Source organism: Mchenga conophoros, linkage group LG12 (genome assembly GCF_057382185.1).
Source record: "Mchenga conophoros isolate Kocher_MC1m ecotype Shallow Benthic linkage group LG12, M_conophoros_male_GT1.1, whole genome shotgun sequence".
NCBI lineage: Eukaryota > Metazoa > Chordata > Actinopteri > Cichliformes > Cichlidae > Mchenga > Mchenga conophoros.
The window spans coordinates 27,465,661-27,536,709 of NC_140537.1; the positions used below are offsets into that span (position 1 = coordinate 27,465,661).

The 71,049-nt window shown below is 40.5% G+C and overlaps 5 protein-coding genes across 15 annotated transcripts; 4 read left to right on the plus strand and 1 right to left on the minus strand.

Annotated features, from left to right (window-relative positions):
• Positions 1–4,750: 4,750 nt before the first annotated feature.
• Positions 4,751–11,034, plus strand: LOC146562780 (uncharacterized). The gene is made up of 3 exons (XM_085294936.1): positions 4,751–4,847; positions 10,548–10,655; positions 10,759–11,034. The coding sequence occupies exons 1-3, from the start codon at positions 4,802–4,804 to the stop codon at positions 10,905–10,907; spliced, it is 303 nt and encodes a 100-aa protein (XP_085151062.1). The 5' UTR covers positions 4,751–4,801; the 3' UTR covers positions 10,908–11,034.
• Positions 11,035–11,143: 109 nt separating this feature from the next.
• On the minus strand, positions 11,144–23,974 carry LOC146562781 (alpha-galactosidase MYORG-like). The gene is made up of 7 exons (XM_085294923.1): positions 23,824–23,974; positions 21,810–21,863; positions 21,398–21,676; positions 19,826–20,357; positions 17,109–17,913; positions 16,907–17,016; positions 11,144–14,106 (listed from the first exon to the last, which is right to left on the minus strand). The coding sequence occupies exons 1-7, from the start codon at positions 23,934–23,936 to the stop codon at positions 13,759–13,761; spliced, it is 2,241 nt and encodes a 746-aa protein (XP_085151049.1). The 5' UTR covers positions 23,937–23,974; the 3' UTR covers positions 11,144–13,758.
• Positions 23,899–32,976, plus strand: izumo1 (izumo sperm-egg fusion 1). Of its 11 annotated transcripts, none has more exons than XM_085294928.1 (11): positions 23,899–23,926; positions 24,309–24,378; positions 27,925–28,198; positions 28,354–28,428; positions 28,585–28,668; positions 28,790–28,810; positions 30,042–30,131; positions 30,381–30,508; positions 30,720–30,870; positions 31,667–31,835; positions 32,266–32,976. In XM_085294928.1, the coding sequence occupies exons 3-11, from the start codon at positions 27,997–27,999 to the stop codon at positions 32,345–32,347; spliced, it is 1,002 nt and encodes a 333-aa protein (XP_085151054.1). In that variant the 5' UTR covers positions 23,899–23,926; positions 24,309–24,378; positions 27,925–27,996; the 3' UTR covers positions 32,348–32,976. The 11 variants fall into 11 exon arrangements, with proteins under 11 accessions (XP_085151054.1, XP_085151058.1, XP_085151051.1 ...); XM_085294932.1 differs by having other exon boundaries at positions 27,936–28,198; XM_085294925.1 differs by having other exon boundaries at positions 23,902–24,211.
• Positions 32,977–36,612: 3,636 nt separating this feature from the next.
• dusp2 (dual specificity phosphatase 2) lies at positions 36,613–39,538 on the plus strand. The gene is made up of 4 exons (XM_085294937.1): positions 36,613–37,223; positions 37,531–37,649; positions 37,794–38,013; positions 38,572–39,538. Exons 1-4 carry the CDS (start codon positions 36,836–36,838, stop codon positions 38,787–38,789), a joined length of 945 nt encoding a protein of 314 aa, XP_085151063.1. The 5' UTR covers positions 36,613–36,835; the 3' UTR covers positions 38,790–39,538.
• A 5,394-nt stretch (positions 39,539–44,932) lies between these two features.
• Positions 44,933–50,591, plus strand: adra2b (adrenoceptor alpha 2B). The gene is made up of 2 exons (XM_085294938.1): positions 44,933–45,808; positions 45,983–50,591. The coding sequence occupies exon 2, from the start codon at positions 46,006–46,008 to the stop codon at positions 47,581–47,583; it is 1,578 nt and encodes a 525-aa protein (XP_085151064.1). The 5' UTR covers positions 44,933–45,808; positions 45,983–46,005; the 3' UTR covers positions 47,584–50,591.
• The last annotated feature ends 20,458 nt before the right edge of the window (positions 50,592–71,049 follow it).

The window sequence follows — 71,049 nt, forward strand, 5'->3', positions numbered from 1 at the left end:
GAATTTGTTCATCATAGATGTATACAGGAAACTTTCACTTTAGTGGTCACAGTTGTGTTGTATTTATCTCATGGGTGTACAACAGCTGTGTGAGGCTATCATGTCAACAATCTCTGAGGAATGTTTCAAGCACTTTGTTGAATTGATGCCATCATAGAATTAAGGCACTTCTGGTGATGAAATGAGGTCCAACCAAGTAGAAGCAAGCTATTCTTAATGAAGTGATCATTTGGTAGCATTAACTTACAGTGGGGCAAAAAAGTATTTAGTCAGCCACCGATTGTGCAAGTTCCCCCACTTAAAATGATGACAGAGGTCAGTAATTTGCACCAGAGGTACACTTCAACTGTGAGAGACAGAATGTGAAAAAAAAAATCCATGAATCCACATGGTAGGATTTGTAAAGAATTTATTCGTAAATTAGGGTGGAAAATAAGTATTTGGTCACCTCAAACAAGGAAAATCTCTGGCTCTCACAGACCTGTAACGTCTTCTGTAAGAAGCTTTTCTGTCCCCCACTCGTTACCTGTATGAATGGCACCTGTTTGAACTCATCATCTGTATAAAAGACACCTGTCCACAGCCTCAAACAGTCAGACTCCAAACTCCGCCATGGCCAAGACCAAAGAGCTTTCGAAGGACACCAGGAAAAGTATTGTAGACCTGCACCAGACTGGGAAGAGTGAATCTACAATAGGCAAGCAGCTTGGTGTGAAAAAAATCAACTGTGGGAGCAATCATCAGAAAATGGAAGACATACAAGACCACTGATAATCTCCCTCGATCTGGGGCTCCACGCAAGATCTCATCCCGTGGGGTCAAAATGATCATGAGAACGGTGAGCAAAGATCCCAGAACCACACGGGGGGACCTGGTGAATGACCTGCAGAGAGCTGGGACCAAAGTAACAAAGGTCACCATCAGTAACACACTACAACGGCAGGGAATCAAATCCCGCAGTGCCAGACGTGTTCCGCTGCTGAAGCCAGTGCATGTCCAGGCCCGTCTGAAGTTTGCCAGAGAGCACATGGATGATACAGCAGAGGATTGGGAGAATGTCATGTGGTCAGATGAAACCAAAGTAGAACTTTTTGGTATAAACTCAACTCGTCGTGTTTGGAGGAAGAAGAATACTGAGTTGCATCCCAAGAACACCATACCTACTGTGAAGCATGGGGGTGGAAACATCATGCTATGGGGCTGTTTTTCTGCCAAGGGGACAGGACGACTGATCCGTGTTAAGGACAGAATGAATGGGGCCATGTATCGTGAGATTTTGAGCCAAAACCTCCTTCCATCAGTGAGAACTTTGAAGATGAAACGAGGCTGGGTCTTCCAACATGACAATGATCCAAAACACAGCGCCCGGGCAACAAAGGAGTGGCTCCGTAAGAAGCATTTGAAAGTCCTGGAGTGGCCTAGCCAGTCTCCAGACCTCAACCCCATAGAAAATCTGTGGCGGGAGTTGAAAGTCCGTGTTGCTTGGCGACAGCCCCAAAACATCACTGCTCTCGAGAAGATCTGCATGGAGGAATGGGCCAAAATACCAGCTACTGTGTGTGCAAACCTGGTAAAGACCTATAGTAAACGTTTGACCTCTGTTATTGCCAACAAAGGTTATGTTACAAAGTATTGAGTTGTATTTTTGTTATTGACCAAATACTTATTTTCCACCCTGATTTACGAATAAATTCTTTACAAATCCTACCATGTGGATTCATGGATTTTTTTTTCACATTCTGTCTCTCACAGTTGAAGTGTACCTCTGGTGCAAATTACTGACCTCTGTCATCATTTTAGGTGGGGGAACTTGCACAATCGGTGGCTGACTAAATACTTTTTTGCCCCACTGTATTTTCTAAACATATTGCGCAGTGTTGCATCAACACAAAGTTAAATTACCCCCTCAACGGGGGGAGGGTGTTCAGTACCGTTCTACTCACTTTCTGAGGAATTGAAACTGAAGAGCTGAACAAAGCCTATTTCACTTTCTGTCCTGACACATCGTGTACTTCTTTCTTACTTTTCACCATGAAACCTTTTGGAGCTCTGATCCTGGTTTTTGTCCACTTATGAGCTTATGATTCATTTGTCTTGTTCTTTAGATAATCAGATAATCACTGGTCCTTTCAGCTCTTCCATTTTTAGACCAAACTGTAAGAGACATGATCACCTTGAAAAGCACATCTGAACCACAATCATTCTGTGATGGAAAAAAAAAAGCATAACTCTTAAAAAATTAGGTGAATATGTAAGATGTTTTTCCATTGACAGTTTGATTTAAAATACACTATAGTCATGTACAGATGCAAAACTAATTTTAAAATTGCCTTTTTAAATAAATATATCAAATTATGGAGCTCACAGTATTTTGCAATAGAAATGGCAGATCCTGAAGGCCCACAGCCCATAGTACGTGCAGCACTGCGCTCTGAAACGAATTCATTTCAATTGCTTGCACCTTGCAATAAGGTTTCACTTTTCTTTTTGTTGAACTTGAAATTGAATCTTAACAAAAAAGCTATTTACCTGCATATACTCTATAGATCTGCAGGGTATTATTTTATCTAATCTGGTTCTTGTTGATTTGTTTCTTTATTAATATAAGTCCTGGTCCTTTGCCTTTTCTTTTCTTTTCTTTTTTTCATTTTCTGGTGCATTCTCTGAGCTGTGGTACCACAAACTTTATGAGAAACCTTTTCTCTGAATGAAAAAAAGCTTTTCTGGATCTCATTAAGACATCTGCAGTCTAATGGATGATGCTTTGTATTTGGAGAATCTTCATCCATGTATGACAGCTGTCTTTGTTTCTCTGCAGCATGTGGATTAAAATGCTACGTATGTGCACTCTCTGACCCTCACTCCTGCTCTGATGTCTTAACTTGTCCTGCTGGTATGGACCGATGTTTCAGCCTTACTACAAGCGGTAAGTTGTTCTGCAGTGTATTAACAAGTGTTTAAAGCTGTAAATCATACATTTTATGAGCATAGTATTAGTTAAACTGAGGTTTTCCCATTATGTGTTACAGGTACCGTCACTAAGAGCTGCATAAACAGTGTCTCATGTGTCAGTCCTATGAGCTGCTGTGAAGGGAACTTGTGCAACAGTGCTATACCAACTGGTCCCAGTGCTATGCTCCTGCTGGTGTCTTCAGCCATAATCACCATCTTCCTCTGAAGCTCTGGAACAACTACATCTTAATCATGTTTTACGTTGTTCTTAACTAAAAATTACAACCCAGGAATAGTTAACAACTGGTTGATAAGGATGGGCAAAGTTGTTCCCTTTGAGATTTTCAAACTCCATAATGCTTTGGACAAAGATTTTTTATAGTTTACCAGAGTTTTCCTCACAGCTAATTTTAAATCAGTCAATATGTGACTGAAGTGCAGGCATCCAGCTTTCTCTGAATATGTGCACTGTGCTTCATCAAAATCTTCAAACAGGAAGGTCTCTCCACCAGGCAGAAACGTTAGAATGCCTCGAGGTACTTATGTGGGCAGTCAATGCATCTACATTTGTCACATTTCACCTCTAAAATAAGGGTTTTAAACTCTTGCAGATTTCTCTGAAAGACTGTCTACAGTCTCTCTGTCTTGGGTTTCATTTAATCATGTTCTTCTCAGTTCTCTCCTTGAGCGCTCTCAGGGGGTTTTTCTCTGCAAAAACACATCAAATCAGCTATCTAGGAAACGATTCAAAGGAGTCTTAAACTGGGATGGCTCCATGTAAGCGTTAGTGAGTCAGCTTTGCTGATTAGGGCAGGCCTTGCAAATCCAGACCTGTCCAAAAATGCCTCTCTACCTCCTCAACTTTTATGTTATAAATGCAATTAAATCTTAAAGTCTGACAATGAAAGTCTTAAATATCCACACTGGCAATAAGTCAGCGCAGTTACAACTCAAGTTAATAATCCTGCTATTTCAAGTATTAAAAATTATGCTAGTTTGTCCAGTTAATTTAAGCCTCTGAAAAGGCGAGTCTGTGTAATCTCCAAACAGTTAATACTGTTTTTGTAAAAGCCCTTAAATTAAAGCTCAAAGTATGCACTTCAAATGCATATAGCTGTGCGTTTAAAATACACTACACACCACAAAAACTGCTTTTATCCAACAAACTGTACCAAACTGGAACTACGCAGGTGCAGCTGTCTATTTTCCCACCACTTCAAACGTACTCATTCACAAATAATTTCATGAGCTCATTCTGAGACTCAGACATGAAGTTGGACTGAACTTACCAACAATGTTATTTTGTCTTTTGTAAAAGACAGTATCAGGAATATATATGGCACTACACAAAAATGTCTGTGTGGATGAGTAGGCTGGAAAAAAACACCATTAATGTTAACAGCTTTCATTTAATAACGTCTAACATTCTTACCAGTTATACTACATACAATACTTCTTTGTGTGTCAAAGAGCTTTTCAAAAAAACAAAAAACAAAGAACATATATGTTTAAAGCACTTCTGGTAGTAAACTGAGGTCCAACCGAGTAGTAGTAACCTATTCTTAATTAACTTTATGATTGCTGCCTTTTGCAGCACTGCAAATCTATCCTGTGTATCTTAATAGTGGTGATCATTTGGTAGCATTAACATCTTTTGGAGAACATGTGGTGCAAGAAGATAATGAGAGTAATGTTGCATCGACATAAGGTGAATTCACCTTCTCAAGAGGGTGGGGTGTTCAATACCATCCTACTCACGTTCTGAGGAATTGAAACTGAAGAGCTGAACAAAGCCTATTTGACTGTCTGTCCTCCTGACACATCGTGTACTTCTTTCTTACGTCTCACCATGAAACTTCTTGGAGCTCTGATCCTGGTTTTGAGTTTGTCTGCAGGTAAGAGCAACTTATGATTTATTCGTCTTGTTCTTTACCAGATAATCAGATAATCACTGGTCCTTTCAGCTCTTCTAATTTTATTTTTTCCATTAAAAGTTTGATTTAAAATACACTATAGTCATGTACAGCAAGCTATTATTAATGAAGTTTATGATTGCTGCCTTTTGCAGTAAAGGAAATCCATCTATGTGCATCTTAAAACTAGTGATCATTTGGTAGCATTAACTTTTTTGTAAACATATTGCACAATGTTGCATCGGCACAAAGTTTAAATTACCTCCTAAACAAGGCGGGGTGTTCAGTACCATCCTACTCACTTTCTGAGGAATTGAAATTGAAGAGCTGAAACATTAAAAGTTTGATTTAAAATACACTATAGTCATGTACAGATGCAAAACTATTTTAAAAATTGCCTTTATAAATCAAATTATGGAGCTCACTGTATTTTGTAATAGAAATGGCAGATCCTAAAGGCCTTTTCCCACAGCACCCAACATGCAGCGCTGCGCTTTGAAACACATTAATTTCAATTGCTTGCACTGCACAATAAGGTTCCATTTGCTTTTTATTGAAGAGCAGAGGCGGAGCCAGACATTTGAAACACCCGGGGCTTAGCCCTAAAGGGTAGTATGCATGTGGGATTTTTTTTTTTTTTTTGGGGGGGGGGGGGGGGGGGTAGAAATGATTGAAAGATTAATTGGCTCTGTTTTGAGTTTTGTTCAAAAAAGAATGACTTCATATAGGGAAAAGTATATATCACATATGCAGGACACCTTAAACTAGTTTTTTAATTAAGCAGCAAGGCAGAACAAAGTCGGGGCTGTATCAAGACACGAGGACTAAACCCCAATTCAACCAGACCCAGAACTGATCCGGAATTAAAACAGGACTACAACATTTCAAAATCAGGACTACTGAGGACTTAACCAAGACAGAACCAGAATCAGAACTAGATGATAGTAGCACTAAAAATCATCATATACCTGCACTACACTTATTTTTTTAATTCTACCAAAGTCCACTATTTAGATTGAGAAAAGTTTATATAATTATTTAGCCTTGTTGTGCAAACAAGCCTGCATAACTTAATAAATGTAGAATTTGAAAAATAGTAAACCTAAAAAGAAACACTAGGTACGAGATACATGAGTACCTATGATACGGTGATACTTTTGGTAAACAACCATTTGACTAACATGTGTGTCTCACCTGCTCTTGTTCCATCTCTGTTCTGTCCTCATTCTCTATCTCCCTCTCTGTTCCTCTCTCTCTCTCTCTCTGTTCCTCTCTCTCTCTCTCTCTGTTCCTCTCTCTCTCTCTCTCTGTTCCTCTCTCTCCCTCTCTGTTCCTCTCTCTCTCCCTCTCTGTTCCTCTCTCTCTCTCTCTTTGTTCCTCTCTCTCTCTCTCTCTGTTCCTCTCTCTCCCTCTCTGTTCCTCTCTCTCTCTCTCTGCTCCTCTCTCTCTCCCTCTCTGTTCCTCTCTCTCTCTCTCTGCTCCTCTCTCTCTCCCTCTCTGTTCCTCTCTCTCTCTCTCTGTTCCTCTCTCTCCCTCTCTGTTCCTCTCTCTCTCTCTCTCTGCTCCTCTCTCTCTCTCTCTCTCTCTGTTCCTCTCTCTCTCTCTCTGTTCCTCTCTCTCTCTCTCTCTGTTCCTCTCTCTCTCTCTCTCTCTCTGTTCCTCTCTCTCCCTCTCTGTTCCTCTCTCTCTCTCCCTCTCTGTTCCTCTCTCTCTCTCTCTCTCTGTTCCTCTCTCTCTCTCTCTGTTCCTCTCTCTCTCCCTCTCTGTTCCTCTCTCTCTCTCTCTCTCTGTTCCTCTCTCTCTCTCTCTGTTCCTCTCTCTCTCCCTCTCTGTTCCTCTCTCTCTCTCTCTCTCTGTTCCTCTCTCTCTCTCTCTCTGTTCCTCTCTCTCTCTCTCTGTTCCTCTCTCTCTCTCTCTCTGTTCCTCTCTCTCTCTCTCTCTCTCTGTTCCTCTCTCTCCCTCTCTGTTCCTCTCTCTCTCTCCCTCTCTGTTCCTCTCTCTCTCTCTCTCTCTGTTCCTCTCTCTCTCTCTCTGTTCCTCTCTCTCTCTCTCTGTTCCTCTCTCTCTCTCTCTCTGTTCCTCTCTCTCTCTCTCTGTTCCTCTCTCTCTCTCTCTCTGTTCCTCTCTCTCTCTCTCTCTCTCTCTCTGTTCCTCTCTCTCCCTCTCTGTTCCTCTCTCTCTCTCCCTCTCTGTTCCTCTCTCTCTCTCTCTCTCTGTTCCTCTCTCTCTCTCTCTGTTCCTCTCTCTCTCCCTCTCTGTTCCTCTCTCTCTCTCTCTCTGTTCCTCTCTCTCTCTCTCTGTTCCTCTCTCTCTCCCTCTCTGTTCCTCTCTCTCTCTCCCTCTCTGTTCCTCTCTCTCTCTCTCTCTCTGTTCCTCTCTCTCTCTCTCTCTGTTCCTCTCTCTCTCTCTCTGTTCCTCTCTCTCTCTCTCTCTGTTCCTCTCTCTCTCTCTCTCTCTCTCTGTTCCTCTCTCTCCCTCTCTGTTCCTCTCTCTCTCTCCCTCTCTGTTCCTCTCTCTCTCTCTCTCTCTGTTCCTCTCTCTCTCTCTCTGTTCCTCTCTCTCTCTCCCTCTCTGTTCCTCTCTCTCTCTCTCTCTCTGTTCCTCTCTCTCTCTCCCTCTCTGTTCCTCTCTCTCTCTCTCTCTCTCTGTTCCTCTCTCTCTCTCTCTGTTCCTCTCTCTCTCTCCCTCTCTGTTCCTCTCTCTCTCTCTCTCTCTGTTCCTCTCTCTCTCTCTCTCTCTGTTCCTCTCTCTCTCTCTCCCTCTCTGTTCCTCTCTCTCTCTCTGTTCCTCTCTCTCTCTCTCTGTTCCTCTCTCTCTCTCTCTGTTCCTCTCTCTCTCTCTCCCTCTCTGTTCCTCTCTCTCCCTCTCTGTTCCTCTCTCTCTCTCTCTCTCTCTCTGTTCCTCTCTCTCCCTCTCTGTTCCTCTCTCTCTCTCCCTCTCTGTTCCTCTCTCTCTCTCTCTCTCTGTTCCTCTCTCTCTCTCTCTGTTCCTCTCTCTCTCTCTCTGTTCCTCTCTCTCTCTCTCCCTCTCTGTTCCTCTCTCTCTCTCTCTCTGTTCCTCTCTCTCTCTCTCTCTCTGTTCCTCTCTCTCCCTCTCTGTTCCTCTCTCTCTCTCTCTGTTCCTCTCTCTCTCTCTCTCTCTGTTCCTCTCTCTCTCTCTCTCTCTGTTCCTCTCTCTCTCTCTCTCTGTTCCTCTCTCTCTCTCTCTGTTCCTCTCTCTCTCTCTCTCTCTGTTCCTCTCTCTCTCTCTCTGTTCCTCTCTCTCTCTCTCTCTGTTCCTCTCTCTCTCTCTCTGTTCCTCTCTCTCTCTCTCTCTCTGTTCCTCTCTCTCTCTCTCTGTTCCTCTCTCTCCCTCTTTGTGCTGACAATCATCAAATATACAGTTGAAACCAGATATTTACATACTCTTCAGATCAAAACACAAACACTTTTTTAATTGTAACATCAAATCAGACTAAATGTTTATTTTTTTAGATTGATAAATATAAAAAACATATTTGTTAACTTTAAGAGTAAAGAGAGAAACTACCTGTATTTCTTAATTGTAAATGGCACCAAATTGTATTCAAAACTGAGCCACACTTATTGACATCTCTTAATTTTCCCATTTCAAAAAAACAGGCTCTGTGTTTTGCCTTATATGCATCCACAGCTGTGCCACCAATTTACTCACATGGACTCTACTAACCTATCAGAAGCTTCTTCAGCTCAGAATGGAATCGTCTGGAGTTTTCTTATTAATTAACAATAAATTTAGTGTACATGTGCTCCTAAATTTGATGAAAGTGATAAAAAATAGACAGCTCTGTCTCTCTTTATTCTGACATTTAACTAATTCAAAAGATTTCAATATTTATTTATCCAAAACAAAACAAGTTTACTCTAAATTGATGTTGTACAGTAAAAAAATGTTCTTGTGTTTTCCATAAAGTGTATGTAAATATCTGGTTTCAACTGTGAATATACTGCTGTGTATTGAAATTCCTCTTGTTTTGCATAGAAATATACTGAACAACATACAAAGCATAATATATAAAATACTACCAGAGTTTTTTCTTTGAAAGAAGCCCCTTATGTCCATTCTTGTATATCAGTGCATTACTGAAACCGGTTTATTTAGCCGTGGAGGGCAACAACTGAAAATATGAAATAAACACAAATGTAAGCTAAGACTCTCTAAAGAAACAGCATTGTTGTTGTTCGGCTTTTCAAGAGCAAGTAACATAATATTGGTCAAGTGATCAGTTTGATATCAATCTTTCGTGATTCACCGTCATATTTACATTATTTGTACATACAAATGATTTGCTTTGGTACCTGGTCAAACTTAAGCTCTCCTTAGTATGGCTGGCTCCGTTTCTCCAACAGCGCATTCACAGGCAGCAGCTGCCCCGCCCTCTCGCTCAGTCGCTTAGGCTACGTTCACACTGCAGGCGAAAGTGCATCAAATCCGATTTTTTTGACCCTATGCGACCCATATCCGATCATGGTATGACAGTGTGAACGGCACAAATCCGATATTTTCAAATCCGATCTGGGTCACTTTCGTATGTGGTACTGAATCCGATACATATCCGATGTCTCAGAAAGCGACTGCTGTGTGAACGGTCAAGTCGCATTAAATCCGTCTTTTACGTCACTGACACAAGACAGACGCCAATTATCAGCGCCAGAGAAGCGCCTGATAAGACATCGCGAACGTTTCCTGGCCATCCGGTGAAACTGCTGGGAAGACAACGTTGGAGAAACGTTAACATTTTATTTGTACTGCATAACCTGCAGGTTCTGACAGAAATCTGCAACTATCCTTTGAAGCACCGCTCCTCTAAAACAGCAATAAGGATCATTATTAGGTTATCTACATTATTATGTAAATAACAAAATAACTTAAAGCAAAAATCGGGAAACATGAAGTCCGAAGTCTTTATATTAAGGCCATCAGTCAAACAATATAGTTTGTTCTGGGTCTAAACAGAGCGCGTTGTGTATGACGTCTTCGTTTGCGCATGCGGGCCGCTTTGAGCGTTCACACTAGAGCGCGTTTGCTGTCGCATTTTATTTGTAGTGTGAACGAGCAGACAAAAAAATCGGATTTGATCAAAAAATCGGAATTGAGCATTAAGACCTGCAGTGTGAACGTAGCCTTAGTGCCTGAGCTCGGATCATACCAATATCAGGGGGGATTCACGCACAGTCGTAAATTCCCACAGTGTGCACTATGTGCTTCGAATATTGTGTGTACTTTTTGTTTTATACAGTTGTCAGCCAGACATCTAACTATGAAAAAAATTACACTCCAAAATACCCCGGGCTTCTGACAAAACAACCCGGGCTTAAGCCCAGTAAGCCACCCCCACGGTCCGCCCCTGTTGAAGAGAGCTATTTACCTGCATATACTCTATAGATCTGCAGGGTATTATTTTATCTAATCTGGGTTCTTGTTGATTAGTTTTTTTGAGGAATTAAACTCCTGGTCCTTTGCCCTTTCTCTCTCTCTCTCTCTTTTTTAATTTCCTGGTGCATTCTCTGAGCTGTGGTACCACAAACTTTATAAGAAGCCTTTTCTCTGAATGAAAAAAAAAGCTTTTCTTCATCTCAGTAAGGCATCTGCAGTCTAATGGATGATGCTTTGTATTTGGAGAATCTTCATCTATGAATGACAGCTGTCTTTGTTTCTTTGCAGCATGTGGATTAAAATGCTACGTATGTGCATTCTCTGACCCTCACTCCTGCACTGATGCCTTAACTTGTCCTGCTGGTATGGACCGATGTTTCAGCCTTACTACAAGCGGTAAGTTGTTCTGCAGTGTATTAACAAGTGTTTAAAGCTGTAAATCATACATTTTATGAGCATAGCATTAGTTAAACTGAGGTTTTCCCATTATGTGTTGAAGGTACCGTCACTAAGAGCTGCATAAACAGTGTCTCATGTGTCAGTCCTATGAGCTGCTGTGAAGGGAACTTGTGCAACAGTGCTATACCAACTGGTCCCAGTGCTATGCTCCTGCTGGTGTCTTCAGCCATAATCACCATCTTCCTCTGAAGCTCTGGAACAACTACATCTTAATCGTGTTTTACTTTGTTCTTAACCAAAAATTACAACCCAGGAATATTAAGCCATTTTTTAAATAATGTATGGATATTTCTTTTCAATAAAACCACAATAATGTATCAACTACTGAATTGTTTAATTCCTAGGATTCTGCAATTCACATCACTACAGCAGAAAGATTTTTTTGTGAGCTCTAACAGAAAGACAAACAAAACAGGACAGAAAAATAGACGTTATTGCGAGCAGATCAATCATTTATTTTTTTAGCTGTCTGATAAAGACTTATTTAATTACTTTTTACAGTTATTTCCACAAATGCAGAAATCACTTTTCCCACCCATTTGATGTGCTCACTCTGTGACTGAGATGACTCTTTCATAAGAGACGCATCAGGCATATACAGTGTTTGCAACTGTGAAAAACAGGTCTTTAAACATGAATAACCTGAAAAAGTCAACATTGATGCAAAAGTCAGGTAGATGAATTTCACCTAGTCTGATCGCAGGTAAATACACATAAGTCATTCATGACAATACATACAGTACTTCTCTAGATGTCACACGAAAAACAAACATATACCATATGCATAAATAAAATTAAATATTTGTTCTTTGGCAGTCTACCTTCACTCAATCACGGGGGGGGGGGGGGGGGGGGGGGCAACAACAACAAAATATTTTTACACAGAAAACTTTCCCTTTAACATTCACATCTCAAACAGTATGTGATAGCCAAATCCACTTATTGTGTTTTAAGTGAATGTCCTTTTAAAAACCTTCATAGATACATGTTATATTTTACATTTTGCGATCTAACCTATTTAACATAGGTTAGATTCTCACACAATCTCACACAAGCTTTCCTGGTTTCACAACAAAGTAAGGTTACTAAAAAGAAGTACGAAATTATGTATGCATCCATTTACTTATTCATTTGAAGAAATGCTGCTGTGTACTGTGTCAGTAAAAACCATTCTATGTAAAATTTTAACATTTCTTGTGGTAGGATCAAGAATGCAAGAAAAAAAAAAACATAAACACGGCCAATTTATAGGATTTATCATTTGTAAGTTGCTGTAATTCCAAGACAAATTCAGACATAATAACACTGCTGTTTTCATTACTTTCTAGCGAGGCATTCAAATTACTTGGTGTGCTTTACTCTCATGCTGGCAATAACTATGAAAGAGCAGACAAACATTTAAACTCTTCATGCGCTTTGCAATGTCACTGCTTTGAAACACTGCATCAAAAACATCAATGTATGTAGAAATGTGTTTTATCCCTCTGGTTCTCTTTGCTAAGGTTGGCATACCATAGATTAGCTAATAAGGCAAATGAAGCCACAAGGCAGACATAGATGGCACACTAATATATGGCATCTTTGAGAATAATAACTGTTTTACAAGGTAAATCAGTTATAATAATAGAGTAGTGTGCAAAAGTCTTGAGCCACCCCTCATTTCTCTTTATTTTAAAGTTATGACTAGGAAATATGACAGCAATTTATTGAAATACAATTTTATGCCTGTCAAACTGTGTAAACCTTGGATTTTTGTTGATTCGGCTAAAATAAACAAAAAAAAAAACAAAAACGGAAATATTTATATGTTTTTGAGACCGGCTGGTAGCAAAACAGTCCCTAAGATACAGTTTAAAATTGGTTCCTTACAAAGTTGTCTGTGATAAACACAACAGTAGTTCATCCCTTGTGTTAGGTGTCTTCCTTTAAGCTCTAGTTATTCATAGGTCAGTGTTAAGTGGCTTCGCAAACAATAAACACATCTAAAAATAGTCAGCTACACGACTTGGGCTGAAAACAAGTAAAAGCCAAAATCCATAGAAAAAAAAATCTGAAAGACCTTCAGACAAGCCTGGACAACTATTGCCCAAAATACACTTAAAAATTGCAAGGAAGTTTGGCTCCTTCGAATTAAAATAAGACAATAAGAAGCGGTGCAAGACTTTTGCACAGTAATGTATAACAAATATATTACTGTGGATCAATAATAAATATCTTTTAAATGTACCCTGAGCAGTTAAGTTGACTTGTGCAGACTTTTTAAATAAAAAGCATAAAGCAGTAGATTTTGGCACTAAAATAATATAATGGCACTATAGGTTATGGGACTTACTGACATAAAAGTATTTGCAGCTTATTGTTAACCCCTTTATTCATCCCCAGAATCATGCATATTTAAAAACATCCAACAGTATCCACAAATAAAAATTAATAAATATAAAGAGCAATTAATCAAAAGACTGTAAAATGTAGATGTCAGTGCAATACAAATTAATGCATGTTAGCTTAAAAAGTTAAAAACACAGACTTAAGTATGGCTATAGTGCATTTTTTATTGCCTAACCCAGTCACCCCCAAAAAGACCCCCTAAATGGTACAGTTACTTCTATTAATAAGCTAATGGAAATAATATTAACCCAAAACCGCCGCCATGCTTGCTGTAGAGCTTTGGGCTTTGAGAAAAAAAAAAAACGCAGTATTAGATGGCCACTAAGGCTAAGAATGGTGATGATACAATCACAGATCGGATCTTCTATTGGCTGTGAAAGGCACACAAGGATGAGTATTAGCTTAAGGATGCAAAATGAGAATTAGAAGGTAATTCTAATTCTTTGGGCGGAGGGTTTTAATCTGCAGGCAGAAGTCCTGACAAAGAGCAGGATGGAAGAGACATGAGGTTAATCTTCATTAAAATGTCACTTTACTCTCAACTCAAGCTTCTGGTGGTGCCTCCCTGCTTTTACTTGGCATGTGTGCTCAAACTAATGTGTGCGGACGCGTGCGTGTGTGTGTCAGTCCGGTTTTCAATTCTTTAATGCCTTCAAAGAACCCTTGTAAAGAAAGCGATCTCATCCAGGTCCACAGGGTAATCAGTGAGGTACATGGGACCTTTATCATAATGTTCCCCCTTGTAGCTTTTCCATCGTCCTGCAGGCAAGTAGATATCCCTCTCTTGCTTTCCTGGCTCCAACACTGGCGCCACCATGAGGTCATCCCCAATCAGGAACTGGGAGTCGATCTTATAGGCAGCCTCATCATCATTGGCAATCCACCAGAGGGGCCTTATGATTGGGTCTCCTGTATCAAGAACCACGTGTGCCAATTCAAGAACTTTTGGCGCCACCAGAGTTTCATGGAGCCCTGTGAACTTCTGTGCTATCTTTACCACCTGCAGATGCACAAAGACATTGAGTTAGCATGGAGCAGAGGCCACCTAACAGACAGCAGAGTAATAAAACCATCCACACGTCCTGCTTCAATTTATGCATCAAAGCACATAGAAAAAGAACTGACTTATTGTTTTTGACTTGTGATCAGTACTTGTATATTTTCTAGGAGAAATATTTGTTAATGAAAATGGCATTTTATTTATTCTTTTTTTTTTTTTGAGAAAAATCTGATTTTCTTTAGCGCTTTACGGTGTACGGAGGTCAGAAGAAGGTAAGGCAACATTCACTAAGCCAGAGAGACACAAGAAAATGTTTAAAGCTTCTAAACCTTGTGTACAGGGTAAGTTGACTTGGATGAGTATTTTTATATTAAAATCAACTCGGAGCCCACATGGTCTTATAGCTGGACAGTCAGAGGGCATGATCTGGAATGCTTTTTAGAAATTAACCTGTCTGAAACCATGTTTACATCTCTAAAGTGCAAAACTGCTGTTAGAAGTATAAATCTTATCTGGGCATTCTTCTCTGTCATCCTGAGAGAGAGATTTTTGGTGTCCAGTAGGAGGACTTGAAAAAAAAAACTACTAACTGTTTTTGCTGCTGTATTGTTATTTGTTTTAACTTTTTTTTTTAATTTCTATCATGGTACACTACATGCTACATGTATTACAACACCACCCACTCTATGCAAGATCTTACCACATGGAGTGATCATAAGAAAAGTAAAGAGACCACATTAAAGCACTTCATTATGCTGGATGGCCTAAAACAAATAGGTCAGGACTCACAGTGTTCCCACAGTGTGGTCAAGTATGTCATGGACTGAAAAGACTGGTACCTAGAAAATGTGTCAAGGAAGAGGCAGAAAAGAAAAGCTGACTGAAGTAGATGAAAGGCACCTCAAGATTTTAAGTGCTATAGACAAAAAGCAGACCACTGCTGATTTTCAGGCAGCGATAAATGCTTCTAGATCAGAGTATGAGGTTTCCAGAATGACCATAAACTGACGACTGAACTCTTTACTCTTTACTCTTTACTTCCGCAGAAGAGCTGAATAACATTTTGATGCGAGACTAGTTACGGTGTGAGTTTCTATTTCTGCAAATAGCATGGGAAAATTAGAGCAAAGCACCAGTATCATTAATAGAAAGGTCTAACAAAACATCTTGGAGCATCATGGAATCACCTTTGGACTAAAACTGATTGCCATGGGTTCATTTAATGACAAGAAAAGGCAAGACAGACTATTTGACTAAGAAAAGGGAATCTGATGCGCTGGCCAAATCGACATAATTCTATAAAATTTTATGTGTGATTAAGGACTATTTAGCTCTTTCAATATATATATATATATATATATATATATATATATATATAATTTCTAGTTTTAAACATTTTTTTGACAAATTTCTAAAATATTCTTGTTTTCTTTTTTATAACAGGTAAACAGATTTCATTTAACTGGTATGCATCCCCTTAAATTCCCCATAACTGGTCTGTGTAGACCAGGGGTGTCCAAGTTGGCCCGCGATCCATTTTTAATTGGCCCGCAAGTAATTTTATAAATAGAATAGAATATGGCCCGCACTTCAACTTTTGAATTGCACTTCTTAGTTGTAACACCAGGGGGAGTTGCTGTTGATCAAGGCAGTTGCTCCACCAAAAAGGACAATCACAGAAGAAATTTACCCCAAGTTACTAAACATGGCAGAACCAAAGAAGCGAAAGGTAGAAAGTGAATGCAGAAAATTTCAGACACGGTGGGAGAGTGAATATTTCTTCATAGAATTCAAGGGGAAGTGTTTCCGTTTGATCTGCACTGAAACTGTGGCAGTTATGAAAGAGTATAATGTACGACGTCATTATGAAACCAAACATCAGGCCTATGCATCCTACACTGGTGCTGATCGAGTGCAGAAATTAAAGCAAAGGGTAGCTCTCCTGCAGGGTCAGCAACAGTATATTTTTTCGTGCACTCCTGTTATTAAGTCCAGTTCAGTCTGTTAATGTTGATAACGGTTTCAAACGAACGTTAATAGGTGTGTTGCTAAGCCTAATAACTTAAATAACAAACTTGAAATGTACCCGTCCCATTTTCCCCTTTATTGTTTTTTCTCTGTACTGTAAATCTTCTGTCTAAGAAGAAATCTGAGGCTGCTGTTCTGAGAATGAGCTACCAAAGCCTTTTCTGAATAAATCAATACAGATCCATTTATGGAAAGTTGTGATGAAGGCAGTTTTGTCTTTAATTATATTCAACAATATAACATATTTGACCACTTTTAAGTGTTTTTCTAACTTTAATACACTAAAGTTAAGGTTATATACCTAATTTCTAGTAAGTAGCCCAGCCCCTCCTATATTTTTATGTAGTGAAAAAAGTTTGGACACCCCTGGTGTAGACCTTTATGGTTTAAACTTTGGCGCCCTCCTGTGGTAGTTTTCAAACACACCAAAAAGAATTTGAAGCAACAATTATTCTGTCATTTCTCTGCAAGCAAACAAACAGCTGCTTCACGATAATGTAAAGGTTAAGTTTAAGAGTCCCGTTCATTATTTAATCTGTAATTAGTATTTTGCACTATAGTACTGATAGAGCAAAAAAGATCATTTTTACACCAACTGTAAAATGTATTGCAAAATTGTTACAAACCCTATTACAAATGTTGCAAAAGTGTGTATGTGTGATGTACACACACACACAATTTAGTAAATTTAAATGCAGGAAAAGCTAAGAGGCTACACACTGTAAAATACTTTTCTACATCTAAAATTCATCGCTTGCTTTATTTGGCTTACCTCATTGTCATAAGCCCATGGAGGTATGGAGAACTGCATGGCGGGCATAAAGGCAGACAGCTCCAACCATCTGATGTACAGTTCTCTGTCTGGCAGACCATTTAACCCACCTTAAACACAGATGAAAGACTGTCAGATAAAACCAGATCAGAGAAAATCTGTTTTTTTAACAGAGCTAACGCTCTTAAAATGCATGCCATACCTGCAGTATGGTTCGGGTAGGCATTTCCTCCTATCATATCAGGTAAGACAAACTGGTAACCCAAAATGCCTATAGTCAGAACAGTAGGGATGATGGACTTGAGGCCGAGCTCATAACCCCACACCGAGTCCCTGTCAATGATCCTGAAGAAGCAGGAGATGTTCTGACTCTGGTAACCAACCCTTAGCTCAGCATGCTCCATAAATGGTATAGCCATCTCTGTGTAGCGGCGGGTGAAGGTGGAAGGGTTTGACAGTGGGCCCAGGGTACTAAACTGACGGGGCAGGTAGCTCGTTTCTCCTGCATCAAACTTGAAGGAGGTCACCCCATAGCGACTTTTGAGCATGTGCAAGTTTGAGGAATACCATTCACGAGCGTCTGGGTTTGTGAAGTCCAAGATTCCTCCAATCCCGTTCCACCAGCGAACCAGAGCGGGCAGTTCACCGCCTGGCTCACGGACAAATAGCTCTTTCTCCACAGCTGCACCAAAATTTATGGAGTCATAGTTGATAAAAGGGTGCGTCCAGAGTGTAACTTGAAAACCGCCCTCTCTTAGTTTGTCAAACATGCCGCTTGCATTGGGGAACTTCTGCGGGTCAAAGTCAAACTCTCCGTAATCTGCTGTGTAGCGGTCATCCAGCTCCAGATGGGAGCAGTTGAAGCCATGCCTAGTAATGTCAGCGGCATAGCGCAGCAGCTTCTCCTGAGTTACAGCGGTCTTGTAGATAGCCCATGTGGACCACACTGGTTTTTTGAACAAATCAGCAGATGGGACTTTGATAGGCTTTGTGAAATACCGGCGCACCTGAGAAAAGAACATGAATGATTAGGGGAAAAAAGAAAAGAACATGAGGTAAGTGATTTGAGATGTTTTTAAATGTGTGGTTATTGTCTTTCATTCAAGCCTGCACAGGCTTTGTGCTTGATTAAACAAGCGTAAGGAAATATGCCTACTGGCGTCCTTACAATAACCAGATAAATTAGCTTAGGGGTTGCTTGGTCCCTTACAGCTTGAGAATTTCAGCTTTCCATGTCAAGAAATAACCAACTACATAAGCCAATTTTTAGACTTTTTCTAAAGATTTTACAAACACACTATAAGATTAGAATATTGATATCCTCATCAAGAAAGCATTTACAATTGGGGAAATCATTATTAATTCATAAGTTTGCTCTCTTACAAAGAAAAAACCTGAAAAAAAATCACTGCATAAAAGTTATAAATTGATTTGCAGGTTACAGAGTGAAATAAGTACTTAATACCCAAGAAAAATATGACTTAGTATTTGGAGGAGAAACCCTCCAAAGCACTGTCATGTCATCATTCACCAGGTTTGCACACATCTCAGGAGGGATTTTGGCCCACTCATCTTTACAGAAACACTCTTAATATTTTAGGTTTCTTGGCCTTCACTTGGCAACTCGAAGCTTCAGCTCCGTCCACAAATTTTTTAATAGAATTAAAGTCTAAGACTGGCCACGCCGAATCTTGACGTTTTGTACTTCTTTCGCCACACTATCTTTATCTTGATGCTATGTTGGAAGACCCATCCACAACCCATACGAAGTATCCTGGCTGAGGGAAGTAGGTTCTCATCCAAGATTTTACAGTACATGGCCCTATCCATTGGCCCCTCAATGTGATGGAGTTGTCCTATATTCTCAGAAGAAAAACAGCCTCATAGCATAATCTTTCCACCTCCATGCTTCACGTAGGGAATGCTACTCTTTGGGTCATACCCAGTATCTCTCTTCCTCCAAACCCAGACATGTAAAGTTGATGCCAGAGAGCTTGATTTTAGTTTCATCTGACCACTGTGCATTCGCCCAGGCCTTCTCTCAATCATTTAGATGTTCACTTACAAAACTTGAGATGATCCTGTACATTTGCGTTCTTGACCAGGTGACCTTGCGGGCGCTTCAAGATTTCAATCCATTATAGCATAGTGTGTTGCCAGTGGTGACAGATCACAGCTTTGAGGTGATCCATCACCTCTCTTATGATAGTCCTCGCCCATGAGGCAAAATCTCCATGCTGAGGACATTGATGGTCATTTTATACTTTTTCCAATTGCACCAACAGTTGTAAACTTCTCCCCAAGCTTCCTACTGTAACTTATACCAGCCTTTCGTAGGTCAACAATCTTTGAAAGCCTTTGAGAACTCTTTGGTCTCGCCCATGGTGGTGGACAGGTTGGAAGAGAAGAAATTGATTCTGTGGACAGGTGTGCTTTATACACATAATGAGTTGAGATCAGGAGTATCTGTAACTGTGACTTCAGGCTGGGTTGTAGGAGATTAAATACCTTTTTCACTCAATGACAAGCAAATCAATTTAGTCTGTAAATTTGATGTAATGTCCTTTTTTCTGGGGTTTTGATTGATATTCTGTCTCTCTCCATTAAAAATTAACTACAATAAAAATTAGAGGATTTCCATTTCTTTGGAAGTGAACAGACACTTAAATTCAACAGTAAATCAAAGAGTCATTTCCCCAACCTAAGTATATTTTCTGGAATGTTAAAGATTAAACCTGCTCTGCAGGGGAACAAAGAATTAATGGCAGTAGTATTAAATTAAAAATGCATATGCAGGATGGGACAAGTGTTTCTGGTCCAGTTATTTGTTGTACATCTGAGTATATATCACTACACTTTAAATTGGCAGCTTTTAACATTATTAAATATTTGTCAAATATCCAGCATAATTACACTCACCATGTACTTGTGAATAGAGGTGACATCTGACCCCACACAGACTCTATAACTGAGTTCAGGAAAGGTCTGCTGTCTTTCTAGTGGTCTGAAGGGAGAGTCCTGGTACCGGGCCTGGAACCTCAGTGTCCTGTTCTTCTCTGACCAGCCCAAATGAAACGGTACTGAGTCGTTAATCTTAATGGCAGTTGCATTTGATGACAGCCAGTACCGCTCTAGAATTCCTCCAAAAGCATTTCGATTGGAGTAGACGTCACTTGTGATGAAAGGTCGTGGTTCCTCTTCTCCCTGAAATCTGATAGGCCAGTACTGTGTTGCCGTCTCTGCCCCTCCATACCAATGAGAGTCATTATAGGCCATGACATGCTCTACCAAGTGCTTATTCTGCAGCTCCTCCCAGCGAACCCGATAACAGATCACCGTGTCCTTTGGACGAACTGTTTGGATAAAAAAGTTGAGCTTGCCAGAATCCGACTGAGTGCAGCTCAGAATATCTCCCTCCTTTGAGCAAGAGTCCACATCCAGAGTACCAGACCTAAAATTAGGTGTTTAAAAGAAAGAAAACAAAGGGGCCAGTTAAACACAGTTGATATTATTTGTGTTTTAAAACAAATTAGTAGTAGTGCAACAACAAAGAAAATGTTGTAAGTTCTATTCCGTTGTTCTAGTTGTCTGTGGAGTGATTGTTCTATAGCTATTTCTGTCGGTATGAACTCTGCTGGCAAAGGACACATCTATTACAGTCTTCCCTAAGGGTGTAATCATGTGTCTGTCTCGTCTGATTTTTCATCATCCATCCAAACACTGCAGACAGGCAGACTTAAAGCAGATACAAAGAAGAAGAACTCTGTCAAGACCAAAAGAAGTTACAAAGGCAATGAGTCCACGATTTGCTGGGACTTAGTTTCACAAAAGAAGTGTTTGTGGAGTGTCTTGATTTGGATTGCACAGACATTCCTTTGGTCCTTATCTCAGCTGTAAGATAAAATTATAACTAGTCATATTTATTACCCTTATAAGTAGCAGAGTTATTTTAGTTTTGTATTTTCTAATTCTAATTTCAAATTTTGTAATTCATCTTTTATTGATAAAAATGTTTCGCTTTAGTTTTTATTAGTTTCAGCATTAGTTTTAGTCTTTTAAATAGTGACTGAATGTAGGGCATATGCAAAAGACACAAATTTAAAAAAAAAATCTGTAAAGGCGTAATAACAAATTTTAGCAAATTAAAATGCCAAAACTTATTTTAACTTTTAGTTAGTTTTCCAAGTTCATAAAATCAGTTTAATTACAGTTTTTTTAAAGTGTAGTATTTATTTCTATTTTATTTAACAAGGTCAGTTTTAGGTTTTGCTTTAGTTTTAGTTCATTAAAATAACCATGACTAGTAGGCAATCAGGCAATTCAAATAATTAAATTATTAATCAAAATGTATCTTGTTAAAGGAAACAAAAACGCAGATGATTCTCTGTACAGTTTCCTAAGCATTAAAAGCATAGACAACAAGTCCAAAAAAGACAAAAATCAGCAAATTACCAATTATTAATTTAAAAATAATCAATAATATGAACCCACCTGAATGCCATAGTGAAGACAACAGCCCCAGCTTGGTTGTGAATAATAAAACCATCCTTGTTCAGGTCTAACAACGCTGTCTTGAACAACTGGGTTTTACGAAGCGACACTGAGTAATAGCACCAGGCGACCACAGCAGCTAGCACCAGCACACAGCCCAACATACTTGCCATCACCAGTGGCCGACCTTCATGAGAAAGTTTCTTCTTAAGTGGGGAGCCTCCGGGTCCCCCAGCCATCTGCTGCTCCCCAGGAGCCACCGGCACTATTTGATACATGCTGAAGGCGTGCGGGTTGGAAGAAGAGTGGCAGGAATGGACAGCTGTACTTAACTTGCTGTCAGAGCTTTTGAAACAGAAATATAAATCTGTGCACTGGCAGCTGTGGGAGTTAAGGGAAAACTGATGTCTACCTGCCAATCTTTAGGAATGTCTCCATTTCTGAAAAAGGGCTGATATATCTGCTCCTGTGAGGCAGACAGACAGATGTTAGTTTAAACCACAACAAGTGTAAAAGAAACCCAAAAAAACAATAGAAATAAAACACCATTAATATCATCATCACATCAAATAATGAATGGAAGCTAAATCAAGTTAAAGTGCTAAAAGAATAACAAGTAAATGAGTACAGGACATGAATATTGACCAATCTACCGCAGACTTCATCACACTGGCTATCTATCTATCTATCCAATTATCACTGCTGATGTTAGCTTAAAAGCGCTGCAGACAGGAAAAAAAACAAAAATGTCTTAGTGATGCATTAAAAATATTAGTTCATGCTGCAAAGGCATAATTTTCACACCAATCAAACCGTCTTAGTGACCTGATTTTGCCTCATGGATGGGGGCAATATCATTATGGAAGAACTCACTGCAATCAGGATTTAAATTTAGATGCAATAACACTTCCCTCACAGAGACAAGTACACAAAAAACATGCCATCAAAATAATACCTCCCAAAGAACAACAACATTTAGAAATATGTGCAATAAAGAATTCAAAAGCACAATAGTCATCTTTCAGGGTTTTAGAAATCACATCTGGATGCAGTCACAACCAATCAGCAGCATAGTTACAGGCTAAAGATGACAATTTTGAGCATAAGGGGTTACTGTTTTACCTTGAATTGTCTGTCACTGAACACTGTTTTTGTGTAGCATTACTGTATTGGCCCTGTACTGTCTCTACACTTGCTTTTATTATTATAGCATAGTTCAACAGCATCCAGCAGAGAGAGAGCGAGAGAGAGCACTGGGCTTTTAATCTGGTAAATGGCAGGTATCCAGGCTCTGCACAGGCACTCATGGTGAGAGAGCCAGCAAAACTGTAAAAACAGGCTGTGATCAGAGGAAGCGCAGACACCAAGTCAGCAGGATTCAATTACATTTACCTCAGGTAAGAGCACCTTTGGGATGAGTAAATAATAGCCCTCAAACAGCTGTAGTACAGCAAGCCCACAGTTTTCAGATTGATAAGAATGCAGTCATCACCAGCAGAACCATACTTAACTTCCCCACAGGTAAACATTATCCTTCAGCTCCACATCCTTCTTTTATTGTGATGCTATTTAATGCCAGTATCGCAAGGAGGAACCGAAATCTTGCAAAAATCTTGCAGACACAGGGAAACATTTTCCTCTATATGTCAGCTTTCGCTCCAGTGAAGATCCTGTTCCTCATTTCTATGTAATTACTGACAAAACTGTACCATTGCTCAAATGTAGAATTAAGTTGAGAAAGCTCAACTTGGGATCCATTATAAATCAATTTATTCTATTAAGGGAACTTAACAATGAAGGCAGACCAGTCTTAAAATGTTAGAGATAATCAGTGCTTTTTAAGAAACCTAGCAATTAGTCTTGAAACTGTGGGCTGAAATCATATTAATCTTTAATGGCTATCGGAATGAAACGTATAACATTTTAAATTAGGCCACAGGGCCCGGTGCAGTACAACAGGCTCCATACTGCAGGTTATGCAGGGGTTTCTAAAAACATGCACATTAACTACACAGTGACTACGAACTGTTCAAGGCAAATACCTAAATTACAACAAACACTGAAAACGTCGTCATCTGACTTTCTGAAAGGATCCCAGTGGACACAGACGCCGTCCAACGACGTGTATGTTTACGTTATCTATCCACGCCCGTGTCAAGCTGGCGTGTAACCAACTAATCAAACACTTCCGATATCTGATCGATCCCCAACAAACACTCACTCGACTCGGCCGTTGACGCCGAGTTGGGATATTGCCGTAACAGTAACTCGCTCTACCAGTATTCACGAACTGATTCAGAAGACCGTGCTCACAATTAAAAGCTATACTCGCCATGACAGTAACACGCAAAAAAACGTTGTGTCACATACAAAACATTTTAACTGCTCTTAATAAAGCTGCGACCACAAAAATACATTCACCTTACCTCCACATCTGACCACACTCCGGGGTCAACGTCTGTGCGCGCGGAAGCCTGCGGTGCAGCGACAGAGGCGTAGTCCCACCCAAACGGAGCGAATGCGAAGCTGGTTTGTCCATCGATCTGTCATTCGTGTACAAGTTAGCGCGGAAGGATTCTGGGAAATGTAGTGTGAGAACAATATCGCCACAGAGCCAAAAAACAGCTTCAAATTTGTTTATTGCTGGCTGCGAACAATGTGAAACGCACAAGAGAAAGGCAAAATGAAGGGGTTATTTTGACTATCGTTAACGTTACTTTTAAATTATTATATTTTCCTTACCAAATCGTTGGTGCTAGCGTTGTCCGTGGAAACAATTCAAATCTCAAACGTTTCATTCAACTTGTAGTGAATGTGTGTGAGGATTGGGGGGGGGGGGGGGGGGGGTTATTGTTATTATTAGTATTTTGTATTTTGTATTTTTTTTTACGATGGTTGTTTGTAACCACAGATTACCGTCTTCGACCCTGTGACAACAACAACTGGAGTACACTGCCTCACTTCCCGAACAGACCACAGAGGTGAGATCATCGAGAGCGAACAATAATGTTATTGTGGCTGTAAGAGGTTTTCTACCGCTGGGTGACAGCAACAAGCTATGAATAGCAGGGCAGCTGAACGACACGACCATGGCGAAGTAGTCGACTCTTGTCTTATTTTTATATCCGTGAGTTCTTTGATGTTCTAAATGTTTTTAAGTTTACTATGAACTGAGAACTAGAGATGTAGACATATATTTTATTTAATACCACACTGGCGAAATTCTGTCGTTACAGCAGAGCAAGGGACAGGGAAAAAAAAGAAAAATAGAAAAACATAAATGAGAAAAATTGTCTACAAAAAAGCTAAAATATTATATTTGGTAAAATAAACCAAAATTTTCCTTTTTTTTTAATATGTACATGAAGTTCAGTTGGAATAATAATATTATTGTATAGCCTGACTGCTGTACCACCAGTGTGAAAATCTACTAGATTACTATTTGACTAGTAGGCTAGCTAAAGTAAAATGTTTATAAAGAAGTAGCAGAGGTAAAATTTAAGTCTGATTTATTTAAATGTTGACCTGCCTCTGAAATCCAAACAATTAGGAGACACAGAGTAACAGACACAAAGGAATGGTTGCTTTAAGGGAGAAGGCAAAGATAAAACTCAAAACAACCCTTGACTTTATTTCCAGGCAGAGGTCATAGACAGTAAACTCTAAGCAAGACCAAATTTTATACACAAAACAGGAAAAAAAGGCAGTTGAAACTGACACCATGAAAAAACCCAACAGAAATCTCAAACCATTTCTATGTAACTACAATTTTGTAAGAGAATTGTGAAATTTAAGTATTGTGAAATTTAAGTATTCAGTCATTGATTCCTTATTTCCTGCATATTCCCTGGAGAAAATCAAATGATATTAATAATAAAGAATAGAGAAGGTACTAGGCAGAGGCTTAAAAATATATGCATCTCCTGTGAGTCATCTGCACTGGCAAGACAATTCACCATCTAGGGATGCAGTTTAGCACAGCAGGGCAAGGTCAGACAAGACGGCACTTGAATTTTTCTATTTAAGAAAGAAAATGCAGCTCCCCTACACTCAGTCAGAAGGATCCAGCCCAGTGTATGACCTTCAAAACAGCCCACAGAATGAAAATGGAGCTTGTCTATTAAGTGGTTAGAAGTCAAGTGACTTTAAAGGTGACTCTTAATGTAATGTACAGCTTAGTAAGGCTGTGGTTAACCTGAAACAATTTGAATTAAAATTATTTATTTTGCAAGTTATTCTTTGTTTAATGGATATTTCTTTTCACAGTCAGGTGAATAGAAAAGAATTGTAGGCATTCCTGTGGAAAAGCGAAGTGCATGTTACTGCTTCCTTAGGAATTAAGAGGTTAAGTAACACTTGATTAATTGAGCAGCAGGAAGTGGGAGCACCTCTAAGGAAGCAGAATGTTTAGCAGTTTGGAGCATTCAGATACGGTCTAACACAATGCTTCAACCTTCATAGGATTGGACACCGAAGCAAGAGAAACTCAGAGAAACTACAAAGAGCTCAAGGGCTAAATGTCAGACTGTAGCATGTTAAATGTTAGAGTTCATGGCAGCACAATTAGAAGAAGACTGAACAAGGTATCAGAGGTATCCCCTTGGAATGGTTTAGGTCGTACCTCTCCAAGAGGACTTTTTCTGTGAGCCTTGATTATTTTATTTCTTCCCCAGCTCCTTTTACTTGTGGTGTCCCGCAGGGATCCGTATTAGGCCCAATTCTTTTTTCAATCTATATGTTGCCCCTAGGCCTAATCTTTAGGAAACATAACATCTGCTTTCACTCATATGCCGATGACACCAGATTTATCTTCGGTTTAATAGAAACACCTCTACGCCCATGGAATCGTTAGTCAAATGTCTCGGCGAAGTTAAAACCTGGATGGCCTCAAACTTTCTTACCTTCAACGAGGATAAAACAGAGGTAATTATTTTTGGACCAAGCTGTAATTTCAATGCCCCAGATTTGGACTTATGTAACCTAACATGTGCTGTTAAAACGCACGTAAAAAACCTGGGGGTTCTCTTGGATAGCAAACTTACATTTGAGAAACAAATTAATTCATCCAATGCGTTTTAGAATTAAATTCAAAATCTTACTTTTAACTTATAAAGTGCTAAATGGCCAGGCACCGGACTATTTGTCTGACCTTGTGCAGCTGTATACGCCCTCTAGAGCCCTTCGATCAAGTGATCACCTACTCCTTACTTTACATAAGTCTAGGATGGTTCATAGAGGAGATCGGGCATTTGCAGTTGTGGCACCGAAAATGTGGAACGATCTACCTCTCCACATTAGAAAGGCCCCAACTGTTACTCTTTTTAAATCGCATCTTAAAACATATTTTTTTACTCTGGCTTTCGAAACTGTAGGAGCGTTACCAATTCTTTTATCCTAATCTGTTTTTAATTATCAGTTGTTGTTAATGTCACTGTTTAATTGTTATGTTGTACAGCACTTTGGTCAACGCCCTGTTGTTATTAAATGTGCTTTATAAATGAATAAATGAAATGAAATGATGTATGGCTGTTTTGCCCTGGGCACCTTACAGTCATTTAGTCAAGTATGAACTCCTCTGTATACCAAAGTATTCTAGAGTCATCTGTCCGATAGCTAAAGCTTGCCCAAAACTGGGTCATGCAAAAGGACAATGATCCCAAGCACAGCAGCAAATCTCCAACAGAAGGGCTGAAAAAGAATCAAGGTTTTCATTTTTTGTGCTTTATTTTTTTAAAAGCTAGGACAAGACATGGACTCCAAATTGGTACCTTACCACAGTTCCACTTAATTGTGTGTGGTGATCGTGCTCAGCTCCGTTCAGTCTAGGATCCAGCATTTATAACAGAGGGACAAAAAAAGATATAGACTATTGCAAGGTGTTGCAATGGCATGCAAAGTCCAGACTGAAATGCTGTGGCAGGACCTTAAAAGAGCTAACAAATGCCCACAAACCTCAATGAAAGCACTGTTGTAAAGAAGCGTGGGACAAAAATTCCTCCACAATGATTTGAGAGCCAGAAAAAGTCATACAGAAAACAAATACTTCAAGTTATTGTTGAGGTGGTTCTACAAGCTATTGATTCATGGGGTATACTTAGTTTCCCACAGGACTGGATAGTTTCACGTGAAATCTTTCTTTTTCATATGACTGTATGTGTGATGATGCTGATATTCTTTGTCTTACTATGCTAAATCTCTTTGGCTTTGATTGTTAGTCGGGGTTTTAGTGAAGCTCGAAGGTGCTTTTCACAGTTTTATTTTAAACTGATTAATCTAATGAATAATTGGCCAGGCGATCAACAAAAATTATTTTAATTTCTCATATTATTAAGGACATATTCATCAATTTATTTTTATTTTAAAGAAATAGCCAGAATGGTTCAAACACTATGCCAAATCATGGTTAAAGGGAAACAGCAGAAAATGTGATAGGAGTAATAGTATGACAGCAGCAGTAATTGTAAAAGTACCATTTCAATAAGAGCAACAGATGAAATGGTGATGACAGGGACAATGATGTTTGGCAGCTGTGTTTCAGAAGCTTTCACTGGAGCCAAAGTGATTCATTCTGCAGAGGAAAACTCAGCTGCAGAGGGAAGATGCCATTGATGCTGGTGTCCCTGCTCTGCTGTGTCACTGCAGCCAGGGCCTGTCTGCAGTGCGACCGCAGCATCCGAATGATGCACGAGGACTTCATCTTGTCTGCTCCCACTCTGCAAGACCAGCTCGACTTGCAAAGTATTTGTGACCAAGCTTATGTGACCTACATAGAGACAAGTCAGGAACGAAAGGGGGTCATTGGTGAGATCAGGAAACTGTTATATTGTAGTTCTTCTCTTCCGATAATGTCAGGCCAAAGATATAAATTTATAAATACTTATAAATAAACTAAAATATAAGTGTAAGGCAGTTAAAATGATCAAAATAAACCAAATAGCACTGTTTTTTTTGCTTAGATCCCACTACTCTATACAGAGCCAAAACTGAATACCAGAGTGAATTTGATCGCTTCTTGAAAACCAAGCTCACTGGTGAGAAACAAAAAAACAATCTATCATTCTTATTCTTTCCACTCAGAAATAAACAGTAGCTGTAAACGCACCCAAACACTCCAACATGTAGAAGGCCATTATTACTTTTCATTATATCATCACTGAAAGTATTAACATGTTAAAATGTCTTTTAAGGATCTATAACATTTGAAGCTGTTCAGATCATGGAGAAAGGCAGGAAGATTTTAGAGAAACATCTGGATGCTTTCGTCCCCAGTGGTAATTTGCATAACAGTCGGGATTCTGCAAAGTATGAGGCAATAAACTTTTTGTAAGTCATCGCTGTGAAAAACATGCATTAGTTTCAGATCATTTATTATCTTTTTTTTCTTTCCCTCAGAATTATGCCCCAACATATGTGGTAAGTACTGAGACTGTGACAAATGATCTTTTAAGAGTGACTCATACAGATTTTTCCAGTGACAGTGGACCATAAAACTTTGATCGAGAGACGTGAGACAACTGTAAAATGTTTTTTGCTGTCATTTGACAAACCAATGACTTTTCATTTATTTATTTATTTTGGTGTTTGATTTGCATACTTTCCAGAAAAATGTGTGGTCTCATAGGGATCAGTACCAGGACCAATTTAATGTTCAGTATATGTAGGCTAGAAAGGTTAGCACCATCGCTTGAAAGTCCCGAGTTTTAGTCCATCAGGGAGTTTGGGACTTTCTGTGTGGAGTTAACATGTTCTTCCTGTGCTTTTGGAAGTTCCCTCTGGGACTCCGCCTTCCCGCTACAGTCCAAAGACATGCATGTTAGATTAACTGGTGATTCTTCATTGACTGTAGGTGTAAATGTGAGCATGAATGGTTGTTCATCTTTGGGTTAGCCCTGCGACAACCAGACAACCTCTCCCAGAAATACCCAACTCTCACTCAATGACAGCTGGGATCGACTCCAGAAGACTGCAAAAAAAAATTACAAAAGCGAATATCAGCAAACTTCATAAAATCAAACTCATACAAATCATTTATTGGTCATTTTGAGATCATATGACCTGCTCCCACAGTCTGGGGACTAATCCTATAGCATACAATTACTATTGTTTATTAATGGCACGAAATGGCATGAAAAGTAAGTAAGGTGTGTGTGTGTGGGGGGGGGGTGCTCACTATTTCCATCTCACTCTGGGGGGCTGTTAGGTCTCTAGTTATGTCCCCCCCACTTTCCATTACAATAAAGTATTTTGAACTGATTTCAAACACTTGTAATGGAAAGTGTTTCTAAGTGTTTTCATTTCTGTTTTCCTACTGGCTTTATTTTTATTTTTATCAGGTTTCCCTGCCTTTTTTTTCCTGATGTTAAACTTCAGTCTTCCACCCTTTATACTTTTCAAATATCCTTTTTCTATTTTGTACTTGTTGTTATCTGCTGTTTTAGGTCATCCGTACTGTAGTTTTGCCTATGTGTCTATTCTGTAATGTGTGTTATGTGTTTGTTGTAAATAAGTTTCTAAAACCCCTTTTACATAAGTGCAATATATATTAACTGTATTATGCATGATTTTTTTTTCTCTGTGTTGCTATACATCATTTTATATCCATGTAGTATTTATTTTAGAGGGTGTGTTTGTGTGTCATTATCAGGGCTTCTAATTAGAAGAGTAATGGATTGCGTCTCTTGCCGCTACAAAGTATACATCTGTCCCTCTCCGACTGGACAACAGGACTGTGGTGGTATATTTTAATTTATTTGTTCTCGTGTTAATGCATGAGTGGATTAGGAGGAGTCATTCCTATGTGTTGGGACTGCACCGTTCTTTAGAGTGCAAAGATATATGATGTCACGAGTGTATAAATGTGTGCTTACGCGAGTGACTGCTGCTGCCTGTCCATGTGAGACACTAATGAAAAAGATTATTCAAGTAATCCTGATTCAGACAAATGGAGGATCCCACTTTCTCCCTCCTCTCAACCTTTGTCCAGAGTATCCGGTGCAGGCTGAGGAAGGAGGCCAGGCTTTGTTGAATTGTTTTCTTCCGTGGCACCGTCTTCTATTGGGTAGACCGGAGTACCACTACTCCTGGGTGCCAGGAGCATCAGAGACTGATAAGGTCTCATTGCCATCACTGATGACAAATGAAGGCACAAACATTAAGACACCTAAATACTTCAATATAGATACATTTTGAAGTATCTGCATTCATCTGTAGTCTCTGTATTAGGTTTCTTTCCATATTCAGCTCCACAGTATCATACATATTTACTGTCTGACGGTTTTACACCCCTAACTTGAAACTATTCCTTCCTAATTTGTAAACACAGATGAATGAAAGTGACTTCAGTGTCTTGGTAGTGACAGAAGACTCATCTATTGTCTTGAATCAACTGCGTTTGGATGAAGAAGGAACATACCGCTGCTCCCTGCAAGCCCAAAATGGGACCATCTTCTATCAAGCCACTTTCCCACTCACCGGTACACATACATCCAGCCATCCATTAACTCATCTATTTTATTCTGCTTTTCCAGTTTAGGGGCTCGCCAGGTGCTGGAGCCTATCCCAGCAGTTAGATATGCTGTATTAAATAGAACTGACCATTAAGTACATTCTGAGTTGCTAAACTTGAATTAATATACATCTAGTTCTAATAATTTACACAGAATGTTGTTGGCTGTTGTCTCTTACCTCAGTAAATGTCACAGATTTTAGTATTCTGGTCTGAGGGCTGCTAAAAATAAATTTAAAGGTCATTTAAGACACAACAAATAAAGAAGTAAATTATAAAAGAAACAACTTTACTGCATGTTCAGAAAAGTGCTAAAACTATCTGTATTTTGGGGCTTTTTTTAATTACACTTGTTTGTTGTTTCTGTAATATTCTTCTCTTTAATCTTGGGACTTCCTCGTATTTTTTTTACTGCATTCTTGTTTCTTTTTTTTTTCTTTATGGACTTCCACAGAATTGCAAAACGCTTTCATTCTTATACCACAGCAGTTTTTTGTGAAAATTCAGGTACAGTTTGGTACAGTAATGTAGTGTTATTTGTCAATACACTTGAATTAACTGCTGATGCCATTTTTAATACTATAATACATTAGTGTAATGACACTTAGCAATGTAAATGTTTAAGTACACAAAAAGAACAAAGTAAGAAAATGTAAAATTGCAAAGTGATGGTTGGTACATAAATTAACAGACAAAAGCTGGCAAATCCAGCCGCCTTTACTGTAATTTCAAGGGAAATTTCTTCTTCTCCTCCTTCTTCACAGTCATATCGTCGCCTCACCAGACTCACTGGCCTTTAGTCACTCTGCCCTCCCTGCCTCATGGAGACAGCTACTCACCTTTTCAGCCTACGGAGGCCTTGCTTGTGCCACTCATCGCTGTGGTTACGGCTTTGACTCTGACAGCGAGCGTAGGACTCGCAGTTGTCCTGAGGTGAGACACAGCCAGTGGGTGGAGGGGAGAAAGAGGGGACAAGAGGTTTGCAGGAAGGGTGGAGGTGAAAAAGGTAGCACAGAACAGTCAGAGCACGACAAACTGAATAATGCAAGTCAAAGGGACTGGCCGTGCTCGAGTGCAGTTTGAGGACTGAATTATAATTTGTTAAGCGATCCCATGTGCAATATCAGTCTACGTAAATAAGGTCATTGTTTACATTTGAAGTGAATTACGCCGATAAGTTGTTTTCTCTGAAAGTGTCGTCACTTCTTCCAGGAAGTGATGACGGCACCTTAGCAGCAGGTGTTAACTTAGATTTCCACCTCAAGTTCTGCGTGGTAATGGGTAGTTCTGTCTTCACAATCTAAAAACAAAAAAGCAATTAAAAAAGAAACTAAATCGCTTCGTGTGTAATCCTTTCTTGTAGCGTGATGATGAATCAGCAAAGAACAGCAACAGAACTGAGGAGAAGGAAGAAGGAGGAAAACGGGACCGAAAACATGATGTGATAACTGAACTCAGTACAGTAAAAACACACTTTAATAACAGGAAGGTTTTTCTTCACTTCAGGTTTGGCGTTTTGTTTTGCAGTGAAATAAATTTCCCAGCAGAAAGTGCCATGTCATTTCTAGAAATCACGTGGAAGTGAGAATACATTTTGGCGACATGCAAGTGAGGCAAAACATGACATGGGTGTCATGTTTGAAAGACGCGAAAAAGGAATCAAGCGAAGTGATGTCAGCCAAGAAACAAGTTTGCGGATTAACAAAACCAGACTATACAACACAGCTGAACTCAGAAATGCAGAAATTCCCCAGAAACCCCTCGACATTAAGCAACAGCTCACTGGAAGACAGTTATGTTTCTCTCGTTCCCCCTGAATGAAGCGATGTTGTTATCACGTGGGCGTTTATGAGAGGAATCAGGGATGAGATAAATCTCCCGGATTGCAGTGTTTTTCAGAGATTACTAACCACAGCCATCCAATTAATCCTGGATAATCCCCTTGTGAGGAAGGAGGGGGCTAAAGCCAGGAGCAGACGTTTTCATCAAAGATTCAACTAATGTTTAGTTACTCATCTGTTCATTCAGAAGTACACAATAAGGTCAAAAGCCCCCTTTTTTTTAGCATTTGCATTATTACTCATGTTTTAGTCATTCTGTTTTCTGCCACACTTGATGATATCAGCTGCTTTGGTTTCAAATATAGTCTGTTTACTCCTCACACAGGCTCGGTCATGATCTCAACGCCAGTGCTCGACGTCCGTCACGTATCATTTAGCTGCTTCTGACTGCCTTCTTGTCTTGTTGTGCGCATACGAAGGGATGTTGGTGTGAAACCAAATTTCCTGTGTAAAGGCGTTAAGGAATCATCAACAACAGCAGCAAATTCACACCTGTCTTTTGCCATTGTGTCACATGAGATCATGACTGGTAACAAAGAAAAGTAAGTGAAAGGTTTAAAAATGAAAGCAATCAGTTGATATTGTATGAGTCACTGCCAATTGGAAGTCACCGGTGAATCGTTGCTCAGGTTTTCAGGGTAATTCCTGATGAGCGTATTTTAATCACTGAAAGCTGGCTTGGGTTATGAGCAAAGGCAAATGAAACAAAGGTCGCAACAGTGTGAGGGGGTGTGTGCGCGGAGGCTGAAAAAGAGAGAGGCTGTGGTCTGTCTGGATAGTGACAGGATGTATGTGTGGTGTTGTTTCCTGTCTGGCTCACTGACATGGGGGCGAAAGCTGAAAAAAAATCTTTAAGACACCCTCACGCAGAGATAGTCGCGTCACAATCTTACAACTACGTGGGTTTATATGTGTGTGTTTTTAACCTAATATGCAGTCTGAGGCTACTGTAAATGCATGCTCAGCGACTTCACTGACAGCCATGATGAAGTGTGTAGTTTGAGTGTTTGTGTGCACATACTGCTGTGGACTGAAATTGCAGCCTCAGCAGGGAGAGGGAATGACAAAGTGTGAGCACTTCTGGAAGAGCAGCAGGCAGCCACAGGGGAGGGCGAAGAGGGAAGTAGGAACAAGAAGAAAGTGGAGTCAGAGGTTTGAGTGGGAGAGATCTGTGGGAAGGCAGACTGATTTTTAATGTGGGTTATGAGGAAACGAGGACAAAGACGTCAGATTACACCTCGTGATAAAAACCGTCCCACACTACACATAGAATATACTTTCACATCAGTGACCTATAGTTGTGGAATGACCTCAAGATTGTTGTCTTCACTGCCATAACAACTTTTATTGGAAAATAATTTAATAAAAGCATCAGAAAATACTCCTAAAACTTGGCTTTAGTGCTTGGGTGCTTATCAGTAGTTAAATATTCACAACTAAATATGTAAAATCCTATGATTAATTACTAGCTATTGTTTGTTATGAGGTTAATGTGTTTGAATGGTGTGATCAGATCTGACCAAAAGTGGCAAACACATTCACTTCTCATCATATTGACGTGTAGATATTAATAGATCTTGAGCCCACAATTACGCTCATGTACTTCAGACTGCTGAGTTAATGACAAATACAGAACACAAAATCCAGAGTTCGTTTAGGTTCCCCCCCCCCAACACACAACATGAAGGAGGCTTTGAAGTCACCAACATGGTAACTTAACTGTAACCATTCACCATGAATACCATCAGTCTGCTGCTCAGTCCCCCAAACAAAGAGTTTGCACTGTGTGATATTTGAAATTTAACTTTAAAAGGAAAATAAATTGTTTTATATTTCAAATTGAGAGGTGGCACTTTTTTTCTATAGTAGTCTGAAAGGTTTCTGCTAAGAAGACTTCCATCTAATTTGTGACTTCTCTTGTTGATCACAATGCTTTTAAGTTACTGTAAGTCTGACAATATGTCATTTTTTTAAAGATACAATACTGTGCAAAAGTCATGAATTATCTCTCATCTCTTCATGATTTGTTAGAAAAATTGGGAATGGGTTATTGAAACGTGCAAACATAAATCAAAAAAATGGACTGTTTTTTATGTAGTCTAGTCTCACTCATCGATTCACACACACACATTCATGCAGCATTTTATATATACCTAAGTGCTCTCTAACACTCACACACTCACACTCATACTTCATCATGTGGACTGGAGGAGTCTGAGATCAATCCCCCGACCTTCCAGTTGGTGGAGAACCCGTTCTAACCCCCAGGACACAAGGAGGACAATTTTGGCTTAAAAATGGTAAAATCCATATCCTCTTTCTTATAAGTTTCTGTTATTTATTTATGGAAAGTAAATAATAAATCTTCAAAAAATATATATTTTTCCAGCTCATGCATCAAAGATACACTTCATGACATACTGTAGTTGCTGTCTGCCATGCTTGACATGAACCTGTTACCACTACTCTGGAACCTGAAAAATATTGTTTAATAAATTGTTGACCCCAAAATAAGTTGTGCCAAAAATTGGTCCACCCCAAGGATTGGGTCCCTAGACACAAACGGAGTAATATAGTGTACGCGCTTAAGTGCCAGAAGGATTGCCATGATTTATACATCAGGGAAACCTGATGTAAAATCTAAAACCAAAGTGCCTAATGGCAAGACCTAAAGTTGTTGTTTTTTTGCTGAGTTTCCTGTTATGTGTAGACATAATACGGGTCTACATATCCTTTGAGTCAGGTGCCTTTTGTGCTTGAATGATTCATAGGTGAATGTCAAGCCGTTCAGGTATAAGGACATAAAAAAGAAGTGAAAAAAGCAGCCAATGTTCAAAGAAAAACTTTGAAAGGCCTCCAGAAAGTCTTCCGAACCAGCCCACTACACCACTTTAAAGCATTATTACATTATTACAAGAATTTGTTATTACATTGCTTCAAGAAATTCTAACTCCCTGGGAGCAAAGCAGTTTTATATAATGAGGGCAGACTTGAAACTTGTGGATAGTCCTGTATTTTCTGAGTAAAAGTTTCTCGTAACTGAAGTGCATCATGTCTTTTCCTTTGTGTCATTCCATCCACCGCCATTCACCTATTAAAAATTTATTGTGTGCTATTTTGTGATGAATATGGTTAGTGCTTATTCAGAGTTAATCCCACATGTTTCTCATTGCACACCACAGACGCAGCTAAAATAAATGCAGTTTGAGGAAACTACCTGACCTTTTAAAATGCAGTTGCGAATTTCTCATAAACATTTACTTCTTGTATCATACTTGAAATAAAACACACTGGACATCAGAAGTGGATAGGTCTGTGTTTAATAACCTACTTTTCCCAATGCCCCTTTGCAAAAAAAAGAAATCCATGCACTGTAATCCATAACTACCACACGCCTGAATCATAATTAATTAATAAAATGTCTGTGCTTTTCGTGTCTGCAGTGCAGCAGAGATTTTAGTTATGCTTTTTTAAATACTCCACAGAGCAGCTTTAAATTTTCCAGCAGAATAAAAACATTGTCAGTGCTGACATTTTATGTTTGCAGCATGGACCTACAACAGAAAAACACGGTGGTGCGGGATTAATCTACGCCGAAAAAAAAACACTCAGCCTTCAGTCTTTCCGCTGAAGGCAGGCGTTTCGACCGGGTAGGGAGGGTTTTAGCTCTCAGTATAACGTCATTCCACATAAAAACACGGGATAACCCCAAACTCCGACCACGTGCGCGGTAGGAAAATGAGGCTTGACGTCAGTGTCCATATGAGGAGTGCCGGCCAGACCAAATATGGTCGTTCCGCCTCTGACGTTGTTCCTACTGTGGAAAATAGGCGGGGTGGCGCCGACCCCGCCTACCGCGCAGCCGTTATCAATGAACAAGTGAAACTATGAACCTAGAGCCGATTGTAACCGGCCTGCAGGAGAGTTCAACAAGAACTCACAATATTAAGTCTTTTACTTTGAAAAATTTTTTGCATCTAAAATTGATACAACTTATATATTATAATTTTAGGGATTTTCTTTTTACCTGTCTAAACTGACTATTTTGTACAATTTATTATTTTTAACTTAACTTTCAACTACTTTTCAACAATGAATCCAATCAACGAACCTTTGGAAATAACTGGCAACGAGTTGGTTCACATACTTAGGACTCCCCGGGAACAGTACACCTCTGCAGGGTGCGTGGTGCTGGACTGCAGACCGTTTCTCGACTTTTCCTTGGCGCACATCTGCGAGTCCCGAAACGTGAACTGGAACGCCATGCTGCGTCGTAGATCCAAGAGTTCAGTGGTGGCTCTGGAGTGGCTCATTCCGGACAAGACGCTCAGGGCCCGGCTCCAGAGTGGGGAGTTCTCCCCAGTGGTGGTGGTGGATGAGAGAAGCAGCTCCATGGCCGAGTTGAAGGCGGAGAGCGTGTCCCAGATGCTGCTCACCGCCCTGCAAAACGAAGTTCACACGCAGATCTGCTTTCTGCAAGGTAAAAAGCATCACACGGTTTAAATCCATTTAAAAGCATATATATTTATTTTTAAATAGTTTAATAAAATTGTTGTTGACGTGTTTTTTAATGAATTACTAAGTCGTTAACGATCATCCATGCAATCATGATCGATTTGATCGAAAAGTGTTTCGATACAACCAAAACGATAAAGGAACGTTTAAAAAAATTCTAAATAGAGTTCATGTTTATAACAGCATTGTTGTTATTTGGCACAGATCATACATTTAAAGAGGACGTGTTGAAAGCTTACTGCTAACCTCATACTAATGTGACCTCTGTTTAGGTGGATTTGGGGCATTTTCTGAGGCCTATCCGGAGCTTTGCTACACTTCAACCATCAATCACTGCGCAGTGGAGCCAGAGCCAAAAGTGACAGGCCGGAGGACACCCGCGTATGATCAGGTGAGCTAAAAGTTATTAATATTTAAAAACAGAATATTACAATTAAAACGTTTTTGATTGTTTGTTTTGTTTTTTGTGTGATGAAAAGCCACAGACAAGACGAGACGAAACAGTTTAGTGATTGTTTTTGTTGTCAAATTGCAGGATGGTCCCGTGGAGCTGCTACCTTTCTTGTTTTTGGGCAGTGCCATCCACTCATCCCGCAGAGAGACTCTGGCTGCAGCCGGCATCACAGCTGTGCTCAACGTGTCCTCCACCTGTCCCAACTTCTATGAAGGGGAGTTTCAGTACCTGCGACTCACTGTGGAGGACACACTGGCTGCAGACATCAGAGCCTGCTTTTCTGCCGCAATTGCATTCATTGGTGAGTATTTCCAAACTGTGTTAGTATGTAACCTCTGAAATGAGAGTCCAGTCCAGTGTTTGCTCACAGAAATGTCAGTCCAAACTCCAACAAAGATAGAAGGCCCACTTAGAAAATTAAATCCATGTTAAATAAGCCTCCCCTTTGTATTTTTTAATAAAAACCTATAAAATTTTAAGCACCTTAAACTCCATAATCCATTTTCAGTCCTACACTTGGGGACCAACAATGTAATCATTAATGATCTGGTTACAAAACAACTGGATTATGGAGCTTAAGCTTGATGAAAGAGTTTATTAACACCTGATAGTTTTTATGAGCTTGTTTTGACCAGCTTTCCTTCTACAGTTGAGTTCAGGGGAAGGTGGAATTTGATTTAAAGGAACTTCCATTATAGCAGTGACTAGTGACTGAACGCTCATTTCCGGGGTGACAGCTCGTTTAGCCCAACTTTCTGTGCTGTCTGTTCGTAAAACATTACCGCCGATGTGAAATGAAGCACGGTATGCTGATTGCTCTTCCTGTTTTTGTCTCTTTCTCTTCCGTTTCCACATATAGACTCGGTGAAGCAGAGCGGTGGAAGGGTGCTGGTGCACTGTCAGGCAGGTATATCCCGCTCAGCCACCATCTGTCTGGCCTACCTCATGCACACTCAACGTGTCCGGCTGGATGAGGCGTTCGACTTCGTCAAGCAGCGGCGTTACGTCATCTCGCCAAACCTGGCTTTCATGGGACAGCTGCTGCAGTTTGAGACTGATGTTCTGTGTCAGGGATAAAGGCACAAATCCATCTGTGAAATTTAACTGACTCTCCTGCCTCTTGGCATATTGCGCTGGACTCGCTGCACTACCAGGACTCAAACCACATGCATAAATGTGTTGTTGGTACTGTTGAAAAGTTCACTTTGTACATTCAGAGGAAAGCTAAATGTGTTGCTGGCATCACATGGTTGCAGTCATATTTTGAAAATGCTATATTTTAGCAATGTAAACCACAGTGTCATGGAAACATTATGAAAAACTGTGATTCTGAGCCAGCTAGCTGGAACAGCTATGAGGTAATTTCCCTGACGTTATACTTGAGTGGAGTTGTGCCTGCCTGTTTGGTTTGTGTGTGTGTGTGTGTGTGCACGTGCAGGTGTGTTATTTTGTGTGACTTCTGTGCCTGATTGATTGGAAGGGCTGACTTATTTTCATACACTTTTAACCACTGTGACATGATATGTCTTTTGTAAGGAAACACTGTGTTATCTTCTTATAGCAATAGTTCATTATTCTCACGTTTAGAAAGTTAGAAATGCACCTACCACAGCTGGTATCATTCTATATCCTGAGACAGATTGGTACACTCAAACTGGAAAAAGTTGTTTTTGTTTTTTTTAATTGTGTAAATATATTTTGTTATTTATTTCAGTATTTCTTATGACAGTGTTACTGACATCAATAATTCTTACTGCACTTTATACCTTTGGCTTCCTGCTGTTTTTCCACTGAAATAAAACATGCTGGAACATATGAAAACCGTGTGAGCGGAAAAAACTGTTTTACACACTACTGTCCACCACATCTCACTACTTGTACTACTTATACACACTAATCCAGTCATCGTTCACCGCACAGACAAAACAATGAGGCCATCGAGTCCCAGGTGCATTTCAGTGTTTTCAGAGCGCATTACAAATGCATAATTTCACACGCTGACCTTGCTGCTTTCGGCTGCTCTTGCTGAATCAGAAGGCATTAAAAAACATTGGGCTGCTGAGCGTTTTCATGGATTATCCTGTGGCAAGTGGGTTTTGCAGTCTGAAGTCCCTTTTGACCTCAACAGCCAGCAATGGGAATTTCACATCCTCTCATTCAACTAACATGAATCGCTTTAGGCACATGACAGGAAGTCTGCTAAAAGAAATTACAGGTAAGAGGGAAAGTCATTAAAGTTATTTCTAATCAGGAAGTTTGGAAAGTCCAAAACACCTATTTGTGTTTATAGCATTTTAATCTGACTAAAACCAGTTTTAAACAGGTAAATAATATAAATTACTGGACTTTTTTCTTTATTTTCAAATTTCAGCTGTACTTTTATCAGTATTGTCAAGGCTCATGGTTGTTTCAACACAGTATTAAAAAACCAGTCAGCTCTATATTCAACTGGTTCAACTGAAATAACAAAGAACTATTACCAACACTTGCGAAAAGACCAGCTACCACTATCACCACTGCTTCATTTCCTGATGCTAATTAAGTCACCCACACTTCTGTTTTGGCCATAGCTAAAGTAGTCCACGTCCTCTCATGCGCAAATATCCATTACCCAACACGTAAGCAAGCGTAGCTGTTCTGCTTGACTTTTTTCTTCCATTAGCTACAGTTTTCCATGCAGAGGGCAAAGAAATGCCCAGTGGTTTTCAGGTTGGACTTGAAACTGAGCGATCACGTTAAATAAAGCCCCTAAAAAACTGCATTTAATCTGGTGTGAGTCCATTTAAATGTACTCATCAAAAGCACACAAATATGAGCTCAAACTAATTTTTTTATGTATGTTTTCATCATTTTTCTTAGTCTTCCATCAGATACATTTCTTAAAACTTTATTTCTTCTTTTTCCTGAGGGGGTTGGGGCTCAGATTTAATTTTAGAAAAAATAAATAAACATCCTTATTTTCTAATCTATTCAATGTTGATCTTTATATTTCAGGCCAAAATAAACACTTTGCACTCTTCTGAAACCATCAGAGGGTGATCTGTTTTTCCATCGGCTTCTTTGTAAATCACTTTAGATGAATGAGTTCAACAAAAACAGGAAAAAAGAAACAAAGACAAACAAATATTTGATTTTGGAGCAGATCAAAACTAAACAATCATTAGTAAGAAGTAACTAAGTACAAATTCTCATCACCAATTTGGAGGTTTTATTATATCTGTGCATTTTATTCTATTTATTTAATAGTGTGCTTTTTGTTCGACTACTACTGCTGTGGTCACCAGTTCAGATTTTACTTTTAAGAGACCTGTGTTTAAACTTGAAATTAGAACTCACTGTTAATGATTAAACCAGTGCATCAAATGGTTTAAATAAACTGCAAAAAAAAATGTAATCATAAAAACAAAAGAGATATGGGGAATCTAGAATAAAATGTGTTATTTGGTTTCTGTAACCAGATTTAGGTCTGTACAGCAAGATTAATACTTTCTAAAAAGTAGTATTATACACATATGTGACATACAGCTCCAAAATGCTACAAACACGTTGATGAATCAGAACTGATAAACAAATAATATAATACATACATATATAACATATAAGTCGCAAAACCTTTTCCCTTCAGTGCACAGTTTATTAATAGCCTACTTCAAGTCATATATGATGAAAATATTTGTGCATTAAGCAGACATTTACACAAGACTTTGATTTGTATTACTGGTATTTTTGCACTGTTACTAGTTAAGCAACTATGCTGGTACTTCTTTCACTGCCGCAGGTGATTTCAAAAGAAATGAAGACAACACAGATATTTCTCTGTGTTGTCTTCAAAACAGATCGTGCTGGATACGTTTGTAGTGAAACAGTGCTCTCTAGTGACAACTTTTGGAATGAAAAGAAATAAATAATGACTCAAAAGTATCCAGCAGATGATGCCAGCAGACTGTTTATTAACTAAGGCCACCAGAAAACCAAGTTGTATAGCTCTTTTGCATACACACACACACACACGCGCGCACACTTCAAATGTGCATTTTAGACATTAAATCACCACTGGTGTCATTTAATTTGTCCTCAAATACCAGTACAGGAAACAGACTGTATCACCTCCCCTCTACTCGAATGCGGCTCTCATCAGTCAGTTACGACTCAGTCAGCCTGCCTCATTAATAAAACTGGCTCAAACTGTAGGTCCCATCTGTGTCCAGATAAAACTAGGCCAATCATATTACATGAGGCTCTGGAAACACGTAATTGATGTACATGTGTAGCGTACTGTATGTACAAGAGGAAGCATATAAGAGATTAGGGATTAGCAGAGAGGATCACACTTCCTTTGGACATGGCATTACACAGTGTTTGTTATCTACGGCTGAAGACTGTGTCACTCAAAACAAGAAATCCCATTTAGAGAAAACCACATGATGAGGATGAGCAACACGATACTGTAAGCTGGAGAATTACAACGCATTCATGTAACATGCGCGCACGCACACATGCACTGACCTGCATGCACACACACACACACACACACACATGCACAGAGGTGTAGTTATTTGGGAAAATGACTGCATGGTCATTTGGGAGCACTCCCTGTAATTGTTTGCAGGTTGCACACACACACACACACACAAACAAACATATTTGTACCTTCATGGCTAATGGATAGCACATTCCTCATCCAGTCATGGGTATGTTAGAGAGATCATAATATATTTTGCTATGTATGGATATTTTCTCCAAACCGTGTACTATAGAACATTGCAGGACTGGTTTACCTACTGAGGCCTCTGGAAACCTTCAAATAAACAGGAGAAAAAGGAGGGACCTCACTCTGTCGTCAAAGTGGGACAAAACTCACTGACCCTAATACAGAGCTTAACTTGAAAGACAAGGCGTACCTTTTCTGGCTAAATTTTCCTTGATCTCCACACACCATCTCTCTCAAGGTTTATAAATCGCACACTGGTACACATAATAGTATGAGTACCTGAGTGTACACACCCACACATAGAAAACAGAAAACCGTTTAAAGCCAGTAATTCCAAAAGGTCTAAATTGAAAGCTTCCAAAGGGCAGGTATTGTGCTATAATTGATTTGGACCAGAACCATAATGTCCACAGACTCCCACCAGACCACAGCCCTACATTATTCTGACCTGCAGTAATCTCATTTTCAAGACCCTGTTAAAAAGGTAAGGAATTAAAAAGAAATTTGAAGTTATTTTGAACACAATGAAACTGTTCAAAAGCTCCTGGAGTTTTTTTGTTTTTTTTAAGAGTGAGAGTCCTTTCCAGACCAAGTACCAACTTTTCCAATGTGGATATCAAAGAAAAATTGCTTATCCACTGATCCACTGATCCATGGCAGCAGAGTTCCCTCCAGGCTTGTGAACTGTATGTGTGAGTGCATGCATGCTTGTATATCACATGCTCTTACACAACAGGCACTTCATAAGCAGTGTACTGTGCACTGAACACTGTGTGCCGCTCACTCACTATAACCTCGGCATCACTGACATACCCCTCACCCCCAGAATGCATTTTCAGCGTGTTACAAAGCATGGTTCACCCACGGAAACAGAGACACTTGATTGGAGTGCACTCTCCTGCTAAAAGCTTTATTCTCTCCCCCTTTATATTTAGATTCTGTAGCGTGGAGCGAGAAATGTACGACCATTATTGACTGCTGCTTCTGGTCACAGAATCAGAGAGCAGGCCACCCAATTGTAATTCCATGGGTGGCTAGCTGGGCTTCTTCCTCATTAGAACAGCAATGTGTGGGGGACGCACTACAAAAACAAACAAACAGAACCTCTACCCACACACCATTCATAAGATCGTGTGTGTATATGACCGGTAAATGTGTGTGTTGTTTGTTTGTGTGCGTTTATTTGACAGAGGCCACCTACCTACTTTCAAACAGCACAGGATAAACTCTGCTGCTGTTTGTTTTATGGCCAAGTTAAACAGCCAGTATGACGTAGGTTTCAATGGATAATTGAACGTTCAGGCCCTTGATCTCAGGTAGGCAACAAATCAGAGGGATGATAGATGTCTCTTCTTCTAGGGATAGGAAGTGTTGCATGGTGCATAACTGCAGAGGGATTTAAATAGAAGTCAAGTGATGATGTAAATGCATGAGCACAGAACATTACAATGAGTGCCTTATTCCCTCACCCTGCACCTCGCACAGTGAGCAGAGGTGGAAGGTAACACGGTGCGTTTATCCAGGGAGTGGAGAGGTAGATGAGCATGAGGAGATTTCAGATTTCACAAGGACATAATTCACTTTTACTGCACCATTTAATTGATGGTTGTCATTACCCATGGACTGGATTTGATATGCAAAATCTGTAACTACATAAAATGTATGATTTATTGCTTTAGATCCTTAATCCAGAGGGTGGATCAGTCAGTACCTAATGCATCAATAATTTAAATCTCCGAAGGGGTTCATCTTTCAAAATGAAGAATTTGTTTTATTAGAATTCTTAGACATTTGTGGTTTTACTGTATTATAAAGGTGTGACTACTTTCTCGCACGTAAAATTGAGCCTGCCTTTGTGATTATGAGCTGGCAATCTGTATTGATTTGGACGCTCACAAAACACATTGAACTGTGCACATAAACCCTGCCTCAAACACTGAGGTGTTTTTCAGCTTGTACAATCTTAGACACTGTGCTTACCTTACCTAATCTCATTAAAAATCTGAGAAAAAGCTTTTAACAAGACTGGGCAGCTAAAACATGGATGGCATTTCCCTTTAGTATTACACTGCGCCTTTATCTAGACCTCCAGCACTGAAGGAGTTATTGAGGACTAAGTGAAAAAATCGTTTAAAAACCAAAGAATGATATAATGTCACACAGGCTTTTTGCTTGAAAAGCATAAATGTGAAGTTGCCACATCTTGAGGAAAAATGATGATGGTGATGGTAATGATGACTGTGCTGTTTACCCTGGAGTCCCTGGAATGAAACAAATGTTTTCAGTAAAGCAGATGGCATCGTCTCTGCTCTCCCAGCTGGACATCACAGCGTCCTGTGGAGTTAATTGACCGGAGCAGTGCCACCCAACAAGCCATTTCTAATATAACTGCGTTGGCTGAGACGCTTGGGTATAGATATAATTTGGGAGGTGGGGGGCTGTACAAGGATGGAGGAAGCAAACATCCCATGACGCTCGGCTTCACAGTGACATCACCGGGTCTAAAAGAAGAGGGAGATGGGAGGCACCCCACTTATTAGGTTTCGTCGTAAGGTCCTGTTCACAAGTGAAGATGCTGCTGCCCCTCTGCGAGGAAATCTGCGAGGTGCATCAGCGGAGCGGCTGAATCATGGCATCCCGGTAAACTTCTGAAGCGCCAGGGACCACAAAAAAAAACTCATGAGACGCACCGACTTGAGCTGCTCTGCGAGGATCTTTTTATTACTGAAACAACAACGTGTTTTGAAAGCAGATGTGACATCGTGCGCAGGAGAGCTGGAGAGCTTGAGGTTGTTCTTTGTGTTCTTTCTTGATTGGAAACGCTGGTATTCCTGTGAAACATCATAATCTTTCAACAGACAATCAGTGTAAATATCCCACCGCATTGGTTTTATTTCGCGTCATCTAAAATCACTCTTTTATTTTTCGCTATTCGAACGAGATTGTCAGGTATACGCGCGTCTCCAAACGAGGACGCACGGAAATCAGACCAATTTACTCTAATCTGATCTCTGATATCCAACAACGCCTCACCGTAAATGGCCCCAAATTAGATCGTTTTAAATTAAATCTTTCCATTTTCATGACATTAACTGAAAAAGGATCGGTCTGTGTAAACAATCAAGTTTTAATTCTTCAGGGTGCGATGTAACTCTGCGAGGGCGAACGCCCAGCAGTGATTATTTTTTTCTTTTTCTGTTTCTGTTTTTGTGGAGAAGAACGGGTTTTGAAAAGTGGCAATGCGTTTTGATTGAAAAGATCCGCGTCTTGACGCGTTCCCCAGGACTGTTTGTTGCACATAAAATGGATTTGGAAGACCTGCCGTGGAGGGTGCAAGGGAGTGATCATTTGCGAACAACACAGTGACAAAACTAGAACGGCTGAGGTAAATATGCCAAATAATTATCAATTTATTACAAAATGTATTTTAATGTAAATATACTGTTTTATTAAGGACAAAAATGCGTGATAATCTAAGAGTGTTTAACACTTTATACATTTTTTAAAATATTTTGCATGTTTATTTGTTTGTTTTTGTTTGCTTGTTTTAAATTTAAAGCCTCTTGGAAAAATAATCCCAGCATGGCCTCGGTTCAGGACAGCGGCTGCTCCATGGAGCTGAGTGGCTGGAACAGCAGTGTGAGCGGCTCGGGATCCTCCGTGCCATGCAACCAGAGTGTCCTCAATCCTGCCCCCTACTCCCCGGAAGCAACGGCGGCCTTTGCCACCGCCATAACCTTAATGGTCATCTTCACTATCGTCGGGAACATCATGGTCATCATCGCTGTCCTAACCAGCCGGTCACTCCGAGGTCCGCAGAATCTGTTCTTGGTGTCATTAGCTGCTGCGGACATTTTAGTGGCCACACTCATCATCCCCTTTTCTTTAGCCAACGAACTGCTTGGCTACTGGTACTTCAAGTCTCTGTGGTGTGAGATCTACCTGGCGCTGGACGTGCTGTTCTGCACCTCCTCCATCGTGCACCTGTGTGCCATCTCTTTGGACCGCTACCTGTCAATCTCCAGGGTCACTTACGGACGTCAGCGGACACCCAAACGCATCAAAGCCGCTATTGTGGTGGTGTGGCTCATCTCTGCCATTATCTCCTTCCCTCCCCTGCTCTCTTTGAACAAGAGTGAGGGTGGCGACAAGGGGAGTGAGAGAGGACCTCAGTGCCAGCTGAATGATGAGCGCTGGTACATCCTTTACTCCACCATTGGCTCCTTCTTCGCTCCATGTCTCATCATGATCCTGGTCTACGTAAGAATTTACCAAATAGCCAAGCAGAGAACACGCTGCCCACCAGGAGAGCCCAGGAAAGATGGGGTTGGCTGTGCAACACCAAGTCAGCCTCCTCGGCATGTACAAGCCAATGGGAAGGATGAAGAAGAAAGCACACCTCCTTCATCCAACAAAACCTCAAATGCCAGACCCCCCACCCTCGCTATCACACCTTCTCCAGCTCCAGCAGAGTCTCAAACCTCCCCAAATCCCACACCCAATAATCTCCTGCAGCCTCCATCCCCTTCTCCAGCCGTGCCCACGGCCACAGAGGTTGATACCTCTTCACAAGTCCCCTCAACCCCCTCCACTGTGCCTCAGTCTGCCACCAAGACTAAAGCGGAGGGGAAGAAGGGCAAGCGTCTGCAAAAGAAAAAGGCTGACAATAACAATGCTGACAGTTCAAGCACAGAGAGCGATATGGAGCACAGCCATGGAGGGGGACGCGGCAGCACCAGCATGCCAGGGTCTCCTGCTGGAGGGGGGATCCACTCCCCAGCCTCAGTCAAGCGCTACCGCGACATGATTGCCACTTCAAAGGGGGCTCGTCTGGTGCCAGGGAGAAAGTCAAAAACAGATAACAACCCTGGAGCAGCGAGGCGTAAAGCCATGGTCAACAGAGAGAAACGTTTCACCTTTGTCCTGGCAGTGGTCATTGGTGTCTTTGTGGTGTGCTGGTTCCCCTTCTTCTTCTCCTACTCTCTCCAGGCAGTGTGCCCAGAGACTTGCACCATCCCAGGTCCACTCTTTACATTTTTCTTCTGGATTGGTTACTGCAACTCCTCACTCAACCCAGTCATATACACCATCTTTAACAAAGACTTTAGAAAGGCCTTCAAAAAGATACTGTGCAGAAGCACCAAGGGTACTTTCTTTTAGCACATAAAATTGCTGTATAGAAAATGGACATTTCTGAGGCATAAAAAAACAAAACAAAACAAAAACCAATCATGTTCCAGAACACTTAAAGGGCTGTTTAAAAAAATACGTCATATGTAAAAACTGAGAGCCACTTTTACAGCCACAGCGTGTAAACACAAACCCCGGACTGTGAAATCTCAGCTCGCAACTGGTTGACAGATTTTTACAGAGTGAGGCGAAGAAACAGACGATGAAAAAGCAGCTGAGCGAGACACTATTAACCTGCTTAGTACTTTAGTATTTCTGATAAGACTTTGAATCCAAAGTTTTATCTTTGGATGACAAGGAATAATAGATAATCCTGGGAGACAGAGGGGGGCAGCATGATAGAAGAAATGTAAATACACTATAAAACTTATAGAAGGCAGAAAACAAGTGGGAATTAACTCTGTGAATGAATACAACATATTTTTTTATACATGTTTTGTAGTTATCAAAAACTTTGGGACTAAAGAAGACAGGTAAAAGTAAGGACAAGTGGCCTTAGATTCCTGTGAGCCTAGGGCCCTTTACTTATCAATAGACAACACAAGGAGCACATAAGATTAGTGATGATTCCCTACGTCTGCAGTTTCAACTGTGTCTGTAGTCTCAATCGCAAAGCTGCAGGGCAAACATGTGTTCCTTGATTTTTATCTAAAAATGCAACAACAAGAGAAGGTTGCTGACAATCTCAAATGTGATAGCACAAACAAGGGCACCCTTTCAGACTTAACTCGGAGATTTTGTGCAGAAAGCCTTCATGTGAAGCCCTGCCACCTTGCTTTTGGCTTCACTGGTCATAATGGACACTCAGGTTGTTTATAATGACACTCTTGGCTTTCACCTTTCATGAAATATTCAATAAAAATTAACTTTGGATGATGGACTTGATATAAAATCCCATGTATGATGCTGAGAAGTAGACGAAAAGTGATGAGACTGCATCTCATACTCTTAGCTTACAGTTTTCTTTCTTTTAACTTAACCTGTAGAATCACCCTAATTGACTTGCCTGAGCTTCTCTTTCAATGAACTGCCTCAGTATTTGGACATTCGAGCAACATTCAAAGATAATTAGAGCATCTTCAAACCCTTTCAGTGTTTTTTCACAGTATCAAATGGGAGGTGCGTCTCCTAAAAATAAAAACCACCAGATTCTTATCATTCTACTGGCAAGCATTAACTTTCACAAAACAAATCCTGCTTTGTGCAGCATTATTTACCAGGTAAACATTTTATATTGACTGTAACGCCGAGATGAACAATGCAATTATGGACGTGTGATGTTCCCCCTAATTACACCTACAGGGGTTATACTGAGAACTGTTTGTCTGAGTCACTCCTTACCGATGCCTCTGGCACATCATCTTCTGCAGTGGACCTCTACATGGCACATTCGACACGTTGCTGAGAGGCAAGAAGATGAATGGTACTTTTATTTTTCTCACCAAGACACTAAAGCTTTGTGAGTTTCCTGGACAAGAAAAAAAAGAAGGAAAAAAAACCAAGAAAATGTGTCTGTAACTGTGAACAGCACATGTTTATTGACTCAATGGGACAAGGGCTGTCAGCAGCAACACATCAATTTAGTAACGGTCTAATTCTGCTGACTTGTGTGAGCGTGTGTGTGTATGTGGGCGAGTGTGCGAGCGTGCATGCGTGTTGACTCTTGTTTTTCCTTAAAAAGTGTCAGTGCCTCCTCTGGCTGCTATGTACTACAGATCTACTGTACTGACAGATTTCCTGCATCTGGTTGTCTGTAATGTTTATGATGAATTTGGAGGAAAGATCGGTAGTGTGTCGCTACACTGGGACAGTCTTAATGATCTAAAAGTGAATGTTTTTTCTGTGACATCGAGTACATGGCTTTTTAAAGATCACCCTCAAGGGACCAAAGAGCCTCACAGGACACCAGCCTGACTCAGTGAAATCTGGCCCTGTGTTTCTGTAATGAAATATCAGTTTATATTTGGTGTATGTGACGGGAGGCAAAGATTGAAAACACTGTATTATTTATTTCAAACCAGTTTGTGTGTTCTGTTACCTATTTATTGTTCAGTTACTGTGCTTTTATTCTGAAAAACCAATTGAATTGGAAGCGATCAGAGACTGAAAAGACTGTACAGAGTTTTAATATCCTGAACAAGAGCAACATTGACTTCTGCCATCAAGCTCTTGCTTTGTGAGACTGGGCTATATTTAAGCTCGGGGTTGGGGGGGATGCATTTGTGTTGAACTGAAGGAACATGAACTTTGAGTTATGTGCATACAATGCAACATTTATTCATCATTGTTTCATCTAGTTATAGTACAGTGAAATGTTCAATCAGAGATACAAGCACACGCATTGATGTACAATCTATATCGCAACAGAAAAATGTCTCCTCACCAGTGCTACTGCTGTCAGATGTCTCCTGAAAAAGTAATGAAATATGAAAATGTCAATAGCAACCATAGCCAGTTTTATTTGGATGATTTGCAGTGCATTAAGGCCTGATAATCCATATCACGCAGAGCTGCTAGGAGATTTAAATAACTGATGAAACCAAATGGTTGCAAGCAAGAGCTCTGTGCACTTATACAACTGTTCCCTGTCCTCATTTAAAATGATTATTTTCTCTCCAGTAACACAAACAGCTATAGCAACTCAATTATGACAAAAATAGCCACAGAGGTCATGGATTCATGGCTGCTTCCAATAACCATGAGTTGCAATGCTGCTCAAACTTACCATTCATGGCTTTATGTGGTGAGACTGCTGCTTTGTTTGTTTGTTTTTTAAAAAGTAAGAATTAGAGCTTAAAGGTAACAGATGCAGTATTCTGCCTGTTGAGCACCATCCTTTTCCCGGAAACCGCCTGAATTGTCTTTTCCCCAACTGTGTTTGGACCAAACTGCCTGGTCTGAGCTTTGCAATCATCTATCTCCCATCTGTCATCATCTCCTTCCAGTTTGGAAATAAAGCCGCTTGAAAAAGCACAAGTCATTCCCTGGTTCGTTTGTTTTATACATCTCCACATGATACAACAATAATAATAATAATGATAATGATAATAAAAATCATTTCCAGACCAGACAGAGAATTAGCAGTGAGTTGTTTCACAAATCTGTGATGTTTTCGTGACATACATGTCAAACCGAAGCGCAATGCAATGCAATTTCCAGCCATTATGAAATTGCCTTAAATGGGAACACAACTTGGGAAAATAGTCCATAACACTGTGGGTTGATGGCTGTTCAAGATGTCACAGCAAAATCTCCTATCACAGTGGGACATGAGAAGTAGGCCATAGCAGAAACAGCATAATGTCACCTACTGCCAGCGAACACAGAGGAAGTCTGTAAGGAATTAGAGCATCATTCCAAATATCACACACAGACACATACACACACTCCCCGCACTGACTGTCTCATATTCTATTCAAGCCACACACAGAATCAGACACACACACACACTTATTGTGACAGCTTGTTATATTTGAGGTCATCAGGCCTATGGTGAATTGTAATTGATTTATGCTGATGTGCTGTTTGGCCATTTGTCTGCACTGAATCGAGCCTCTCTGTCCTGCTTTACCTTCACACACACACACACACACACACACACACACACACACACACACACACACACACACACACACACACACACATACAAGTTTCCACTCAAAGAACACCAAAATGTTGCCCATCTTTTCCTCCACACTGTTTCATTTCCATATTCAGCACTGTGTGTGAACAGATAACTTATCATAGCCAAGCAATGGGAGCAGTGAGCTGTATGTTTACAATGTTGTATATTCACACAAACACAGTGTCCCTAAGCCCCTTATTCTCTGGCCTCAGCTAGAATATAAAGAAAGCCTGATTGGGACGGTGGACTCTCCAGGGCAAAAATGGAAAGAGTCCAACTACCACGACACTCAACACATTAGCTTCTTACTCACAAAAGACAGTGGACAGACTCCTAAACAAGCGAAGCCGATACATGCAAGGACACACTCGGACGCATACTGAAACACAGACGCACATCAAGTTTAATTTAGAGATTTATGATGGATTTAGTATTGTTCTGTATGAATATGTATGTGTTTAGAGGGCGTTCTAGCGCCGAGCATTTTTCTTTTCCAATCGCATCCACGATATAATGCCAGATAAATTTCTTCCCCCTGTAATTTGACTGTTGAAAACACCCAAGAGGCAGAATGAAAAATGAGAGACAGAACAGAGGCAAGCTCTCTACCCATCGAAGGTGGAGATATTAAAATGCACTCTCGCTCGGTGAAGGCTGTGATAAAAAATGTCATTTTTAGGGGGCATGGGCAATTATGATTAAAATCGCTCAAGGAGTCTGTGACTGTTTAACAGAGTGCCACTTGATGGGGGTATGTGTGAGTGTGTGCTCTTACGCATCTCATAAAATTTCGTTTTACAAAGATTTTGTTAAAGGAAAGAGCCGGGATGTAAAACAGGCATTTCCAGCCTTGTTTTGATGCGTTGTGCGTTTGGATGGAAATTCAAAGCACAAAGTGGACGTACCTTAGTAGGTAGTTAACACGGCAAAAAATTAGGTCCTAATATGAAAAATCCAGCAATGCATGAGTGTGCAAGAGAGGGGAAGGCTGAAGAAAAAATAACGAAATATTGTTGAAACAGAAAATAGAAATTTTGATTTAAAAATACAGTCTGGCTAATGGGAAGTGCTGCACAGGACCCGCATATGACAAGACGCGTAACGGTTTGACTAACAAAAACAGAAAGTGACACAGAGCCAGAGGAAACCAAGAACTCAAGATAAAACAAGAAGGAACTAATCAGAGACCACATGATTCGTCACATTTAGACTGTTACCCGTGAACTTGACATCAACAGCTTTCATCACGAGAAGAAAAAAACTAAACCAACTAACTGATAGTCGACATGTTGCTGCTGCACTAACATCAAAGAAAACAATCCAAATAGTAAAGTTAACCATAAGCCTGAGCAGTTATGGTAACAGCTTAACAGTTTTTAGGGGGTGGGGTCAATGCAAAAACAAGCCAGTTTGTCATTTTTTGTTTTAACACACAAAATGGCATGAGTTACAGCTGCACCACTGTTTTCATTTTTTGTTCTTATTTAACTACTAAATCAAATAAGTCTTATTAAGTACAAAAAACTAACAGTGAGAACGGCTGCATCATGGCTGAGTTAAAGTAAGCACATGATTCAAACTGGATCTGCTTTTAACCATTGTATAATTGGATGGAAACAACACTCTTTACTCTTGTTGAAAAAGTGACCAAAAGTTAGCTTCAGTAACTTCATGAGAATCTTAAGTGAGAGACATGGAGAGACCAAAATAAAGGAAGCTGCAGTAACACATACGTGAAGTAATAAAGGCATGGACTGTTTCCAGGTCGTGCTAGTAGCTATTTTTTGACAAGAAATCAAATCAAAGCTTCAAGCCAAAGATAACACCCAGGCCTTTTGGATTAGATTTTAAAGACAAGGTGAGATGCTCATGTTTTGGCTCAATGTGGACTTAAAGAGCAGACTCAAACAACAATCAGCAGTTTTAAAAGGTTTATTGAGAGACTTGTATCCTTGTCTTTGTGACCAATTGGTGAGTGGTGGAAGAGGCTGGATACTTCACAGGGCAGCACTGAAAACTCTGCCAGAGAAAAGAGAGGATGTTAGCAACTGCCGTGGTGAGTTTGACAGAACATTGCTGATGAAGAATGCAGAACACAATATGTGGTTCCACTGGCTTACTCGTTTGTTTCCGGAACAGGGTTGGTAGGTTTGTAGCTTAAAGCCATTCGCTGGAACGTTCAAGACAATTCAGCTACACAGCAGAAAGCATTAAGCACCGAGTAGGCAAAGTTCTTTGTGTTACTCATATATGAGGGAGAGAACCACGACAAGCGCCGTTCCTTCGCTTGACCCCAGTCGCTCTCGTCCGCTCCCCCGTAACACTGCTCTTTTATTGAGGTTACATGAATATACATAGGTTCATTTGCATATGACGTTTCATATAGGTACACATGTGGACAAAGAATACCTTGTCTGTGTGTGTGTGTGTGTGTGTGTGTGTGTGTGTGTGTGTGTGTGTGTGTGTGTGTGTGTGTGTGTGTGTGTGTGTGTGTGAGAGAGACCCCATAAATCACTTCCCTAAACCTATTATTATTTTTCTTCTACAATGTAAATTTTGTCTCTTTTTTATTCTTTTTTTTTCCTTTTACAATAGCTGGTGACCTGCAGAATCACCGCTCTCACAATTGGAGGCAATTACTTTTACACAGCGCACACACATACTGTGACGTCAGGCACATTCACACTCACTTTTTCAGCTGCGTAAATAAATCATATGGCTGATGATAAGTGCCATGGTGATCCATAAGTATGATCACAAGTCTATTTAATTATTTTTCAACCTAACAAAACAAATTAACAAAACATAATGCTGATGCTTTGAACACTCTACACACATGAGTCAAGATACAGGACAACTGCTGCGCATCTGAAAGAAGAAGCTGAACTCACGGAAACGCTGCACACTCCAGTTATCATAGTTATCATAGTTTTGTTTCCCTCTCTTTGATGAGTTCTCAGCCAGCTCTCGATCTGACAATGTGTAGCTTGCTCATCAGCTCAGAAGAGATTGCAATGCAACCTCACACAGTGGTTGCATGCTTTTCCCCACAGTGGCAAAGACTTGCACTTTCATATTCATATTCAATAAAGGTGTGCTCTATATGTCAGCAATGGCTCATATTAAGATGACAGTCTTTCAAACAGGTCAAGTGCCTCTATGCACGTAATTAGTTAAAATATTTACCTATTTTACTTCAGCTTATATGTCATTGTTCCAAATTTGAGCAACCCTAAGCTTAATGCAGATTACTTTCAACAACTGGTTAAATTAATGGTCTGGAGCACAGGCTGTTGTCGATCAGAGCAATCTGAAGAATCATCAAACCATTTTGTTTCAGCAAGGGGTGGGGGAAAGCCATTCACCAAAGCATATCTTAAGTGCTGCTGCTGTGGGCTGGCCTTCTACACAGCCTCTTTAAGGCTGCTGTGTTTTCTGAAAACTTCCAACATTTTCCAGCAAGCAGTTTACACCCAAAATCATATTTTTTGTCCCAATATTCTAAATACTTCGCGCTGCCAAGAGCGAATTCCATCATAAACTTCTCGTCACCCTCTGACGCACTCTTGGTTGCTTGATAACAACAACAGCTGGCGTCATAGACCACGTGTTCTACTCCACACTCACTCACACAAACACAAACACCACAAATAACAACAAAGAATAGGTCTATTGTCCAGCACAATCTGGACCCCGCGGAACTTCTCAACGTCCCACAAAGCGGCAGAGAACCCACTCAACTTCCCACAAAGCGGCGGAGAACTCACTTATCGCTCCACAAAGCAGCGAAAAACACCGTTCTTAGCCCCAAAAAGCGGCTAAGGAAGTACACACTCACACGGTTATAAAGTCGGACTCTCTGAACGTACTTGGTATGGCTTATTGCGTGTAGCATCAGTCCCTAAGCCCGCCGATCGTCATCCATCGAGGAGAAAAGACTAATCCAGCTAATCCACTGGCCCGATGACAAATTCTCACATCTCGGGACTTTACTACAGGAACTTCCTGGCTGACGTCAGTCTTTCAGCATGTCTCTTTTCCCCTCGGTGAATGTCGACTCCAGGGCTCCGGCTGGAGGACCAATTAATGATAGGTTTGTAGCTTAAACCCATTCGCTGGAACGTTCAAGACAATTCAGCTACACGGCAAAAAGCATTACACACCAAGTAGGCAAAGTTCTTTGTGTTACTCATATATGAGGGAGAGAACCACGACAAACCACGACAAAGATAAAGAATACCTTGTCTATGTGTGTGTGTGTGTGTGTGTGTGTGTGTGTGTGTGTGTGTGTGTGAGACCCCATAAATGACTTCTCTAAACCTGCTGGTCTGGAAGTCCAGCAGTTCATCTAAACAAAAGGCACTTAGCCTAAAACAGACATAGATATGTTTATCCTACCACAAAACAATAAGAGAAGGTACGACCTCTCCCATGCTCCCAGGATGTGGGTGTGAATGCCAGAGCACTCTGGAATGCACACAAAGTCTTTGCAGACTATTAAGGATCAAACCTCTACCAACATGACATTGATTATAACACTCTAAGCATATATGAGTAGATATTTCTAAGCATAAATGACAATCAACAATACAAACCTAACACTGTACAAGAAGGTACTCAGCTGGCAGGTGGGACTTCATTACTGAAGAGAGAGTGCAGGGGTCACGTGATGGCAGCGGGGTGAACGCACTGTTTTTTCGGAGCTCCGTGCCACTCAGCCTTAATTCCTTTATACTCCATGTTTTATAAGGCGTCCTGTTTCTGTTCTGGTATGTACATTGCGGGCTATGTCCCTGAAAGACTTTTGGCCACAGTCTTTTGACAATGTGGGTAAGCAGCGACCAAACAGAGAAAGAAAAGACACTCCGTCTGAACCGGGCGAAGCCCCTCAAGATGGCACCTGCTCTGACTCCAACCCTACTGTCGAATTGGACCCAGCCTTCGCCAATGCCTTTAACTTGATGATGGCTAATGTTGTTAAAGTAACTGACAAGAAACTTAGTCCTCTGACCAAGGCTGTTTCTAAGCTCGTGGTTGAACTCTAGTCGGCACACAAAGGGTGGGACGAAGCGGAAGCTAGGGTGCTAGCTGTGGAGAACGCTGATACTGCTCAGGAGCGCCGGATTACCAAGCTGGAAAATCAAGTCAACGCTCTCATGGAAAGATTGGATGCAGTGCAAAATTACAGCAGACAACTGAACGTCCGGCTTCTTGGCCTACCGGAGGACACTGAATCTGCGTTCTCAGGATGACCACCAAGGCTGGGCGCATAAAGTTGGAGAGGGCTCATCGTGTACTCGCTCCGAAACCAGACCCTAACAAGCGTCCCCGCACGCTGCTCATTCATTTTCACTCTTTCAGAGATAAACAGAGAGTCGTGGAAGCGGTGCACCGACTCAGCTCTGAAGATGGGGGTCTTAGGCTTAACGGCTCAATGGTGTCAATTGACAATGACTTCTCCACGGCGGTGCTGAAGAAGCCAAAGGCCTATGATGCAGTGAAGCTGCTTTTACGGGAGCGGGGTATACAGTACACCATGTTCTTTCCGGCGACAGTCCAGGTGACACACAATGGCTCGAGGAGGAGATTCTCCACACCTGGACAGGTGCAGGATTTCCTGGCTTCCCTATCTGATTGAATCCCCTGCCGCTTGCTTCTTCTTACACTTACTGCATCATTGACTGGGATCAGATGCAATCCAAATGTCCCCTGTTTAATTTGTTATATGTTAAAGAGATCAGTGTCAAAAAACTCTCCAACAATCCTATTACTCTATGCTCTGTCAAGGCCTGGATGTCTATCCGTGCTTTGGAGGGCTGGGTCCATCTGATATCCTAGCTGGCTCCTGTTATGATTGGCCCTTACTTCTTGCCTGGATGTCTGGACCAGGTTTTTTTGGTCTGGTCTAATTTGGGGCTGGTTAACTTGGGTGATCTGTTTAGAGGTCGGACCCTTCTTTCCTTTCAGCAGCTTCAGCAATGTTTTGGCCTTCACAATGTGGAATTCTTTAGATACCTGCAAATGAGGCATGTTATAATTAATGACACCACCCTAATGTTGGACTACTAGGTCTGCAGTGGAGGATGCTTTGTCCTCACTGCAATCACTTTCCTTGGCTGGAAATAGGAGAAACAGACTGAAGCATTTTGTGGTTGGGCTCCAAGCAAAGAACTAGGATGGAGATGGATACATGGTTAAATCACAAAAGGCAAAAACTAGCAGGTAGCAAGGACGGCCTGATTGCCACCATAATGACAAGGACAATCTAGCGGAGAACCGTTGCAAAAACAGGAGCTTGATTACAAAAATGGAACAGGTGTGAAAAGAAAAAGAAAGACTTTACCTAGAGGCAAGCTGGCAAGATAGACCCAGCCCAGCAACTCCACCTGTGGTGTAAAGAGAAAGGGCTCAAGAAGGAGAGACAGAAAAAAAGGAAAAAGAATACCCTGCCAGGACCATAACTGAGATTACATACATTTCTGGTAAATTGGCTTTAAGATTTGGAGGAATCATAGATGACCAAAGAAATTATTTTTCCATTGTTTGACTTGAGGAAGTGATAAGTCATCTAACCTTTAGTATTTAAGACATTACAGCAGAAGCTGTAGGGAATCCTGAGATTTTAGCAGAAGATATAGCTGTAAATCATCAGCGTAGAAATGGAAGGTGTTATATCTCCTACTAATATTACCAAGTGGAACCAGATAACTCTGAGGGATCCTGCAAAAAACAGGGGCAGGGTATGAGAAAAACTCAGCAACAGACACACAGAAAGTCTTATCCTTGAGATAAGAACTGAGGCAGCGAATAGCTTTGCCCTTAATACCAAAGCAGAGTTCAAGGCAAGCCAAAGGAATCAAAAAGCATGGACTCATCTGAAACATCAGAACTGTACTGGAATCTAACAAAGTGTGAATAAGGTTAAAGCTAATTTGATTAAATTCTATTCTGTTTTGCTGTTTCTGTATTACAGAAGATACTTCCATTAATGCACAGACCAACACACTGAATAACACTCCCAAAACAAGAAATGAGGGTTACAGATGTATTTATTAGTAGCAGTAGTAGTATTGTTGTTGTTGTTGTATTATAGCTCGTTATATAATTTATTTTTATTTATGTGTGTAGGATATTAATATGATATATGCCACTGTCTCAGCTGAACTCTGGACACGCACACACATACATATACACTGATATGCACACACTCGCTCCCCCCTCCCTTTCCAAACGCCTTCGACGCTTATTCCCTTCCGATGCTGCACCCTTTACCCACCCCTGTTGCTTGTCATGTGTTTCTTTGGTGTATTAAGAGTTTTTTTCATGTGCTATGTGCAGAGGTGTTTTTTTCTGTTCTCAAACTGATCTCCCTGTTGGAGCTCAGTCTGGGGGGAGTTATTTTTTTCTCCTTATCTTTCCTCATGTGGTGCATTTTCCATTGTTATACCTCTCTGACCTGTCTTCCCGATGTGATGTTTTGTGTAATGTATGTATGGTCGGAGGGTAAGATGGCGCCGCCATTGCGTGCAATAGGTCGGCAGCCTTATGAAATTTCCCCTTGTGGGACTAATAAATGTATATCAACTCAATTATAGATGTTTTAGTATACATTATTAGTACAGTAGTACAGTATACAGTATACTACAATCCTTCAGAGATTCAATATCTGAATAAATACCTTCATATGAAAGACAAAGCATTCAATCTAATAACTCAACATATTGAAACACAAACATATATTGCTTCTGCAGATAAAGCTTGGCAGATTTTAGTAGCATGATTCTATAAACACTATCTTTAATTCAGTGTTTTTTATTGAGCTAGTTTGATGTTTAGATATCAGATGATGTATGCTGTGAACAAACATCAGTGCAAGTTTGAATAATTCAGATTTCCCCTATGGTGTTTCCTTATAGATATTCAAAAGCATGTGAAAATAAAAAAACAAAAAGTGCAGTGCAGCGTCCAGTTGTATCACATTGCAAAAAAAAAAAAAGAAAGAAAGAAAAAAAAAAGACTTTTTCTGTGAACACAGTTTTTCCATGTTTTTCATGGTTGCAGTCCCTGACATCTTATTTGTGCCTTCTGGTGTTGGTAAAGATGAAAAATAAAGAGAGGCAAGGAAAAGGCTTCACATTATTACCATGTGCAGTATCAGACTCCGCTGTAATAATTCTATCCCGAATGTTTCTTTGAAGAAAAATTGAAGCCTTGACAAAACTCTAATGAGAATCTGAATCATAACTGAATCATTTAATTGAAACATACATGAACAAACTCATGAAATGATCTTAAAGTCCACACCTCCATAAAAGAGATGACTTGTGCAGGTTTTGTGAGACTTCCACACAAGGTTGCCAGATATGCAGAGTGGAGAAAGAAGGCTGTATCTTTATTTAGCCGGGCCATTATGGAAAGGTCACAAAGTTCATTTTGAAACACAGATACATACCCGTACACATGCACACACACGTTTCAGCAACCCAAACCCGCGCACACACATCATACCAAAGGAGAAACAAAGGCAAGCCTAAAATAGAGAAACAGATGACTAACACTTAACTGTACACACAGATACTGGACGCACACTCACACACACACACACACACACACACACACACACACACACACACACACACACACACACACACACACACACAGTAAAAAAAACAAGTTTCCAGATATATTCAAACTGATCGATTTTCTTGGACGGTCTGTCATTTTTAGCTGTGCTCTGCTGTATAATTATTGATCCGCAGTAATCAGTGGAATATCAATCTTGCCTTGAACTTTCCACTTAGGTATTTTCAGAATGGCCTGGCCATGCGCTTTATGAGTTTGCGGTTGATTAAAAGAACAACAGAAGAGAAAGAAAGTTTAGAAGTTAACAGGCAGGATATTTGTTGACACAGCATGGATCCACATGTGTGTCTGTGTGTGTCATTTTTGGCACAGGAAGGAGGACAGGATGTTCTGTTTGGATGTGAAAGTGTCATGTCCTTTCTAATCTATATACAGTAGTACAGTAGCCTGAGGAGTGTACATTATACTTCCATTGAAAACATGTGGAAATAATTAGGACAGCTTGGTGGAGTTGAGTTGTTTACGGCTTCTACATAGTTTAGCGTCATGTTGCATCATCTTTTGCTGGTGCCTGTAGTGTGGGGCTCAGTGTTCAAGTACAATTTAGCATTCTGGCTCACTTCATAAGAATGTTTTATGAGGTGTAGTAAATGAATCTTCATTATTTCAACATAAAAAAATGAGTAAATAAATCTTTCTATGCTTTATGGTGCAATTTGTTCTTTCTTAAAGAAATAGTTCACTTTCTTGCTTAAAGTCACCACTTTGTCATTCAGTGAGATGATTGCGGCCCTCAGATGAGGCTTAGTTTGTCATTAGGGATGGGACCAGGAACAGAGAAACAACTACAATGGTTCTGTCTCAGGTTCAACTGCAGTGACCATTAATTAAGATTTTACATCTTGGGTTTGTTTTTCTTTTTTTAAATGATTGTTAAGAGCTGGTCTCTTTCACCAAGGTTCGGTTACTTCCTCAATCAGCGACTGCCCATGAAGCCCAGATAAAGTCCCTAATTGTTGCACACAAGCAATAGTGTGAAATGAGAGGTATCAGCACACATATTTTGTCACCACTGGACCGAGCCAGGCTAGCTGTGTTTTTAGTCTTGCATTCTTTCCAGAGACCAGGGAGTAACTCCTGCGGTTACAGACAGAGCTGCAGTATGGTGAAGGCCATGGGAAAATGACCCTTAAGCACTCTTAATCTGTGACCTCATTAAACACTTTCCTGATGAATTCATCCTTTCGATCACGTTTCGAGTCTTACTGCATACAGAATCAGAATCAGAAACTTTATTGTCATTGTCATGAGAACAACGAAATTAAGAATGGTCCCCGATCATTGCATCATCCCTAGCAATATCAAAATATAAATAAAACAATAAAATTCAATAAATAAAATAGATAGAATACTTAAAATACTAATAAGATATAACAGTAAAACATTCACATACATTCCCACACACATGCTTCAGACCGTGCATAGATTAACACAAGAGTGGCGTGATGGACATTTTTTTGTAGTATTCAGATGTGTTATTGCAGTTGGATAACAGCTGTGTTTGAGTCTATTAGTCCTCGCTCTGATTGCCCTGTACCGTCTGCCTGAGGGCAACAGTTCGAACAGGGAGTGGCCAGGATGTGAGGTGTCTTTTATGATGTTTTGGGCCTTTTTAAAACAGTGGGCGTTGTGTAGAACTTCCAGTGTGGGGAGAGGGCAGCCAGTGATCTTTTGGGCGGTGTTAATGATCCCTTGGAGTGCTTTCCTCTGAGCCCCTGTGCAGCTAGTGTACCAGATGCATATGCAGTAAGTTAGAACACTCTCAATGGTGGCTCTGTAGAAGGACACCAGCAGTCTCTGTGTGATGTTATTCCTCCTGAGAATTCTCAGGAAGTACAGTCTCTGTTGGGCCTTTTTCAGCAGCTCGGAGGTGTTCACACTCCAGGAAAGGTTCTCCTCTATATTGACTCCCAGGAAGCGGAAGCTTGCCACCCTTTCTACACAGTCCCCATTTATGAATAGTGGTTGGATCTCTGCCTTTTTCCTTCTGAAGTCTATTATGAGTTCTTTGGTTTTTGAAGTGTTGAGGAGGAGGTTATTGGCCTTACACCATGACGTCAGCTGCTCCACCTCGTCTCTGTACGTAGACTCGTCTCCCTTGGAAATGAGCCCCACCACTGTGGTGTCATCTGCAAATTTCACAAAGATGTTGCTGTGGTGGCGAGGAGTGCAGTCGTGTGTGTAGAGAGAGTAGAGCAGTGGACTGAGCACACAGCCCTGGGGTGAGCCAGTGCTGAGACTCAGGGCTGAGGATGTGTGATGGCCAACTCTGACTCTCTGTCTACGGCCCGAGAGGAAGCTATTGATCCACATGCAGGTGCTGTATGGAAGCCCCAGGTCTTGTAGCTTGGCCACCAGTTTGTGTGGAAGGATGGTGTTAAAAGCTGAGCAGTAATCCACGAAGAGCATCCGCACATAGCTACCATGCTCTTCCAGGTGAGTTAATGCATCATGGAGTGCTGTGGCTACAGCGTCTTCCGTGGATCGGTTTGCTCTGTAGGCAAACTGGTGTGGATCCAGGCTGCGGGGCAGGGCTGCTGTGATGTGTCTGCGGACCAGCTTCTCAAAGCATTTCATTACCACTGGGGTGAGTGCCACCGGTCTGTAGTCATTCAGGCCGGTGATGTGGGGCTTCTTAGGCAAGGGGACTATGGTGGAGGACTTCAGGCAGAGTGGGACAGTCGCCTGTGCGAGGGATTTGTTGAAAATCCTGGTGAAGATCCCAGCCAGCTGTCCTGCACAATCCCTCAATATTCGACCTGGCACACCATCAGGACCCGCCGCCTTCCTCGGGTTAACAGCCTGCAGCATGCGCCTCACCTCGTGCTGGTGTTTATTTTGAAAATTATTGTTCCCAGAAGGGTAAAAATGGAGGTTCGAGTAGAGCATGTGTGTCTGCTTGTGACTGACATGTCACTACCAATTCCAATGTCTTTTAGTTTCCCAGCAAACTCAACCCTCACTCATATCCAGATGGCAACGCTCAGAACTGACATCACAAACCAAATGGTGACGTTATGTTGCTTTCTCCATCTTTTGTATACAGTCATACTTTTATATACATCCTGGTACATATGTACAAAGAAACAGCCACAGATTTTAGCAAGTTTATGGAAAAGAAAGAACTTCAAAAAATAATTTTGGGAGCACTAATTAAAATGTTTTATCTTGTTTTTACAGACAGAGGAGCCATTGAGAGGAATACTCCAACAGGGAATGTGTCTTCAAGCATTTAGGGAATGTTTTCAGGGAATCAGTCTGAAGAATTTCCAGATGTTGGTTATATTTCAGAACTGGAAGACATGGAGCTCTTACTGATAACTGTCCTTGGTAAGATTTTAAGGATCACCACACACTGAAGAGAAGCTGGGAGACAGGACCTCTGATCCTTAACTATATATCAGTAATGAGATGATGCGCGAAAAATATTGCAGCTGAAGCCAAGAGGCCACGTCAAGCAGGGGTTAAAGTGGACTAATGTCCTTATTTAATTTAGAATTGTTAAATAAGACATTGAATCCACAAATTATGTTTTTGCTGAATTATATTTTTGTGAAATATCTTGCAAAATAAATTGAAATATATTAATTTTGTGTTATTCAAATATTGCCTAAAAAACAAACAAACAGGCAGTTTAGTATTTTGATAAAGTCTACAGTTAGGCATGATGTTGGACTGGTTACAGCTAACTGATTACTTGGTTATAGGTTACGGGTAACAAACAACCATTTAATCACCTTTATATTAGAGGTGATTATGCTGATTAGAGTCACTCACTGAATTCTACCTTTTATACTAGCTTTATAGTATCCAGGGGTTGGAAATGAGTCCTATATCTTGTTGAATTCAATTGGCTAAATCTGTCACGGGGTTTGAAACGGACTCAGGCGCAGACCAGAAATCCTTGGCAAAGGAGACAGTGCGTTTATTCACAGTATACACACACACACACAGAAAAAGACCAGTTAGAAACAATCACAAAACTCGCAGATTCCGATTTGCAGATTTCAGAGAGACTGACGCTGATGGCTCAACGGTCCAGCGAAGAATGACACAGGTCCGCCATCATAAATAGTGCTTCAATCCGCTGGGATCAACTGCAGGTGTGACGGTGAGCACAGGTGCATGGGCCAAGGGCGGGAGCCTGTAATGAACACCACCCCGGCAGAGGAGACAAGTCAACTGATCACAGTCTGTACACAAAGAAAAATCTACTGAGCTCACAAAACAAATCATCATGTGAGTTATTTCTGGGTAATCCTTTTCCTTACCCTGCACCGCTGCCCCTTATCTTAGTGTTCCCCCACCTGCTCAATCCTATTTTAACCCATGGGTCTAAGGAACCATTTCATGATGCAGGTGAACAAAGGGAGAGCATGAAAGCGATACTATGCCCTCTTCAAAAGCCAGAAAACCTTCACATCCCCAACCCTACGATTTATATCAACCATCAGGTCAGCTAATAGCTAGTTCTTTGATATTTTTGCATAGTTATGAGAATGAAACTGAGCTTTTTTTCTAACTCTCTGCACAAAAGAAAATAAGCATGTTTCTAAGAGTGTCAAATCATTAATTTAAAGACAAAGTAACTGGGTTATATCATTAATTCTGCTTGTCTTTAATTAATTATTTGCCCCACTACGAAATAAATTCATGAATTCATCGGGGGGGCGGGGGGTGCAATTGTGTTGCACATAATTATACAGAAAGCAAAATTTATCCATAACACCATTTTTTAAATGAGGCTGCTGACCTTAGGTTCCTGGCATCATCCCACAGTTTCTTCCCTCTGCTTTGAAGCCCAATACGGAGGCTGATTTCAGTGGTTGGCCTTTCATCATTAGTGTGGTTTAAAAGCTCCATGTGACTAACAGGAGGAGAGTATCCAGCATAGCAAAGAGAAAGGGGCATTTATTTCTTATCACAAACTCAACATTCAATCCTTGTTTAGGTCTTTGTATCAGTACTCTCTTTTGGTTTCAGAGGTTTTGTATGCGTTTTTTTAGCAATATGTTTTAGTCCACTTCTGAAAACCAAGAATGAGGCCAGCAGACAAAGACAGTAAGAACTCTGTGCTCTGTTAATACAGCATACTTCTTTGCTTAGCTGCTTCTTTGATGATATTCAGAGGTCCCATTACTCGTTAAGCTCTCAAATTGTGCATACACCATCTATTTTTGTGTGGGCAGTTTCATGCTCACAGCACTGAATATTATGTTGTCAGACTTCCTAATTACTATACATAAAAGGTTAGGGCATGTAGAGAAGGTAAAGTAGCTGCACTGTTTAGGCATCAGTAGCATCATATTATCGCATATATATATATATACACACACACTAGGGGTGCAACAATACACAAAATTCACGGTTCGGTTCGATACTTTGGTGTCACGGTTTGATATTTTTTCGATACAAAAAAAAAAGTTCATGCCTTTTTAATTTGTCATTTATTAAATTTTCACGGCACATTCCGCACCACATCTCTGTGCGTTCATCATTTGTTTGAAGCCTGCTCACCTCCTGCAACTACTTTTCCGAGAATACATGCTTCTTTTGTGGTTCGGACTCCTTCTGACATTTCTTTGGAGGTGGAGGAACATCACAGTAATTGCTTAAAGGAGCTTGCTTCTTCGACATCTTTAAGAGTTCTAAACAAATGTCTGTCCTCCTTCTGAAAATCTTATGTATGCAAACACGCGTTGCAACTTCTTATCTTGTGCCCGTTTTTTATTTTGACAGCGAATGCACACCTGCGGACCACTTATGTGCAGCCCTGGTTATTTCGCTTGTCATATTGCAGCCACAGAAATTCTTTTGTCCATGAAACCATAAAGCTGCACTTTCTTTTTGCCTTATAGTCTGATTTGTAATAACTTTTCCGTTTTGTGGTAAGCTTTTCTTTGGCTGTCACTTCTTCACCCTGACCTGTCTTATTTGGCTCAGCAGAACTAAAATATTGTGGCGAGCTCAGACAAGGAGGAGACGGAGGTATCGTTTGGTCTTGCTCCCTGTGAGCTAGCCAGGGAGCACAGCCGTTTATTGACATCTGCAGAAGAACACTGCCGCTAGCTAACTGCTCAGCGCAGCAACAGCACAGCAACAACAACAACAACAACACACAGGGCGCCCTCTGACCCCGGAAGGACACACCGTCGCAGCGAGAGGGCGTCACCCGTCACTATGGCAACATAAACAAAACATAACTGTACAAACAGAACCCCGAACAGCCCTGACCCGCTACAATATATATCCTGCTGCTTTTACACACGCACTCACATAACGCTCAGCGATTCTCTGCGCGATCAACCTCTCATATGTTTAAGCTTGCTGCGGGAGATTTCACTTATCATGTTTGCATAGTAAGCTAACGATTGATAAGACTATGTCAGAGGAATTGGTGCGCAAATTATCATCACTCACCAATCAGTGCTGTCGCTCTCTATACACAGTTGCACGATTGCAAAGTGAAAGCAAAAAACAAGCGCAAATTCAAACGCGATTTCAATATGTCACATATAGGCAGTGGCTCATCGATGCCAATGACATAATTACCCAGCTACATTTCCGAAAGAATGCAAAAGCATTGACATATATTTTTCCTTCCTATGATAGCCCGACGGGCAGGGCAGAGATAGATTTTGGTAGCCCGACTGGAAAAAATCGCTAGCTCCAGGACATCAGGCAGGCGATTTTGCGATCCCTGTATCTGATTGAGGAATCATTCATCTTCATTCGACTACTCCGCCTAGGCTGCACTGTCGAGCGCAGATCCACTGAGCGCTCAAAACAGACAGCATCGTCAGAAGGAAAGTTGATAAAATAAATTAAAAATGTATTTTGTATTGTTCGATACATATGCGTACCGAACCGAAAGCACTGTATGAATGGTTCAATATCGATACGAGTATCGTTGCACCCCTAATATATACACACGCCAATGGAGCTGTTTAAGAACAGGTGTTATATGTTCAGTGGATCTAGTTCTGGAAATAATACGAGCAGCTGTATTTTGAACCAACTGCAGTTTATGGAGGGATTTATGAGGTAAACCATAGAGAAGAGAATTACAGTTCTGTTACTGTTCCAAGAAGATAACACGCTGGATGTTAAAATACGCATGCAATGTTCCCATGCCAATCATTTGATAATGCTGAATAAACAAAAAAGCCGATCTGCAAAGCACTGAGCTGATTTTTCCGGTAGCTAAAAGTGTCTACTTTAATAGATTTAGCATTACTGTATATTTGTACTGTCCTTATGCATGTGTTAAGTGCAAATTGTTTTGGATATTGTCACTTCTCTTAGATGTTTGATTTCCACAATATAAAATAAAAAATATGTTCAGTTTTCCGTTAGAAGCCTGGTTTTCAAATTCACCTCATGAAAGTGGGAAAAGCTAGTTTGGGATTAGTCTGGAGTTCAGTCCTAATCCCAAAAGCAACCTAAACAAGAAACTTGAAGTCTGCATTGTACCTGAGAGTGAAGAGAGGTGTGGTAACATTTCGAGATGAAAAAACTTTCTATTTACAGAGATTTAGAATTTCTCAATCAGCCCAGGGAGCCGTCGTGTCATTTTTAGAGCTAATGCAACCAAGCATTCCAATGTTTTATGGAAAACTCATGTCAGACACACATTATTCATCCAAGAGGCACATCTTTATGCTCTGTGAAAAGCCCTAAAGTTTAAGCACTGCAAAGGCAGAGCTGGTACCACTTGGCATGATCTTATAAAAGGAACAATTACTGATATTCAGTGACTAATTCATCCTCTTCGGGGTCTGAATGACATTTTTTAACCACCAGATGGTCTTTACAGTAACTTTCTTTTGGGGGCCGGACCAAGCCAGCAACACCACCAGCCTTTTCATAGTTAATTCATATAGTGAGTAACAGTGTTATTAGAGATTGCTTGAAACCCAGCTTGTGGTGGAACAGCAGAATAATTGATTTTCTGGGTACTGTGTGAGAACTTTCACTGTGCAACTGTGCAAAAAAAGTTAAGTATACTCATATAAACATAAAAAAAATAGGAATTTCTAATATTTTTTTGAAACTCATGCTTTTAGAAATATATTTAAAGAGCAACTTAACATTCAGCTGGGGGCCCAAGTAAAAATGAAAAAGTAAACCATTCCTATTTACACTTCTCTATCATTTGAGGACAATAACACCAGACTGCATAGCTGAAAGTTTTAGAGATGCAAAACCCAAACCAAATACTCAACTTGGCACTTTAATTCAAAAGCATGCATGTGTGTGCTCATGCTTTAATGTACAATCCCCTTGAAGACATTTCCCACTCTTATTCCAGGGTGGGAGGGGTGGATGGAGATTTTGCAGTGAATGATTGTTAGAGGCAGATCTCCCCCTGTGGATGTCACTGTGTGCCAAATCACAAAAGCAATTGACTGTGTGATCAGAGACTGGAGGGGACCTGGGAGAAAAGAGGGTAATTTGATTGGCATGGGTGTTATTGATTGACAGCAGCGAAATTCCCTAAATTGCTTATGAAGGATGGTGACCAGTGAGTGTTGGAATGAACGATAATGAATCACGACACCAACCTAACATAAATTGGCATCCGCTGGTGATTAAAATCTGGTCACTATGAGCATCTCCTACACCCACAATCTACCTTTGCCTGTTTGTGCCTGCTATAGTCACATGTGGACAGACACACGTCACAGTCACATTAAAAATGTTCAGTCTTTTTTTTTTTTTTGTGGCTAAAAGAAACTGTGCGACTTCTCTTCCAGAAGTAGCAGCTCACAGTGAGCCTTAGGCTGCAAGCAGTGATCAAAATCAGCTGAGCTTTGGTGAATACAAAGCGCACAATTGAGTTCTTGACGTAGATAGAGATAACTGCGAGTCGTATAATGTGTCATCAAGGTAAATTTGGCCACACATGTGAGTCTTGTATGAGTTATGGAGACACAATTGTGCAGACGTAATTATCACAGCTATATCCTGAGATGTCTCGGAACTTCCCCTCACAATCCAGTCTGGCTATAGTACAAGTCTGCCTTCTGAATAGGATCCATATGTGGGTGGATGCCTAATCATCTCAATATTCTGCTGGCTGAAAGTACACTAAATACTTCATTGACACCACATTTAGGATGCAGATGAACACCCACACCCGGCAGATATACATTAAAAATATTCAAAGCAGTTATGGTGAGTCACAGTCAGTTGGTGAAGTGCCTCTAATGTGGAGATAGTTGAGAGACACAACACTTGGCTTGAAAAATGTGTGAGATTTATACACCTGTGATAAATTCGTTATTGGGACTATAATCACCCAAAAGCATATGGTTGTTTTTTAACTGTTGTGCTAAAGACAGTCTCAATAATAGCAGTAACTTTTCACCACTGCTACTTCCATAAATTTAAGACAAGAAGAAGGAAATAGTGGGGGGAAAAGGAGAAAGGCAGGTGGAGGTCACTGGCATATATGTTTATACACCATAAAATAAAGTATTACTCCAAATGCTGTAAGATCTGAATACTGAATTGTAGCAATAAAATAAAATAAAAAATAAAAATCAAATTAAAAAAAATAAAATGAGGAAGAAGAAAGAAGAATGTTGCACAGAGTTCAGGAAGGAGTTGAGACAAGCTCTGAGTGGTAGGGAACAGAAATACAGCTGAAGTGGTGAGGGGAAAATGCCAAGAAGGTATTTGGTTTATCCTATAGACAGAGTAAAGAAGACAAGAAGAGTTGGTGGTGTAATGAGGAAGTACAGGAAATTATTCGAAGGAAAAGGTTGGCAAAGAAAAAGTGGGATAGACAGGTAGATAAAGAGAGGAGTACTGGGTATAAGAGAGAGGTATAAGAAAGCGGTCGCAAAGGCAAAGTAAAAGGTGATGCTGGACACTGAGGGAAAGGAAAATATTTATTTCAACTGGCTTCTAGGAGAAACTGGGCTTGAATATTACGTGCAGCAGTTTGGGGTGGTTAAGGACACAGATGGAAATGTACTAATGAGTGAAGTGAATGTGCTGAGAAGAAGTACTTTGAGGAGCTGATGAATGAAGAAAATGAAAGAGAGGGAGAGCAAGAGAGAGGAGGTACAGGGGTCAGATGGAGGAAAATCATTGAATCGGCAAGTGCAGACAATTAATAAGAAGGAAGTGAGGGCAGCTATGAAAATGACAGATACAAGAAAGGGGGTTGGTCCAATGACCTAATGTGGAGGTAATGGAGATGTCTAGGAGAGCGGGCAGTGGAGTTTTTGACCAGATTGTTTAACACAGAGAGTGGGAGGAGGCCTGAGGAAAGGAGAAAAAGTACTGCAGCCTTTTTCAATTACTAGGGTGATTTGCAGAACTGTGGTAACTATTGAGGAAGAAAGCCGATGAACCATGCATTGGGTTTATATGGGAAAGAGTTGCTGAAGCAGCGAGGAGTATGGCTCCATGCCAATAAAGAGCACTACAGATGTGATGTTTTCTTTGAGAGTGTTTATGGAGAAGCATAGAGAAGGTCAGAAGGAGTTGCACTATGTGTTTGTGGATCTAGAGAAAGCATATAATAGAGCACCAAGAGAGGAACTGTGGTACTGGATGAGGAAGTCAGTAGTGGTGGAGCAGTATGTGGGTGGTGAAGGACATGATGAGGACAGCAAAATAGTGGTGAAGTGCGCAGTAGGAGTCACTTCAAAGTGGTGCTGGGATTACATCAGAGAGCAGCTCTGAGGCCCTTCTTGTTTGTAGTGGTGATGGACAGGCTGACAGATGAGGTACTGAGAGTGGGGAGCAGGTGGAAGAGAGTCTAGAGACGTGGAGGTGTCCACTGGAGAGAAGAGGGATGAAAGTAAGTAGAAGCAAGACAGAATACATGTGTGTGAATGAGAGGGAGACAGGTGTAACAGTAAAACCTCAGGGAGCAGAGTTAGTGAAGGTAGATGAGTATAAATATGTATCATGTATCATATCATCCAAAGCAATGGGCAGTGAAGACAAGAGAGAGGTGAAGAAGAGAGTACAGGTAGGGTGGAGTGGGTGGAGGCAAGTTTCAGGAGTGATTTATCACAGAAGAATAGCAGCAAGAGTGAAAGGGGACATTTACAAGAAGGCAGTAAGACCTGGTATGTGTGTGGTTTGGAGACGGTGGCGCTGACTAAAAGGCAGGTGGCAGAGCTAAAGATGTTTAGACTTAAATTGGT

Coding starts and splice junctions, on each gene's coding strand:
- LOC146562780 (XM_085294936.1), top strand. CDS start 4,802: ATGAAACTTCTTGGAGCTCTGATCCTGGTTTTGAGTTTGTCTGCAG. Junction 4,848..10,547: donor GGTTTTGAGTTTGTCTGCAG/GTAAGAGCAACT, acceptor GTTTCTTTGCAG/CATGTGGATTAAAATGCTAC. Junction 10,656..10,758: donor TTTCAGCCTTACTACAAGCG/GTAAGTTGTTCT, acceptor TATGTGTTGAAG/GTACCGTCACTAAGAGCTGC.
- LOC146562781 (XM_085294923.1), bottom strand. CDS start 23,936: ATGGACAAACCAGCTTCGCATTCGCTCCGTTTGGGTGGGACTACGCCT. Junction 17,914..19,825: donor CCTCTATTCACAAGTACATG/GTGAGTGTAATT, acceptor TTCTTTTCTCAG/GTGCGCCGGTATTTCACAAA. Junction 14,107..16,906: donor CATGGGCTTATGACAATGAG/GTAAGCCAAATA, acceptor GTGCATCTGCAG/GTGGTAAAGATAGCACAGAA.
- izumo1 (XM_085294928.1), top strand. CDS start 27,997: ATGCCATTGATGCTGGTGTCCCTGCTCTGCTGTGTCACTGCAGCCAGG. Junction 28,429..28,584: donor CTTGAAAACCAAGCTCACTG/GTGAGAAACAAA, acceptor ATGTCTTTTAAG/GATCTATAACATTTGAAGCT. Junction 30,132..30,380: donor TGGACAACAGGACTGTGGTG/GTATATTTTAAT, acceptor ACCTTTGTCCAG/AGTATCCGGTGCAGGCTGAG.
- dusp2 (XM_085294937.1), top strand. CDS start 36,836: ATGAATCCAATCAACGAACCTTTGGAAATAACTGGCAACGAGTTGGTT. Junction 37,650..37,793: donor GGACACCCGCGTATGATCAG/GTGAGCTAAAAG, acceptor GTCAAATTGCAG/GATGGTCCCGTGGAGCTGCT. Junction 38,014..38,571: donor TGCCGCAATTGCATTCATTG/GTGAGTATTTCC, acceptor TTCCACATATAG/ACTCGGTGAAGCAGAGCGGT.
- adra2b (XM_085294938.1), top strand. CDS start 46,006: ATGGCCTCGGTTCAGGACAGCGGCTGCTCCATGGAGCTGAGTGGCTGG.